The sequence below is a fragment of the Apodemus sylvaticus genome, chromosome 1, assembly GCF_947179515.1.
Source record: "Apodemus sylvaticus chromosome 1, mApoSyl1.1, whole genome shotgun sequence".
NCBI classification, from domain to species: Eukaryota; Metazoa; Chordata; class Mammalia; order Rodentia; family Muridae; genus Apodemus; species Apodemus sylvaticus.
The window spans coordinates 64,870,710-64,942,798 of record NC_067472.1 but is presented as its reverse complement, the minus strand read 5'-3'; the positions used below and the strand labels follow the sequence as shown (position 1 = coordinate 64,942,798).

The 72,089-nt window shown below is 42.0% G+C and overlaps 3 protein-coding genes across 3 annotated transcripts; 1 reads left to right on the top strand and 2 right to left on the bottom strand.

The window, feature by feature from the left end:
• The first annotated feature begins 6,827 nt into the window (after positions 1 to 6,827).
• On the top strand, positions 6,828 to 7,775 carry LOC127678805 (olfactory receptor 13A1-like). Its single transcript, XM_052174043.1, has one exon. The coding sequence runs from the start codon at positions 6,843 to 6,845 to the stop codon at positions 7,773 to 7,775; it is 933 nt and encodes a 310-aa protein (XP_052030003.1). The 5' UTR covers positions 6,828 to 6,842.
• Positions 7,776 to 25,740: 17,965 nt separating this feature from the next.
• Positions 25,741 to 26,664, bottom strand: LOC127678798 (olfactory receptor 13G1-like). Its single transcript, XM_052174032.1, has one exon. It carries the CDS (start codon positions 26,653 to 26,655, stop codon positions 25,741 to 25,743), a length of 915 nt encoding a protein of 304 aa, XP_052029992.1. The 5' UTR covers positions 26,656 to 26,664.
• A 26,325-nt stretch (positions 26,665 to 52,989) lies between these two features.
• Positions 52,990 to 53,913, bottom strand: LOC127678792 (olfactory receptor 13G1-like). Its single transcript, XM_052174019.1, has one exon. The coding sequence runs from the start codon at positions 53,902 to 53,904 to the stop codon at positions 52,990 to 52,992; it is 915 nt and encodes a 304-aa protein (XP_052029979.1). The 5' UTR covers positions 53,905 to 53,913.
• Between the last annotated feature and the right edge of the window lie 18,176 nt (positions 53,914 to 72,089).

Sequence of the window (72,089 nt, the reverse complement as noted above, 5' to 3'; positions counted from 1 at the left end):
AAATCTAGGAAGGAGAACAAGAACAGATAAAAGCATTACCAATACAATACAGGCTATGGAAGAGAAAATCTCAGCTGTAGAGGATACAATAGAAGAAATTCATTCAAATAAAATGTTTAAGCTACAAAATTCCTGACACAAAATATACAGGAAATCTGGGATATCACGAAAAGATCTAATCTAAGAAGAACAGAAATAGAAGAAGGTGAAAAGTTCCAGCTCCAAGACCAGAATACAATTCTATAAAATCATAGAAGAAAACTCGTCCAACCTATAGAAAGGGATGCCTATAAACAAATTAGAGGACTTCCTGCTCTGGCCTCAATGAGAGAAGATATCCTTGAGAGACTTGAGGCCCCAGGGAGTAGGGAGGCCTGGCATGGTGGAAGTTGGGTTGGAGTTAGGAGATTAGACAGGTAGAGACATCCTCTTGGAGACAGGAGGAAGAGGAATGGTAATGGGAATTGTTGGAGGGCAGACCAGGAGGTGGATTAACAACTAGACTGTAAAAAATATGAGTAATTATATCTCTTAAAATTAAATTAAATTAAAAAATGGTTATGAAGGTCTTGCTGGATCATTCGTTCCAAGACTTAATAGGAACATTTAGAGATGAGCCCAGCAAGGATGACAACAGACTCAAGGGTATTAATTTGCTGAGAGCCCTGAGCATTTAAAGAACTTGATCTCCTTATCAGAGTATGGGGAGATGCTAGGTGCCAATAATTACATCAGAATTTCTGTCTATCACCACTCTGCACTGAAACCACACCTGCTACCTGATGGGTTTGTTTCTGGGTTTCAGCACCAATAAAGGGGGCATAAAAAGAGAGAGAGGGGTTTAGGGAATGCGCCATGCCCAGGCACCTCTTCCCCCTGAGGGACCACACACACACAGGCATGGTATAGAATAGAGTTTATTCAGGGTAGAGGATGGGAGTTATAGAGGCAGAGAGAGAGAGTAGAGAGTAGAGAAGTGGAGGCCAGCCATGACCACGTGGAGAGAGGGGGGAGGGAAGGAGAACCCAAGAGGGGCAGAGAGGTGAGAATGCCAAGAGGCAAGAGATGAGAGAGAGCAAGGAGGGGCAAGTAGCCCCTTTTATAGTGGCCCAGGTCTATGGGGCAGGGCATATCTGGCTGTTGCCAGGTAAGTGTGGGGTGGAGCGTAGACAGAATACTAACACTACCAATCCCAGGCACTCAGTTATGTAACAATGTGTTTGTTGCATTACATATTAACTACTTGCTGAAGCTATGTTTCCTTTTTCTTGATATAGTACATGAGTTAGCAGAAAAATGCAGAAATGAGGGGCTGAAGAAAGGGAGAAAATAGTCTTCACATTATTCTTAAAAGTTACTTCAAAAAAGTTACTTCTTAAAAGAGACTGTATGTGAGACTGTAAAATCAGAAAATGAATATAAAACCTTTTTAACTATGAAAAATAGATGTATAAATAAAGGTGGCCTTGAGTTGTTTCAGTGCCAGAATGTGTGAACTGCAAGAAAGGAAGAGAGAGAGAGAGAGAGAGAGAGAGAGAGAGAGAGAGAGAGAGAGAGAGAGAAACAGAGAGGGAGAGAGGGAGAGAGGGGAGAGGGAGAAAGGGAGAGAAGGAGAGAGGGAGGGAGAGAAACAGAGAGGGAGAGAGGGAGAGATGGGGAGAGGGAGAAAGGGAGAGAGGGAGGGAGAGAAACAGAGAGGGAGAGATGGGGAGAGGGAAAGGGAGAGGGAGAAAGGGAGAGAGGGAGATGGAAAGAGGGAGAGATGGGGAGAGGGAAAAGGGAGAGAGGGAGGGAGAGAGGAGAGAGGGAGTAAGGGAGGGAGAGAGGAAGAGAGGGAGGAAGGAAGAGAGGGAGAGGGAGGAGGGAGGGAGGAAGAGAGGGAGAGAGGCAGGAAGGGAGGAAGAGAAGAGAGAGAAGAGAAGGGAGAGAAGTTCTGTCCTCAGTCATTAGAGAAATACAAATTAAAACAACTCTGAGACTCCATCTTACACTGGTCAAAATGGTTAAGTGCTGGGAGCCTCCTGGCTTGGAGCCAGTTGAAGAGGGATACAGAGTAGGACTCTGGTGTGGCTTTAAAGACTACTGGTCTCCAAGACTGTTCTTTTTTTCTTTTTTCTTTTTTTTTATTTGATATATTTTTTATTTACATTTCAAATGATTTCCCCTTTCCTGGCTCCCCACTCCCCGAAAGTCCCATAAGCTCTCTTCCCTCCCCCTGTTCCCCCATCCACCCCTTCCTACTTCCATGTTCTGGTATTGCCCTATACTGCTGCACTGAGCCTTTCTAGAACCAGGGTCCACTCCTCTACTCTTCTTGGACATCATTTGATATATGGATTATGACTTGGGTAATCCAGGTTTCTAGGCTAATATCCGCTTATCAGTGAGTGCATACCCTGACTGATCTTTTGAGACTGGGTTACCTCACTTAGTATGATGTTCTCCAGCACCATCCATTTGTCTAAGAATTTCATGAATTCATTCTTTCTAATGGCTGAAGAGTACTCCATTGTGTATATATACCACATTTTTTGTATCCATTCCTCTGTTGAGGGACACCTGGGTTCTTTCCAGCTTCTGGCTATTATAAATAGGGCTGCTATGAACATAGTGGAGCATGTGTCCTTATTACATGCTGGAGAATCCTCTGGGTATATGTCCAGGAGTGGTATAGCAGGGTCCTCCAGAAGTGACAAGCCCAGTTTTCTGAGGAACCTCCAGACTGATTTCCAGGGTGGTTGTACCAATTTGCAACCCCACCAGCAATGGAGGGCTGTTCCTCTTTCTCCACATCCTTGCCAGTACCTGTTTTCTCCTGAGTTTTTGATCTTGGCCATTCTGACTGGTTTGGGGTGAAATCTCAGGGTTGTTTTGATTTGCATTTCCCTAATGACTAATGATGTTGAACATTTTTTAAGATGCTTTTCAGCCATCCGAAGTTCTTCAGGTGAAAATTCTTTGTTTAGCTCTGTACCCCATTTTAATGGGGTTATTTGGTTTCCTGGGGTCTAGCTTCTTACTTAAGGTACTAGCTAGGGCAATTAGACAACATAAGGAGGTCAAAGGGATAGAAATTGGAAAGGAATAAGTCAAACTATCACTGTTTTCAGATGATATCATAGTCTGCCTAAGTGACCCAAAAAACTCTACCAGAGAACTCTTATAGCTGATAAACAACTTCAGCAAAGTGGCAGGTTATAAAATCAACTCAAGCAAATCAGTAGCCTTCCTATACTCAAAGGATAAGCATGCTGAGAAAGAAATTAGGGAAATGACACCCTTCACAATAGCCACAAACAAAATAAAGTACCTTGGTGTGACTCTGACCAAACAAGTGAAAGATCTATATGACAAGAACTTCAAGTGCTGAAGAAGGAAATGGAAGAAGACCTCAGAAAATGGAAAAAATCTGCCATGCTCCTGGATAGGCAGGATTAATATAGTTAAAATGGCCATCTTGCCAAAAGCAATATAAAAATTCAGTGCAATACCCATCAAAATCCCAACACAGTTGTTCATAGAGTTAGAAAGAGCAATTCTCAAATTCATCTGGAATAACAAAAAAACCCAGGAGAGCTAAAACTATTCTCAACAACAAAAGAAATTCTGGGGGAATCAGTATCCCGGACCTCAAGCAATACTACAGAGCAATAGTGTTAAAAACTTCATGGTATTGGTAAAATGACAAGGCAGGCGGGTCAATGGAATAGGATTGAAGATCCAGAAATGAACCAACACACCTATGGCCACTTGATCTTCGACAAAGGAGTGGGAAAAGATCCAGTGGAAAGAAGATAACCTTTTCAACAAATGATGCTTGTTCAACTAGAGGTCAGCATGCAGAAGAATGCGAATTGATCCATCTTTATCTCCTTGTACTACGCTCAACTCCAAGTGGATCAAGGACCTCCACATAAAACTAGACACACTGAAACTAATAGAAAAGAAACTAAGAAAGACCCTTGAGGACATGGGCACAGGGGAAATGTTCCTGAACAGAACACCAATAGCTTATGCTCTAAGATCAAGAATTGACAAATGGGACATCATAAAATTACAAAGTTTCTGTAAGGCAAAGGACACCATCAAAAGGACAAAACGGCAACCAACAAATTGAAAAAAGATCTTCACCAACCCTACATCTGACAGAGGGCTAATATCCAATATATACAAAGAATCCAAGACTGTTCTATGCTAATTCTGAGAGTTAAAAACCACTGGTTTAGGGATTCACACCCTTAGCCTAACAGCATGCAGTGGGGTGTGGGATGGGGAGGAATTAAGTAAAGTAGCCTTTGTTCTATCTCAGCAGGAACTGGGCAACTTTGACTTTCAGCCTGCTTGTGGAAGTCACAGGAAGAAAAAGGAACACTTTGAAAAGTGATTTTTGGCATTTATTTCTAAGTTGTAAAAGTTGCCTATGAAAGCTAAGAAAAGTGGGGAAAACAATGAATGCAAAATGGGATAAGGGAGAATTCTTCACCTTAGTACTTATGCATTTTTTCAGAATACATGTCACATGGCAAAATATTTATCACAAGCTTACACATAAATTCAAATCATAAATCAAATAAGTTTACAACAGTGAATATCCATTAGGAGTATTTATCTGGCTAAACATCAATCACCTGTCACAGCTCCATAGCTTCATTGAGAGTTAAAAACCATAACTAAATTATTAGTGAAGTTTTGTATAGATAACTCAGTCATTATTATATCTTTTGTTCTAGCACCTATAATAAATCATTAGTTCCATTTTTATGACCTTTGGTTAATGGATTTACAATTTCTCGGAATGTGCTCTGAGTAGTAGAAAGTCTAGTTACTATCTAGAAACAATTAATTGGTGACATATGGGAGACTGGCGGAGTTCTCATTGCAGTTTTCACTATCAGAAGACCTAATAGTAGTCCCACTGTAAAAAAGCTTAATAAATACTGATGTAATTTTATAATTCTTATAGGATCATCATAAAGAGCTGAACACATATCTATTTGTGTATATCACATCACTACAAGATAATACATATTTGTAGATCTGTACAGTTCTGCTCAAAAGAGTCGGATAATATCTAGTGGTTGTCATATACGTTTAATAACAGGAAAAGCATATTAATAGCAGTAATCTTTCCTAAAATGATTTTTTCCTGGGCCTTGTGCATAGGAGTAAATCTGTTGTGGATTATTATAATCTGAGGCAGACCATCTCAGCAAGATCACCTGTTAGTTATTAGCTTGTTGACTCCTAACAGTTAAGACAATTCAAGTATTAACACATGCTGGCCAGCATGTGGAGCACAGAGAACACTCCTCCATTACTGGTGTGTGATGGTTCGCATATGCTCCTCCAAGGGATTGGCACTATTAGAAGGTGTGGCCCTGTTGGAGTAGGTTTGTCACTGTTGGTGTGTGTGGTCGATAAGACTCTCATCCTAGCTGCCTGGAAGTCAATATTCTGCTAGAATCCTTCAGAATTCCTGCACCATGCCTGCATGGATGCTGCCATGCTTCCTACCTTGATAATTATGAAATGAATCTCTGAACTTGTAAGCCAGCCCCAATTAAATGTCATTTACAAGTGTTGCCTTGGTCATGGAATTTGTTCACAACAGTAAAATCCCAATTAGGATAAGGTGGGAGTACAAATTTGTACAAAAACTTTGAAAATCAATTTGGTGTACATATACATATACATATACATATACATATACATATACATATACATATACATATACATATACATATACATATACATATACATATACATTTATATAGTCAGTGAGAAATAAAACCAGACCTCAGCAAGGGATCTCAGCAAGACTGAGGGTGAGCCAAGTTCACTACAATCAGACTTTGTATACTCTTATCAGATGCAGAGCTCCATTCTTGCCTTGCAGAAGAAGAACCTTCTAATTATCTATCAATTGCATAGACTTAAATTGAGACTGTGAGTCAGAGAGATGGAGCTGTGGTACATAGAACACATGTCATGAAACACTAGACAGCTGAGGGTGAGCTTCCTCAAAAGGCCATTAATGCCACACAGGAAAAGCTGAGGAGAATGGGAGCGAATTCAGCAGTTGGAATTATGATAGGACCATGGTTCATGAAGACATAAAAGCCACAGAAGTACTTTGAATGTATAGGCTTGGGTTTGACAAATGATCTCTGGGGCAATAGATTTGAGGCAATTTTGATTCAGGAAAGTATCAACAACCAAGAGTCACAGATTACAGTAAGCTAAATTTAGAAAAGGCATGGCTACTTAACTATGGAAGATATAAATCATAATGATGAGACTGGTAGTAGAGTCCCCAATCCTAATATCAGAGAAGACAAAGTGACTGAGAAGTCAGGTCAGATGACAAAACAAGGTATAAGAACCATGTCAGTGTGTATCCATCCAAAAGTTGCCATCATGTGGAGAATACCTGCTGTGGGGGCAAGGAGTAAATAGCTGGGCCTCTAATCACTGTCAGATGATCCAGAGCTTGTCAGTGATAGAGAAAGGATGCACAGGCAGGCCCTGAGTGAGAGATACTCCATTCAATCTATGTGTTCAAGAAGACGAGGAAAGACAAGATATTCTGCTTGATCCAAATCAGTAGAGTGAGAGAATTGAGATAGAAAATTAAAAGTACATGAAATGTGTTTTCCAAAAAGTGTGGTATAGACAAATATGAGACAAAAAAATCCTGAAGGAAATACATTTACTCTTTTTCTTTATGACAGCAGAGAATTTTGAAGTGTTCAAGTTTGAAAATCAGATGTCATAGTTGTAAATTGTGATATTTTGTCAGAAGTTGATAAACACAGCAAACAGTGGACCTGATACTCTCCATTATGACATCAAGGCCCAACCAGACAGAAGTGACAGAGTTTGTTCTGCAAGGGTTCTCAGAGCACCCTAGTCTAAGACTGTTCTTGACAGGCTGCTTCCTGTCCCTCTATACAATGGCTCTAATGGGCAACATTTTGATCATTGCTTTGGTCACCTTCAGTGCTGGGCTCCACAACCCCATGTACTTTTTCCTGTGCAACCTGGCCACCATGGATATTATCTGCACCTCCTCTGTGCTTCCCAAGGCACTGGTTGGTCTATTGTTGGAGGAAAGCACCATTTCCTTCAAGGGGCGCATGGCCCAGCTCTTCTTCCTTGTGTGGTCCTTGTGTTCAGAGCTGCTGCTGCTGACAGTCATGGCCTATGACTGCTCTGTGGACATCTGCTTTCTCCTCCACTACAGCTCTAGGATGAGACCACAGCTATGTGGGGCCCTGTCCATGGAGGTATGGTCCATTTGTGCTCTGAATGCATCTGTCAACACTGGTCTGATGACACAACTGTCATTCTGTGGCCCCAAGGTTATCACCCCCTTCTTCTGTGAGATTCCTCCACTCCTGCTCTCCTGTAGCCCCACATATGTAAACAGCATTATTACTCTAATGGCAGATGTCTTTTACGGAGGCATCAACTTCATGCTAACCCTGTTATCTTATGGCTACATCATTGTCAGTATCCTGCGCATGGGTTCTGCTGAGGGCAAGAGGAAGGCCTTTTCTACCTGCTCATCCCACGTCATCGTGGTCTCTGTGTACTACTCATCTGTGTTCTGTGCCTATGTCAGTCCTGCTTCCAGCTACAGCCCAGAAAGAAGCAAATCTACCACGCTGCTATACTCACTTCTCAACACAACCCTGAAACCTCTCATCTACACACTGAGGAAAAAGGATGTCAAGCTAGCCCTGGGCATGCTCTTACCCTCTTTCTCACACTAAATAGAGATGTGTGGAATATTCTCCTAAACTGGGCTGTTCCTAAACATGTCTTCCTGAGAGGAGCTTCATGGAGCAAAATATACCTATTTATGCTTCAGAAATTTTTTTTTCTGATGCATGTACTGGACAAGTTCACTAACTGTAACTTCCAAAACAACAGAATTCGTAGAGGCAATGTAAACAAACAGTAAAGTTTTTATTCCTGATAAATACACATTATTTTTAAAGTAATTAAAAATTTATCTAAATGGAGATTCCATATTCTTGAACTAGAATATTTTCAGTGGATGACAATGATATTTGTCACAAAATAAAGCTTTTTCATCCAGTGCCTCCCTATAAACATCAATGACCCTGGTTTCAGAACTACAGCTAATCTAAACTTCATAAGGAGCTTCACAGGCTAGCCTGGCCATGGTGTCTTGGGAAGACCAATGTTGAGAGGAATGGGATTTCTTCTTTCTTAGCTATGATAGTCAAAGCTGGTGATATTGGCATAGAGGGAGAACGAATTCATGGAGCTGAGCTGAAGCATAAGTTTCAAAAGTGAACTCACATTAGTTCTGCTGATTTTTCACAAGGATGAGACAAACTAATGGGAAAGACTAATTATTTTTTATCAGTTTAGGGAGAAGTAGATAAATGACGACATTCAAAGCATGGAGTGGATGCTCCCAGCATGCCACCAATAATGATTATAAGTAAAGAAGCAAATGCTAAAGTCTCTTTTTCATAAAATATATGTTGTTCATATTTGTTCCCCTTTCCCACCTCCTCCAAGACTCTCCCTATCTCCCTACACATCCAATGTTATTCTCTTTCTCTTCCTCTCTCCCTCTATCTCTCCATCCTTATGACTAAACTACTTTTATAAAACATTTATTTTGTCTCATGGTTTTAGAAGCTCTAGTCCATGGCTCTTTGTTTTGGTCTATGGTCAGACAGGACCTCAAAGCAGTGGGCTTATGTGGTAGAGAAGCTTCCTCCCATCATGGTAGCCCAGAACACAGAGAAGAAAAACACCTGTGCTCAAGTGATTTTTCTCCTTTTCCCTTTAGACATGATTTCCAGTCCCCAGTTGCTGGGATGGTGGTATCTACATGGTGAGTGGATCCCCTGATTCAGTGAGTCATTTCTGGAAACACTGTCACCTGCATGGACAGAAGTTTCCCTCAGCGATCTCCTAAATGGCCTTCAGTTATGGAAAGAATAAAGATTAACAACTATACAGCATTGGCATGATATGTTTTGAATGTTAGCTTCTTTCACATTGTTTCCTTCATCTTGAAGTCAATTTTGTGCTATTTCTTCTGTTACTAGTCTTGTGACTTATATTTAAGATATAGAACAACTGATAATCATAGATTGAGTATACAAATGGTCTCATACATACACACACACATGCATGCATCTCACAAATACAATATCTGGGGATTCTTTGATGGAGCATGCCTCATATCACATTAACATCACCTACATGGAATAAAATATAGCAGTAATTTTCCAGGAGAAGTCGGGTCACACAGAACACAGCAGGTACTGGGGCCTAAGTCAGAACTGTGACCAAGCAAGCCTCTGATGCGGCACTGTGTCTAGAAAAGGGCTACTTTGCTTGTATATGGCTCTGGTCTGACCTCTCTGTATGTTGAAATCAGGGCAAGTTCAGTAGGCATCAGAGGTTGTCAAGTCTAATCTCCTAATCTGTAATGGTGTCCTTCCATGAACTTGAGATACAATCTGTGCTTTAATGAATGCTATGAAATGATAATAGGAATGAAGTAAAGAATCAAAGCAGGGCTTCAAAAGCCCACAGGAGGCATGCACTGAGGATAGAGATTTCTCATCTCTAAAACAATATCATAGTGGCTGCTGGAACACATGTTCAAGTAATTGAATTATACCTCACTGAAGAACTTACACTCCCAAATTAATTAGCAGTAAAATTTAGTTCATGCAGAGGAATTTTTTTATTCGATATATTTTTTATTTACATTTCAAATGATTCATTTGAAACATTCATTTCATGAATTCATTTTTTCTAATGTCTGAATAGTACTCCATTGTGTATATATACCACATTTTTTGTATCCATTCTTCCGTTGAGGGATACCTGAGTTCTTTCCAGATTCTGGCTATAAATGGGGCTCATGCAGAGGAATTTTAATCCAGTAACATGCTTGCTGTGGCAAGGAATCTGATCCAGAGAACTTCTAGGTCTATATGATCAAGCTGGAATACGATATACCTATAATTCTTCTGAGTGGAAAACCGATATGCCTTTAGTCTACACCTTTAATCACAAACAATGACATGTAGGTAGAGGGCACTTCATTAAGTGTAGTTCAGTTGAGTTCAGACAATGCAGTAGAATTCAGTTGAGTTCAGTTCATGACACTTTTGTGACATTTAAATGAATGAAGTTAAGTTCAGATGAGTTAATGAAGTTCAGTGCAGGTCAGCAGAAGCAGTTGAAGCCAGAAAATAAGAAGGAGCCAGGTTACTTTGAGGTCAAGCACAGCAATTCAATGAGAAGTCAAGAGAATCCAGATTGAATCAGCTTGAACTGGAGTTTGAGACAGAAGAGCTGAATTGAACCAGCCAGCCAGAGTTCAGAAAGAAGTAGAAAGTGAGCTTAATCAGCAGTGAGCCTCTAAGATGACAATTAGATCTGGCAAATAAAAGTTACATTGACAGGTTTGGTAAGTCACAGAATTAGCTTAATGTTTAAGAGCACTGTACTTACAAGTGCCCAGGTAGGTGGATAACCATGGGAAGCCTTTCTTTTCTGAGGAGAAAGGAAGGGGGAGATGGGGAGAGGTCAGGTGAGTATGAGGGACTGAGAAGAAAGGAGAAGGGAAGGGAAGCTGAGATTTGGATGTAAAGTAAAATTTAAAAATTGGTAAGAAGAAGGAGGAAGAGGAAGAGGAGGAAAGGAAAGATCTAGCTGTAAAATATTTCCTTAATTAGTGATTGATAGGGGAAGGCCCAGTTCATGTCACATGCTGCCATCCCTGACTTGTAGTCCTGGGTTCTAGAAGAATGCAGACTGAGAAAACAATGGAGAACAATTCAGTTAGTAACATTCCTCCATGGGCTCTGCATCAGCTTTATCTCCAGGTTTCTACCCTGTTTGAGTTGCTGTTTTGACATTCTTTGATGTTGAACAATGATATAGAAATGTAAGTCAAAGAAACCCTTTCCTCCCCAAGTTGTTTTTGTCACAGTGTTTCACCATATCAATGAAAACCCTAAGATAATATCTTCACCAAATGATCCTGGTCAAACTGGAAAGCTACATGTAGAAAAATAAAGCTGGATCCTTATCTCTGACAAGACTCAACTTCAAGTGAGTCAAGATCTCACCCTAAGACCCAACACCCTGAAATGATAAGGATGAAAATATGGAATATTCTTGAATACATGGTCAAAAGAAAGGACTTTCTTAATGGTGCCATGGTAACACAAGCATTAAAATCAATAACTGATAAGTGGGCCCACATATGAGTCAAAATGGCTATATAACAATTGCTCCTGTGACTGTGTAGAGGTGCAGACAGGTACCACAGGGATCACCCAAGTAGAAGAGCAGTTGGGACAAAGCCCGCCAGGGTCCCACCTGCACCCAGGAGCTGGGAAACACTGCCACTGCAGTCTGTGCACCTAGTCTGGTAGGGGATATCTGCTCTGCATTGACTCCCACAATTAGAGGTGAAGCCAACATCTTCTCTCCTGTGACTGAGCAGGCTGTTGCAGCCAGGAATACAGAGTGTAAGATCACTTGGGACTCGGTCTGCCAAGGCCCAACTGGCACTCAGGAGCTGGGCAGCCCCATAGCAATCTGTGCCAGGGAAGCCAGTCACCCAGGGGTATTGTGATAGGCTTGCAGGCACACAGGAGGGACAAGCACCAGCCAGTGACAGCAAGACCAACTAATACCAGAGACAACCAGATGGCAAAAGGCAAACATAGGAATGTTATTAACAGAAATCAAGGCAATATGGCACCATCCGAACCCAATTCTCCCACAACAGCAAGTCCTGGATACTCCAACACACCAGAAAATCAAGATTTGGATTTAAAATCACAGTGCATGATGCTGATGGAGGGCTTTAAGGACATAAATAACTCCTTTAAAGAAATATAGGAGAACACAAGTAAACAGGGAGAAGCCCTTGAAGAACTAAGGGAAGACATAACAAAACAGGTGAAAGAATTAAACAAAGCCATCCAGGATCTAAAGATGGAGGTAGAAACTATAAAGAAATCACAAAGGGAAACAACTCAGCACATAGAAAACCTTGGAAAGCTACACCACTCCTGGGCATATACCCAGAGGATTCCCCGACATGCAATAAGGACACAAGCTCCACTATGCTCAATTATAATAGCCAGAAGCTGGAAAGAACCCAGATGTCCCTCAGTGGAGGAATGGATACAGAAAATGTAGTATATTTACACAGTGGAATACTACTCAGCAATTAAAAACAACAAATTCATGAAATTTTTGGGCAAATGGTTGGAACTGGAAAATATCTTCCTAAGTGAGGTAACCCATTCACAAAAGAACACACATGGAATGCAGTCACTGATAAGTGGTTATAAACCCAGAAGCTCTGAATACCCAAGGCACAATTCAAATATAAAATCATTCCCAAGAAGAAGGAAGGAGAAGGTCCTGGTCCTGGAAAGGCTTGATGCACTAATGTAGGGGATACCAGGACAGAGAAGTGGGAGGGGGTTGATTGGGGAACAGGCAGAGGGCAGAGGGCTTATGGGACTTATGAGGAGGGGGAACCAGGAAAGGGGAAATAATTTGGAATGCAAACAAAGAATATAGAAAATTATAAAAAAAAAGAAAGAAAAGAAAACCTAGGAAAGAAGTCAGGAGTCATGGATCTAAGCATCAACAACAGGATACAAGAGATAGAAGAGAGAATCTCACATGAAGAAGATACCATACAAAACATTGATACAACAGTCAAAGAAAATGAAAAATGCAAAAAGGTCTTGACCCAAAACATCCAGAAAATCCAGGACAAAATGAGAAGACCAAACCTAAGGACTAGAGTTTTAGAAGAGAGTGAAGATTTCCAACTTAAAGGGCCAGTAAATGTCTTCAACAAAATTATAGAAGAAAACATCCCTATCCTAAAGAAAGAGATGCCCATGAATATACAAGAAGCCTACAGAACTCCGAATAGATTTGACCAGAAAAGAAATTCCTCCTGTCACATAATAATTGAAATACCAAATATACTAAACAAAGAAAGAATATTAAAAGCAGTAAGGGAAAAAGGTCAAATAACATATAAAGGTAGACCTATCAGAATTACACTGGACTTCTCACCAGAGACAATGAAAGCCAGAAGAGCCTGGGCAGATGTCACACAGACCCTAAGGGAACACAAATGCCAACCCAGACTGCTATATCCAGCAAATCTCTCAATTGCTCTTAATTACCATAGATGGATAAACCAAGGTAATTCATGACAAAAAGAAATTTACACAGTATTTTTCTACAAATCCAGCCCTTCAATGGCTAATGAATGGAAAACATCAACAAGAGGAGGGAAACTACATACTAGAAAATTCAAGAAATTAGTCTCCTTTCAACAAACCCAAAAAAGAGATAACCACACAAACATAAAAATTACATCAAAAATAGCAGAAAGCAACAATCACTATTCCTTAATATCTCTTAACATCAATGGACTCAGTTCCCCAATAAAAAGACATAGACTAAGAGACTGGATTCATAAAGAGGACCCAACATTTTGCTGCATACAGGAAACACATCTCAGAGCAAAAGGCTGGAAAACAGTTTTCCAAGCAAATTGGTCCCAGGAATCAAGCTGGAGCAGCCATTCTAATATCCAATAAAATAGACTTTCAACCAAAACTCATCAAAAAAGACACAGAAGGACACTTTATACACATCAAAGGAAAAATCTACCAGGAAGAACTCTCAATTCTGAACATCTATGCTCCAAATACAAGAGCACACTCATTCATAAAAGTAACTTTACTGAAGCTTAAAGCACACATCACACCCCACACAATAATTGTGGGTGATTTCAACACTCCACTTTCCTCAATGGACAGACCAGGGAAACAGAAACTAAACAAAGACATAGTGAAACTAACAGAAGTTTTGGACAAAATGGATTTAATAGTTATCTATGGAACATTTTATCCTAAATAGAAAGAATAAACCTTCTTCTCAGCACCTCATGGTACTTTCTACAAAATCGACCATATAATTAGCCACAAAATAGATGTCGACAGATATAAGAAGATCAAACTAATCCCATGCCTCCTATCAGATCACTATGGAGTAAGCATGGTCTTCAGTAGCAACAAATACAACAGAAAGCCCACATATACATGGAAGCTGAACAATGCTCTACTCAATGATACTTTGGTAAAGGAAGAAAAAAGGAAAGAAATCAAAGACTTTCTAGAGTTTAATGAAATTGAAGGCACAACATAACCAAATTTATGGGACACAATGAAAGCTGTGCTAAGAGGATAATTCATAGCTCTGAGTGCTTCTAAAAAGAAGCTGGAGAGAGTATACACTAGCAGCCTAACAGCACACCTGAAAGCTTTAGAACAGAAAGAAGATAATACACCCAAGAGGAGAAGAAGGCAGGAAATCATCAAACTCAGGGCTGAAGTCAACCAAGTAGAAACAAAAAGAACTATAAAAAAATCAACAAAACCAGGAGCTGGTTCTTTGAGAAAATCAACAAGATAGATAAACCTTTAGCCAGACTAACCACAGGGCACAGAGACAGTATCCAAATTAACAAATCAGAAATGAAAAGGGAGAAATTATAACAAAAACTGAGGAAATTTAAAAAATTATCTCATCCTACTACAAAAGTCTATATTCAACACAACTGGAAAATCTGGATGAAATGGACAATTTACTAGACACATACAAACTACCAAAGTTTAATCACGATCAGATAGACTGTCTAAATGGTCCCATAACCCATAAAGAAATAGAAGTAGTCATTGACAGTCTGCCAACTAAAAAAAAAAAAAAAAAGCACAGGAACAGATGGTTTTAGTGCAGAATTCCATTAGACCTTCAAAGATGACATAACACCAATACTATGAAGCCACAATTTCTCTGATACCAAAACCACGCAAAGATCCAAGAAAGAAAGAAAACTTTAGACTATTTTCCCTTATGAATATCAATGCAAAAATACTCAATGAAATTCAAGCCACCTGAATCCAAGAAGACATCAAAATGATCATTCACCATGACCAAGTAGGCATCATCCCAGGGATACAGGGATGGTTCAATATACAGACATACATCAATGTAATCCACTACATAAACAAACTCTAAGAAAAATAAAATCAATCCATTCTTATCTCCTTGTACTAAGCTCAAGTCCAAGTGAATCAAGGAGCTCCACATTAAACCAGATACACTGAAACTAATAGAAAAGAAACTGGGGAAGACCCCTGAACACATAGGCACAGGGGAAATTTTCCTGAATAGAACACCAATAGTTTATGCTCTAAGAACAAGAATTGGCAAATGGGACCTCACAAAATCACAGTTTCCATAAGTCAAAGGACACTGTCAAAAGGACAAAATGACAACCAACAAACTGGTAAAAATCTTTACCAACCCTACATCTGAGAGAGGGCTAATATCCAAGATATAGAAAGAACTCAAGAAGGTAGACTCAAGAGAGCCAAATAACCTTACTAAAAATGGGGTACAGAGCCAAACAAAGAATTTTCACCTGAGGAAACTTGAATGGCTCTGAAGAACCTAAAGAAATGTTCACCATCCTTAGTCATCAGGGAAATGCAAATCAAAACAACCCTGAGATTTCACCTCATACCAGTCAGAATGGCTAAGAGCAAAAACTCAGATGATAGCAGATGCTGTGGAGGATGTGGAGAAAGAGGGACACTCCTCCATTGCTGGTGGGGTTGCAAGCTGGTACAACCACTCTGGAAATCAGTTTGGTGGTTCCTCAGAAAACTGGGCAAAAACTGGGAGGACCCCGCTATACCACTCTTGGGCATATACCCAGAGGATTCCCCAGCATGTAATAAGGACAGATGCTCCACTATGTTCATAGAAGCCCTATTTGTAATAGCCAGAAGCTGGAAAGAACCCAAATGTTCCTTAACGGAGGAATGGATACAGAAAATGTGGTATATTTACACTATGGAATACTACGCAGCTATTAAAAACAATGAATTCGGACTGTCTTGCAGGCGGCGGCGGCAGCGGCAGCGGCAGCAGTGGCTGCTCCAGCTGAAGGGCCATCAGCAGTGGAACCAAGGCGTCACAGGGACCAGTTAGGCCCTGCGCCCACGACCACTGACCTTCGCTGACCAGCCGGGCAGCAAGCAGCTGCAGTTGTGCGGCGCCTTTCCTGCACGGAGGCCACTTCAGAACTCGGCCTCCCACCAGTCAGGAGAGGTGCATCCATCTTGGTTCCGTACTCCACGGATCGGACTGAGGTACACAAACATAATCCGAGGCCAACACCGCGGTGGTCTGAGCCCGACGGGCGTTGGCCTGCACCCAGGCCCTGGGCGGGTCGGGGGGCCATCGGGGTGCCAACCCAGGCAGGAGGTTTTTTTGCCCAGGCCTGCGAGCGCGCCGCTGCCATTTTGCCTGCAGGACGACAGAGAGCTCAGGCGGGCAGACCTGTAACAGGCATAGCCTAAGGCTAACAAAGCGGGGGTCCAGGCCCCAAAAGGCACAGGACTGACCCCAAGAATTGGGCGGCTTGGTGGGCCATCTGTGAGTCAACCCGCCCAGGTGATTGTTAGCAAAGCAGACTCTCCCGGCGCTTTCAGGGAGCGCGGGCGCGCACGCCCGCCATCCTAGTCACCTGGCAGACCCAATTAACAGTCATAGCCCTAGGGGAACTTTGCTCGGACCTTGGCCTCCCAGGCTTTTGCCTGGACTCAGGGACTGGGCGGCCAGGCTAACCTTGTGTGCGACAGCCCGGTTGGCGGATCGGCTGCCCAGCGGAGTGAGCGGAACACAGGGGAGGTCACAGTAGCATACACCGTCGGCACACCCTGGGAGTGCACACGGGCTCCATCTGCTCCACAGACACAATTTGGGGCAAGGCCTCAGGCAGAAGCCCTTAGCTCTACTCTCTCCGCTTCCGGATCCAGATCAGTCTGGGCTGCAGCATTACATCTCCAAGTCCTGCAAGTGGCTAGCTGGGCTTCCGGGCGGCCAGCTGGGAGAAGTCAGTGTGCTCCAGTGAATCCAGCGGGCCCCAGCGGGAGCCTTCGGGTGCCTGCTTTGGGATCGGAACAGCCTGGGCAGCAGCACACTGTCTACAAGCAGTGCAGGAGGTAAGCTGTGCACCAGAGGCCAACTGGGAAGGGGCAGCTTGCACTGGTGAGTCCAGCACTGAGAAGATAAACTAACACCAGTGAGAACTAGATGGCAAAAGGCAAACGCAGGAACGTCACTAACAGAAATCAAGGCAATATGGCAACATCTGAACCCAATTCTCCTCTACCAACATGTCCTGGATACCCCATCACACCAGTAAAACAAGATTTGGATTTAAAATCACTGGTCATGATGCTGGTACAGGAACACATGAAGGTCATACATAAAGAAATTCAGGAGAAAATGGATCAAAAGTTAGAAGCCCTTGCAAGGGAAACACAAAAATCATTGAAAGAAATCCAGGAGAATACAAAAGCCAACAAGGAGGAAATGCAAAAAACACTGAAAGAAATACAGGAGAACTTTGCTCAACAGGCTGAGGTCATGAAAGACGAAACACAAAAATCTCTTAAAGAAATACAGGAGAACTTTGGTCAACAGGCTGAGCTCATGAAAGAGGAAACACAAAAATCTCTTAAAGAATTACAGGAAAACACAAACAAGCAAGTGAAGGAGCTAAGCAAAACCATCCAGGATCTAAAATCAGAAGTAGAAACAACTAAGAAAACTCAAAGGGAGACAACTTTGGAGATAGAAAGCCTTGGGAAGAAATCAGGGGACAGAGATGCAAATATCAACAACAGAATACAAGAGATAGAAGAAAGAATCTCAGATGCTGAAGATTCCATAGAAACCATGGACTCAACAGTTAAAGAAAATGCAAAATGCAAAAAGCTTGTAACCCAAAATATCCAGGAAATCCAGGACACAATGAGAAGACCAAACCTAAGGATTATAGGCATAGATGAGAGTGAAGATTTACAACTTAAAGGGCCAGCAAACATCTTCAATAAAATTATGGAAGAAAACTTCCCTAACCTAAAGAGAGAGATGCCCATGAATATACAAGAAGCCTACAGAACTCCAAACAGACTGGACCAGAACAGAAATACTTCCCGTCACATAATAATCAAAACACCAAATGTTCTAAACAAAGAAAGAATACTAAAGGCAGTAAGAGAAAAAGGCCAAGTAACATATAAAGGAAGACCTATCAGAATCACAGCAGACTTTTCACCTGAGACTATGAAGGCTAGAAGGTCCTGGGCAGATCTCATGCAGACTCTAAGAGAACACAAATGCCAACCAAAACTACTATATCCAGCAAAACTCTCAAACACGATAGATGGAGAAACTAAGATATTTCATGACAAAACCAAGTTTACCCAATATCTATGAACAAACCCAGCCCTAAAAAGGATAATAGGAGGACAACACCAATACAAGGAGGGAAACTTCACCCTGGAAAAAGCAAGATAGTAACTTTTCATCAAACCCAAAAGAAGTTAAGCATTCAAATTTAAAAAATAACGTCAAAAATGATAGGAAGTAACAATCACTATTCCTTAATATCTCTTAACATCAATGGACTTAATGCCCCAATAAAAAGACAGACTAACTGAATGGATACGTAAACAGGACCCTACATTTTGCTGCTTACAGGAAACACACCTCAGGGTCAAAGACAAACACTACCTTAGAGTAAAAGGCTGGAAGACAATTTTACAAGCAAATGGTCTCAGGAAACAAGCTGGAGTAGCCATTTTAATATCAGATAAAATTGACTTTCAACCCAAAGTCATCAAAAGAGACCCTGAGGGACACTTCTTGCTGATCAAAGGAAAAATACAAAAAGAAGAACTGTCAATCCTGAACATCTATGCACCAAATGCAAGGGCACCCTCTTTCGTAAAAGAAACTTTATTAAAATTAAAAGCACACATTGCACCTAACACAATAATTGTGGGTGACTTCAACACTGCACTTTCCTCAATGGACCGATCAGGAAAACAGAAACTAAACAGGGACACAATGAAACTAATTGAAGCTTTGGACCAATTAGATTTAACAGATATATATAGAACATTCTATCCTAAAACAAAAGAATATACCTTTTTCTCAGCACCTCATGGTACCTTCTCCAAAATCGACCATATAATTGGTCACAAGACAGACCTCAACAAATATAAGAAGATAGAACTAATCCCATGCCTCCTATCTGATCACTATGGAGTAAAAGTGGTCTTCAATAGCAACAGAAACAACAGAAAGCCCACATACACGTGGAAACTGAACAATACTCTACTCAATGATACCTTGGTCAAGGAAGAAATAAAGAAAGAAATTAAAGACTTTTTAGAACACAATGAAAATGAAAACACAACATACCCAAACCTATGGGACACAATGAAAGCAGTGCTAAGAGGAAAACTCATAGCCCTGAGTGCCTCCAAAAAGAAAATGGAGAGAGCATACATTACCAGCTTAATGACACAACTGAAAGCCTTAGAACAAAAAGAAGCTATTTCGCCCAGGAGAAGTAGAAGGCAGGAAATCATCAAACTCAGGGCCGAAATCAATCAAGTAGAAACAAAGAGAACCATACAAAAAATCAACAATACCAGGAGCTGGTTCTTTGAGAAAATCAACAAGATAGATAAACCCTTAGCCAGAATGACCAAAGGGCACAGAGAAAGTATCCAAATTAACAAACTTAAAAATGAAAAGGGAGCTATAACAACGGAAACTGAGGAAATCCAAAAAATCATCAGATCCTACTACAAGAGCCTATACTCAACACAACTGGAGAATCTGGAGGAAATGGACAATTTCCTTGACAGATACCAAATACCAAAATTAAATCAGGACCAACTAGACCATCTAAACAGTCCCATAATGCCTAAAGAAATAGAAGGAGTCATAGAAAGTCTTCCAACCAAAAAAAGCACAGGACCAGATGGCTTCAGTGCAGAATTCTACCAGACCTTCAAAGAAGAGTTAACACCAATACTCTTCAAACTATTCCACAAAATAGAAACAGAAGGAACACTACCCAATTCCTTCTACGAAGCCACAATTAAGTTGATACCAAAGCCACACAAAGATCCAACAAAGAAAGAGAACTTCAGACCAATTTCCCTTATGAACATCGATGCAAAAATACTCAATAAAATTCTTGCCAACCGAATCCAAGAACACATCAAAACGATCATCCACCATGATCAAGTAGGCTTTATCCCGGGAATGCAGGGTTGGTTCAATATACGGAAATCCATCAATACAATCCACTACATAAACAAACTCAAAGAACAAAACCACATGGTCATTTCATTGGATGCTGAAAAAGCATTTGACAAAATTCAGCATCCCTTCATGCTTAAAGTCTTGGAGAGAACAGGAATTCAAGGCCCATACCTAAACATAGTAAAAGCAATATACAGCAAACCGGTAGCCAGCATCAAACTAAATGGAGAGAAACTTGAAGCAATCCCACTGAAATCAGGGACCAGACAAGGCTGCCCCCTTTTTCCTTATCTTTTCAATATTGTACTTGAGGTACTAGCTCGGGCAATTCGACAACATAAGGAGGTCAAAGGGATACAAATTGGAAAGGAAGAAGTCAAACTATCATTATTTGCAGACCACATGATCGTCTACCTAAGTGACCCAAAGAACTCCACTAGAGAGCTCCTACAGCTGATAAACAACTTCAGCAAAGTGGCAGGTTATAAAATCAACTCAAGCAAATCAGTGGCCTTCCTATACTCAAAGGATAAGCAGGCTGAGAAAGAAATTAGGGAAATGACCCCCTTCACAATAGCCACAAACAGTATAAAGTATCTTGGGGTGACTCTTACCAAACATGTGAAAGATCTGTATGACAAGAACTTCAAGACTCTGAAGAAGGAAATGGAAGAAGACCTCAAAAAATGGGAAAACCTCCCATGCTCCTGGATCGGTAGAATCAATATAGTTAAAATGGCCATTTTGCCTAAAGCACTATACAGATTCAATGCAATACCCATCAAAATCCCAACTCAATTCTTCACAGAGTTAGAAAGAGCAATTATCAAATTCATCTGGAACAACAAAAAACCCAGGATAGCTAAAACTATTCTCAGCAACAAAAGAAAATCTGGGGGAATCAGTATCCCTGACCTCAAGCAATACTACAGAGCAATAGTGTTAAAAACTGCATGGTATTGGTACAGTGACAGGCAGGAGGATCAATGGAACAGGATTGAAGATCCAGAAATGAACCCACACACCTATGGCCACTTGATCCTCGACAAAGAGGCTGAAAACATCCAATGGATAAAAGATAGCCTTTTCAACAAATGGTGCTGGTTCAACTGGAGGTCAGCATGCAGAAGAATGCGAATTGATCCATCCTTGTCTCCTTGTACTAAGCTCAAATCCAAATGGATCAAGGACCTCCACATAAAGCCAGACACTCTGAAGCTAATAGAAAAAAAACTGGGGAAGACCCTTGAGGACATCGGTACAGGGAGAAAGTTTCTGAACAGAACACCAATAGCGTATGCTCTAAGAGCAAGAATTGACAAATGGGACCTCATAAAATTACAAAGTTTCTGTAAGGCAAAGGACACCATCAAGAGGACAAATCTGCAACCAACAAATTGGGAAAAGATCTTCACCAATCCTACATCAGATAGAGGGCTAATATCCAATATATATAAAGAACTCAAGAAGTTAGACTCCAGAAAACCAAACAACCCTATTAAAAAATGGGGTACAGAGTTAAACAAAGAATTCTCACCTCAAGAACTTCGGATGGCGGAGAAACATCTTAAAAAATGCTCAACTTCATTAGTCATTAGGGAAATCCAAATCAAAACAACCCTAAGATTTCATCTTACACCAGTCAGAATGGCTAAGATTAAAAATTCAGGAGACAGCAGGTGTTGGAGAGGGTGTGGAGAAAGAGGAACACTCCTCCACTGCTGGTGGGGTTGCAAATTGGTACAACCACTCTGGAAATCAGTCTGGCGGTTCCTCCGAAAACTGGGTACCTTACTTCCAGAAGATCCTGCTATACCACTCCTAGGCATATACCCAGAAGACTCCCCACCATGTAATAAGGATACATGTTCTACTATGTTCATAGCAGCCCTATTTGTAATTGCCAGATGCTGGAAAGAACCCAGGTATCCCTCAACAGAAGAGTGGATGCAAAAAATGTGGTATATCTACACAATGGAGTACTATTCAGCCATTAGAAACAATGAATTTATGAAATTCTTAGGCAAATGGCTGGAGCTAGAGAATATCATACTAAGTGAGATAACCCAGACTCAAAAGGTGAATCATGGTATGCACTCACTAATAAGTGGATATTAACCTAGAAAACTGGAATACCCAAAACATAATCCACACATCAAATGAGGTACAAGAAGAAGGGAGGAGTGGCCCCTGGTTCTGGAAAGACTCAGTGAAACAGTATTCAGCAAAACCAGAACGGGGAAGTGGGAAGGGGTGGGTGGGAGGACAGGAGAAGAGAAGGGGGTTTGCGGGACTTTCGGGGAGTGGGGGGGCTAGAAAAGGGGAAATCATTTGAAATGTAAATAAATTATATCGAATAAAAAAAAAGTTGGACTGTAAAAAAAAAAAAACAATGAATTCATGAAATTCTTAGGCAAGTGGGTGGAACTGGAGAATGTCATCTTGAGTGAGGTGACCCCATCACAAAAGAACACACAATGACATGTACTCACTGATAAGCAGATTTTAGCCCAGAATCTTGGAATACCTAAGAAACAATTCACATATCAAATGGTGCTCAAGAAGAAGGAAGGAGATGCCCCTGGTCCTGGAAAGGCTCAATGCAGCAGTGTAGGGGAATACCAGGACAGGGTAGCAGTAAGGGGTTGATTGGGAAACAGGAGGAGTGACAGGGGGGGGGGTTATGGGACTTTCAGGGAGGGGGGATACAGGACAGGGGAAATCATTTGAAATGTAAATAAAGAATATATCTATAAAAATACAAAAAAGAAATAATTATTACATGCAGTTCACTCAAAAAAAGAATGTATACAAATAACATATACATACTGAACAGGGTTTATTATATATATGTATAGGTGTATGATGTAAGAACAACTAATGTAAAAAGAGGCCATGAATTTGAAGGGCAGTTGGAGGGCTCTGTAGTAGAATTTGGGGAAAAGAAAGGGAAGGAAGAAATGTTGTAATTATATGTGATCCTAAAAAAAGACAAATAGAGTATGCAACTAAATTGTGAATTCTCATATGAAGAAATACAAATGGCCAAGATATCCAAATATCCTAGGTATCTATCAATTGGCCAATAAATAGTGAAGGTGTAGTGCATATACACAATAGAATATTATTAAACTAGGAATAAAAACAAAACTACGGAATTTGCCAGTAAAAGAATGGACTGTCAATAATGATTTTGTCTAAGGTGATAAAGACCCACAAATAAATGTGTCTACCACATGCTCCCCCTCAAATGTGGATGACATATATATATTCTTAAATTGGAACACTTAAGAAGTCAGGGAACCACTTAGAGGCCATGAAAAGGATCTCATGTGAAGGAGAGGAATAAGAGTAAAGATAAATGAAGGTGGAAGGAAAATAATGGAAGAGGAAACTTAAACAGGATGGGACATGAGAGGACCAAGTAGAAGAGGGAGGAGAGGGTGAAGTGGGAATTTCGGGTTTCATAGGAGACTCAGCTGTGTCATGTGATGTTTTTCTGGAAATGTCTTATGAGAGGATATTTTTCTGAAGCACACATGTGAGAGAATTTTTTGCTGAGAACAGCCATGTAGTGTTTTTCTGGAAGCTGCCTGGTGAAAGAGAATGTGATGGTTTGATGGAGCCGATGCTCGAGAAGATATGTGATACTTGGAAAGAGTATAACCCAACAGATAGTGGAAAACCCTCTAGCATTGGTGCACATTGCAAATCTTAGCTGGTCTTCATTAGGTTTCACTGAAGCTGGTCTTCACTGAGGATGCTCTTGTACTGATTTGCCATTCTTTCTTCACTGATTTTTACTTGTCATGACTGTGTAGAAAGAAACACAACAAACAACATCTGGTATTATTCCGGCTGCTTCTTGCCATTTCTGCAGACTCAGCCAATTGACTTAATCTCATGGTTTCTTCTGGATAAGGCTGATGGTTCCTGTTTGGTGTTTGTCAAGTAGACTGGACTGCCACTACTGATTTGTGCTTGGTAGTTTACTAGTGAACTGGACTCTTGACAACAAAGATTGGCATCTTCCCAAAGAACTATTTCTAAACAGGTTTACAAGCCCCATTTCCTAGTAAACATTCTAGTCCCCCTCCCCATGCCTCTGGTGGATAGTGGGCTAGAAGGGAGGTTGAAGCAATAAAGAACTATAATTAAAATAAGTTTTGAAAACTCTAAGCCTGCAATGGGGAGTAACCATAAACAATTAATGACTTCAGACAAAAAGAATCAGTCTTCCCCATGGACTAGTCCCCTAATTGGTTGTCCAGTACCAAGTGGTCAACTCTAAATGCATATAAATATGAATAACTCTAAATTGACTTAGCATGTTTTATTTGCATATTTATTCATATATATGTAAAGGCAGCACCTATAAAGAAAAAGAAGCCATGGTCTTGAAAGGAAGAAGTCATAGGAAGGGTTGAAAGGAGGAGGTGGCATGATAAAAATACTATACACATATGTAAAATTAAAAATAATTTTTAAATGCAGTAATTATTTAGTTAATCCAACGAGTATTGAGAGGAGACAAAAACCAATATTGCGAATAACAAGAGTCAACCAGGAAGAGGCAAAGAGGTCAAAAGGCCATCATAGTTAAGACCATAATCTTCAGACAGCCAGAGCAGAAGTGAGGATTTGGATGGGTCACAGACAGTTTCTGAATATTCCATGAGGTGAACAGCTCCTGAAGGACAGCACCTGTGTTCCCTCCCACAGCTCCCTTCCAGGTCATATCCTCTAAAACAACATGCCCCAAGCACACAGCACCCGTGCTGCATTACTTCACAGTGTAAATTATAAGACCCTGGCACCAAGAACTCTCAAGCATCTAGCAAACTTCTGCTGACACCCTCGTGGATGAGAGCCAGTTTTGCCAGGGAAGCTGCTTCGAAGCATTGATGGTTCATATTGGGCAGGATGGAAGGCAAAGACAGGTCTTATCACACACTGTCACAGCATGCACACAGCATGGCAAGCATTTTCCCGAAAAAAAAAATCTCTTTCAGAGATATACTAAAATATGAAAGGTAATAAAAATTTTCAGATATTTCATTTTTGATAATACCAATTGTCCTAAACTCCCAGAACTCTTTATACCCCAGGTTTTCTACCTAAATGCCAGCCTCAACCAAAGCAGAATGATCTTTGTAAGTAAAAAGGGAACACAGGCATATGGCAGTGTCTACCCAGAGCTCCTGGCTCATGTGACAGCTATAAGCAGAGAGAGCTAGGAATAGGCCACACCCACATTTGAATTTTGGGGAAGTCATTTGACCACTGAGATCTATAACCTCCTGGATACCCCATGACCCTACAATGTATCAAGTGCTTCTTCAAGCCTTCTCTTCCCTGAAGGGAAGTAGTTGAACTCATGCCCCTTGTGGTTCAACAAAATATGTCCTCAGGAAAGGAACAGAGATTTCTACTGTGATTCCCCCAGTCCAGCAGGCTGAAGGCAGTGGTGCTGGCACAGGCTCAGCAGCAGGACAGAAGTCTCCAGAGTGCAACTTTGACATCCTTGTTCCTCAGAGTGTAGATGAGGGGGTTCAAGGTGGGTGCCAGCAAGGTGTAGATGATGGACACCACCTTGTCCTTGTTCAGTGAGTAGCTGGATGAAGGGCGAATGTAGGTGTAGATGACAGTGGAGTAGTACATGGAGACCACGATGAGGTGTGCAGAGCAGGTGGAAAAGGCCCGTTGCTTGCCCTCAGCTGAGCGTATCTTCAGGATACTGGCCACAATAAAGCCATAGGAGAGGATGATCACAGAGAAGTTCCCTATACCCAGGAACACATCTGCAGCAAAAGCCATGGCCTCGTTCAATTGTGTTGGAGCACAGGAGAGCTTCAACAGTGGGGGAATCTCACAGAAGAAGTGCTCTATCACATTTGAGCTGCAGAATGGTAGACGCAGCACCAGGCTTGTATGCAAGCTGGTGTTAGTCAGACTGATGGCCCAGACAATGCCAGCCAGGAATGCACACACCCTGGGGCCCATCCAGGTACTATAATGCAGAGGGCAGCAGATGGCTACGAAGCGGTCATAGGCCATAGCTGAGAAGAGCAGAAGCTCTGCCCCCAGGAACCATGTGAAGAAGAAGAGCTGGGCCATGCAGCCCCCATAAGAGATGGTCCTTCCCCCCAGCATAGTGTCCAGTAGCTTGGGTATGATGGTGGAGGTGCAGAGGATGTCCACCACGGCCAAGCTGACCAGGAAGAAGTACATGGGGGTATGCAGGGCTGGGATGGCACTGATTGTCACCATAATGAGCAGGTTTCCTGAGAGTGCAGCCATGTATAGGCAGAGGAAGCCGAGGAGAAGTGGTACCCGAAGGTGAGGCTTTTCAGAGAATCCCAGGATGAGGAACTCAGTGACCAGTGTCCCATTCATCCCAGAGCTGAGGAGACCTCAGGGTCCAGAGGTAGTGGGTTTTCTGTGGCAGCTCTGATAGGATCTGAAGATAAAAGACATGCTCCACTTCCAGTTTGTGCTAACAGTTCAACCCAGATGTGGTGACACTCACCAAGATCCCAAACCTTGGTATTACATGGAATCTCTGAGCCAGGCAAGGCTGCCAGCCTCATTCTAGATGCAGGACTTCTAGGAGACTGATGTAGCTACTCATAAACCTTAGAGATGCAGGGCCTTTCTACACCAGGAGGTTTCTTTCCCCAGACTTCAGTCAGTATGGTGCAGGAGCAGGAATATTCCATGGATTGAAAGTCTGTGTGCCCTGGTAAGATGGATAGGTGTGATTAACTTCTATTCAAGAGCTCAGACAGTGGGTGGTAACAGGAAAGGAAGAAGATGGCAAAACGTCCCTCACCTGGCCATATAGAACAACATTAACCATCATGACTGGTGACTGGTGCACTCACCTATACAAACTATAGTCATTCCTGTCTGTGTTATTGAAACTGTGGGATTGAAAGCTTTAAACTAGGATGTATGAGTAAGGGCACCAGGCAAGACTGAGTCCTCTCTCACTCCTGTATCCATGCAGCCATGTATTTGTGTCAGAATTAAATGTCTGCAGCTGAATTTAGAAAGCCTTAAACCAAGTATGGTAAGATACGTAAGAGTCACCCTCCAGGTGATAAGGTAAGGACAGACTATATAAACTATTAACTTTCCAAGTATTGGAGCCCAAAGGTTATATTTGCAAACAGTTCACTAGATTCTATTTTTTTTATGATTTTCATACACCTGTATAAAACCAGCATCATACAAATAATTTTCTGATTTGGGCCCGGGCCTCAACACTCCTATCTCCCTCAGAAAATGTTTGAGAGGTGAATGAATATTTCAAGGTTGTGTCCCTGTAGGGGTGTCCAGAAAGCAGTAGACCCCATGCACAATGGAGGGTGCTCCCTGCATAGGAGATGCTATGTATTTCAATGTGAGATCTGAAAATGGGGTACAAGGGAACAAAGAAAAAGAGGTAAGGATAGAAAGAAACAGAGATAAAAGGACAGAGACAGAAGCACAGGGACAGAAAGGGAGACAAGACACAAATAAGGAGATATGAGCCCTGCCTACCCTACCCCACCCCACCCACATGGCAGTGATAGACAGATATAGAAACAAAGAAAGACACAGATTGGAAAGACACAGAGGAATAAAAACTGTGAGACAAAAAAAAATAGAAAACAGAGATAGAGTCAGAGAAACATATAGAAAGACACAGAGACAGAGGCAGGGAAAGGCAGAAAGAGAAACAGTGAAGGGCACAGAGACACAGATATTAGGGACCTACAGGGAGGCTCTTAGAGGAGATTATGCTATGATTTGTAAAAGTTGTTCGATTGTTTTCAGATGCTTACAGAATTTTCTTGAAAATGCCAGCTTAAGTGATCCCATGCACCTGGTCACTCAGTAAAATTCAATAACCCAAACCTATTACAAAAACTATCATTATAATTGACACATGAAAATTCACAGTCAATACACAACTCACATGGCAAGCCTATGTCAAGAATCTTCCAAGGTGTCCTTTCCAGAAATTTATTTCTCAGCACCACACAGACAGACAGACTGACAGAAAGAAAGACAAACTGAGAATTCACACGTGCGCACATGTGCATTTGTGCATGTGCACACAATCTCATAGAGAGAGTTAACCATAAGCATTCATTACAAAACCAATCAGATTAAACTAAATAATTCTAAAGAGCAAATGGTGACATTTCTAAGTATAGAGGGTAAATTAAGATGACTGTCAGAACCAGAGGCCCTGTATCATTTATTATAGGAAAGGCAAGTACTCACGGGGAGAATCCAGACCCTGAGAGACCAATTAGGGAAAACCACACTGGCTTCCTGAATAGGAGTGGCTGGGGAGATGACCAAACCTCTTCTCAGGCAACACAACAATCACTTGTAGGACTAGGGACCCAACAGCAGCTTGTCTTTCCTGCTACCCAAAGACTTGCTGTCTTCCTATATCACCAGTGACAGTGGAGGGTAAAGGGAACACTCATGTACATCAGGGTACAACGTTTGCGCCTTGGCCAATTAACTCCCCAAACCACTATTTCTTCTAGGCCCAAAGAGTCCCTCATTCCAGATAGAAACCCTTGTGAGGCCAAGGTCAGAGCTCTTTCCCCAACACTGTCTGCTGTCCTCTAGCTCAGACTGTCACTGGTCACCATGCAGTTTCATCTCCTCTAAGTGGATAATGTCCTTGGGCTCTGCAGCTGTCAAAATTCATGTCCACTTTCCTCACCCAGTGAGCAAGAACAAACTTCACCTAAGCATGATACCATCCCATCCCAAATCTGAAGTGGCCTGCCCTTAGCACAGTGTGCTAGACTAGTGCTGGTCTGGGTCCAGGATGATGCTCTCTCCCCAGGAAAGTTACATGACTGCTGTGGCCTGCAGGGGCATGAACCACTTTATGTTACAACATGGCTACCTGGTTCTTCTATGGCCATGGCAAGCTTTATGCCTTATCTGACACCTGGGCTCTGGCCTGGGCACCTATCCATGCTGAGGCTGGACCTTGATATATACTCCCTTCTTAGTTAGGGTTTTACTGCTGTGAACAGACACCATGAACAGACACCAGACCAATGAATGCATTTTGCAAATGCAAAGACAACATTTAATTGAGGCTGGCTTACAGGCTCAGAGGTTCAGTCCATTGTGATCAAGGCAGAAACAGGGCAGCATGCATGCAGATATGGTGTAGGAGGAGCTGAGAGTTCTACATCTTCATCTGAAGGCTGCTAGTGGAAGACTGACTTCCAGGCAACTAGGGTGAGGGTCTTATGGCCCACACCCACAGTGACACACCCACTCCAACAAGGCTACACCTCCTAATAGGGTCATTCCCTGAACCAATCATATATGAAGCAGCACATTTCACTCCCTGGCCCCCATAGGCTTGTTGAAACATGAGTGTATGGGAGCCATATCTAAACATAGCATAATAAAAAATATATTTAGACCAACTTCAAAAGTGCCCCTAGTCTATAGCAGTCTCAACAGTGTTTAAAGTCCAAAGTTCAAGGTCTCTTTTAAGGTTTATCCAATCACTTAACTGTAACCCCCCAATCAAGACAGGAAACCAGCTGGGCAAACTCCAAACACTGCATCTCCATGTCTGATGTCAAAGCAGACTTCTGATCTTCAACTCCTTTTTCATCTTTGTTGACTGCAACAAGGTTTTTTTTTTTTCCTGGACTTGTTCCACTCCCTGTTAGCACCTTTCCTTGGCAGGCATCATGTTGCTCTGGCACCTTCAACATCTTGGGGTCCCCAAGTCAATTTCAGCTTTACAGCTTCTTGTTCCAGTGTCTGAGATCCACACATGATCTTCTGTGCATCTCCAAAGAACTGGAGTCACTTCTCCTGCTCTGCCCTCTGTAGCACTCTAAGTTCAGGTTGATCCACTCCACTGCCACTGCTATTCTTGGTGCTCATCCCATGGTAGTGGCATCTCCAATATGCTATGGTCTTCCATTCCAACTGTGCTTCACCAAAGCCTCTCTTCATGGTACCAAGGCTCAACTCCTTTGCATGACCCCTTCAATCCTGGGTTGTAAACTACAGCTGAGGCTGCACTTTCACCAATGGTCTTCCACGGCCTCTCACAGTGCCAAACCTCAGCTGTTCTTCATGATGCCTTCATGCCTTCAAAACCAGGACCACCTGAATGATTCTTTTATTTTCTTTGACCTGGATGATTCTTACACGTTACCAAGTACAGCTGCAGCCTGAGGTACAACTTTGGCTGTCTCTGGAATACAGCTTCTTTGTGCTCTCAGAAAACACTTCCCACAAGATTTCACCTAAGCGATGCTGGTCTTTTCTTAATCACCACTAATTTCTTAGCTCCAGCTAACCAGCATCAATTATCCCAGTAGACTCCTTCTCTTAAATATAAAGCCAGAGACACATGGCCGAAGCTGCTGAGTTCTGCTGCTTGCAGGAGATGGAACACTGCCCCCCTTGTTCTATTATGTTATCACCAGCTTCCTTTTCCCCAGGTCCTTCACTGCCTAAGTTGGCTGTCCTGAATCTTGCTCCATAGAGTGACTTTGAACTCAAGAGAGCTGCATGATTGTCTCCTAAGCACTGGGATTAAAGCTGTGGTCCACCAAGCCTGGATTTAAGTTTTTATTCACATAGAATTTGCTCTGTTCTAGACTGGCCTTGAACTCAGAGATCTGCTTGTCTTTGCCTCCTGGAATTAAAGGCTCGTACTACCTTGCCTAGACCTAAATTTATATGGGTGGAATCTTGCCCCCAAGGTCACCACTTCCTTAATTCATTTTTTTTCTCACTTTGGTAGCTTGCCTAATAATTTTTTTTGTTTTTTTTATTTTATTTTATTTTTTTATTTACATTTCAAATGATTTTCCCTTTTCTGGGTCCCCACTCCCCGCAAGTCCCATAAGCCCTCTTCCGTCCCCCTATTCTTCCATCCACCCCTTCCCACTTCCCTGTTCTGGAATTCCCCTATACTCTTGCACTGAGTCTTTCCAGAACCAGGGCCCACTCCTCCATTCCATTTGGACTTAAATTGAATTAAGGAAGTGGTGACCTTGGGGCAAGATTCCACCCATATAAATTTAGGTCCAGGCAAGGTAGTACAAGCCTTTAATTCCAGGAGGCAAAGACAAGCAGATCTCTGAGTTCAAGGCCAGTCTAGAACAGAGCAAATTCTATCATTTAATTTGTGGATTATGTCCTGGGTATTCAAAGTTTCTAGGCTAATATCCACTTATCAGTGAGTGCATACCATGATTGATCTTTTGAGACTGGGTTACCTCACTTAGTATGATGTTCTCCAGCTCCATCCATTTGTCTAAGAATTTCATGAATTCATTGTTTCTAATGGCGGAATAGTACTCCATTGTGTAAATATACCACATTTTTTGTATCCATTCCTCCGTTGAAGGACATCTAGGTTCTTTCCAGCTTCTGGCTACTACAAATAGGGCTGCTATGAACATAGTGGAGCATGTGTCCTTATTGCATGCTGAAGAATCCTCTGGATATATGCCCAGTAGTGGTATAACAGGGTCCTCAGGAAGTGACATGCCCAGTTTTCTGAGGAACAGCCAGACTGATTTCCAAAGTGGTTGCACCATCTTGCAATCCCACCAGCAGTGGAGGAGTGTTCCTCTTTCACCACATCCTCGCCAACACCTGCTGTCTCCTGAGTTTTTGACCTTAGCCATTCTGACTGGTGTGAGGTGAAATCTCAGGGTTGTTTTGATTTGCATTTCCCTAATGATTAATGATGTTGAACATTTCTTAAGGTGTTTCTCAGCTCTCTGAAGTTCTTCATGTGAAAATTCTTTGTTTAGCTCCGTACCCCACTTTTTAATGGGGTTATTTGGTTCTCTGGGTTCTACTTTCATGAGTTCTTTGTATATATTAGATATTAGCCCTCTGTCGGATTTAGGGTTGGTGAAGATTCTTTCCCAGTCTGTTGGTTGACGTTTTGTCTTTTTGACGGTCTCCTTTGCCTTACAGAAACTTTGTAGTTTTATGAGGTCCCATTTGTCAATTCTTGATCTTAGAGCATAAGCTATTGGTGTTCTATTCAGGAACTTTTCCCCTGTGCCCATGTCCTCCAGGGACTTCCCCAGTTTTTTTTTTTCAATTAGTTTCAGTGTGTCAGGTTTTATGTGGAGGTCCTTGATCCATTTTGAGTTGAGCTTGGTACAAGGAGATAAGTATGGATCGATGCGCATTCTTCTGCATGCTGACCTCCAATATCCTTGAATTTAGCTCCATTTCACTTCCTGGAGTCCCTTTAATATTCAAACTATATATTTTATACTTTTCCTTTTTCAGCTTGCTATGTTTGTTCAAAATTCTTTTCATCACACTTAACCAGAGAACAAAGTCTTTGTTGGGCATTTTTGAGACTTCCTTTGCAGATGCAATAAGTATAAATCCCTTTACCTTAACCTTAGGCAGTCTCTTCAGACAATGACAGAAAGCAGCCATGTTCTTCATCAAAATATCACAAAAGCAGTCTCTCAGCCACATATTAAAGTTCTTCTCCACTGAAACTCCTTGGGCCATCCAGCCTACACAGTTCAAATGACCCTCAGAACCAGTCTTCCATATTCCTACTAGGCTGGCCCATTAAGGCCCACTTAAAGCATTCTGTGGCTTTCCAAATCCAAAGTCCCCAAATTGACATTCTTCCAAACAAAAGCATGGTCATGCCTATCACAGCAATACCTCAATTCTGGTACCAACTTCTGTCATAGTTAGAGTTCTACTGCTGTGAACAGATACCATGACCAATACAAGTTTTATAAAAGACAACATTTAATTGGGGCTGGCTTACAGGCTCAGAGGTTCAGTCCATTGTTTTCAAGGCAGAAACATGGCAGCTTTCAGGCAGGCATGATGCAGGAGGAGCTGAGAGTTCTACATCTTCATCTGAAGGCTGCTAGTGGAAGACTGACTTCCAGGCAACTAGGGTGAGGGTCTTATAGCCCACACCCACAGTGACACACCCACTCCAACAAGGCTACACTTCCTAATAGGGTCACTCCCTGAATCAATCATATATGAACCATCACATTCTCCTTACCTCAGTAATCAGATTCATGCCTTAATTGTATTCCTAGATTCAGAGGCCCAATCACATCTCACTGAGCTGCTTAAAGGAACAAGGACTAGTGTATTGTCCATCATCTTCCTCCAGCCCTTCCCTGCTTCTGTCTATTCCACATTCTCTGTACTAGCAACAATCTCTGACATGTGTACATTGAATCCTGTGCCCCAGTGCACATAATTTCAGCCTGTGATTAAGCCATCCATAAGTTTAATCACAATTTGTTGGTCACAGCCATGAACCAGGTTCCAAAGCAACCTCTGGGAACACTGCTGGGATTGCCTCACTAGGACCCTCTCTACTCTGCAAACTAGCATGAAGCATGGCCAGCACAGTCTGGGAGAGGCTGCATTAGTAATGCAAGGGCTTTAGCCATCTCTTCCAAATGCTCAGCTTCCTCCTATATCTGTGATCAAGAGTAGGTCTTCAACTCCCAATATGACATAATTACATGTAGAAACAAGGACATGTTCTCAGTACCTAACCATATCATAAAAGCAGGTACCAAGGCCCCAGTGCACAAGCTTCTGGGTTGAACAATCTCTCTCCTTTCTGGTTAGAGGAAACAATTTGTGCATTGGCAAATGACATGGTTATGTTCATGAGACAGAAGACATGAGACAAAGTACTCAGAGTTAGCTCTAATCAGTATGAGGAGATGAATCAGAAATTAACCTGTCTCTTCTCCTCAGCTCTATGCCTTGAATGCACTGTCCTAGAATGTCTGGAGATACTTTCAAATCGACAATTCAAACAAAGCCAATTACAGTAAAAAATGGACTCTATGATCTATGTACTTGTTGCCTCCCTTGAGTGGGCAAGAGGTCAAGGACCAGACTGAGTGGGGATGGTGGAAGAGGAAGTGGAGCAGGTGGAGGTGTCAACCTTTTTTTTTTATTGAATATAATCTTCATTTAGATTTCAAATGCTAAAACCTTTCCCAGTTTCCCCCTTCCTGAAAACCCCCCACCCCTCCTTCTACCCCCTGCCTCCAAGTATATGCCCCTCCACCCGACCCATTCCTACCTCCCCACCCCCCACCACCCCGATTTCCCCTTGTTGGGCCATCTATTAAGCCTTCACAGTACCAAGACCACTCCTCCCACTGGTGCCTGACAAGGCATTCCTCTGCCACATTTTTGGCTGGAACCATGTGTGCCCCTTGGTTGCCCCTTTAGACCCTGGGAGTCCTGGGGCATCTGGGTGGCCAACATTGCTGTTCTTCCCATAGGGCTGTAGACCCCTTCAGCTCCTCTGGACTGCCCTCCAACTCCTTCATTGGGGACCCCATGCCCAGTCCAATGGTTGGCTGCTGGCATCTGACTCTCTAGGTGTAAGGATCTGACAGGACCCCTCCAGAGACAACCATGCATGCTCCTTTTGGTATGTACTTCTTCTGGTCTATAATAGTGTCAGGTTTGGTTGCTGTTTATAGGATGAATAATCAGGTAGGGCAGTCACTGCATGGCCTTTCCTCTAGTCTCTGCTCCACACTTTATCTCCTTTATTGCTCCTGTGAGTATTTTGTTCCTTTTTCCAAAGGATCCAAAGCACCCCCATTCAGTCCTCCTTCTTCTTGAGCTTCCTGTTGTCTGTGAATTGTAACTTGTTTATTTTGAGATTTTGGGATAACATCTATTTATCAGTGACTGCATACCATGTGTGTTCTTTTGTGATTGGGTTATCTTGCTCAGGATGACACTCTCTAGTTCCATTCATTTGTCTAAGAATGTCATGAAGTCATTGTCTTTAATAGCTGAATAGTACTCCATTGTGTATATATACCACAAGGACATCTAGGTTCTTTCCGGCTCCTGGCTATTATAAATAAGTCTGCTATGAACATAGTGGAGCATGTGACCTTATTACATGTTGGAGGATCTTCTGGGTATATGCCCAGGAGTGGTATAGCTGGGTCCTCAGGGAGTACTATGTCTTCTTTACTAAGGAATGGCCAAACTGATTTCCAGAATGATTTTACCAGCTTGCAATCCCACTAACAATGGAGAAGTGTTCCTCTTTCCCCACATCTTCTCCAGCATGTGCTGTCCCCTGAGTTTTTCATCTTAGTCATTCTGACCAGTATGAGGTGTAATCTCAGTGTTGATTTGATTTGCATTTCCCTGATGACTAAAGATGCTGAACATTTCTTTAGGTGCTTCAGAGCTATTCAAGTCTCCTCAGTTGAGAACTCCCTGTTTAGCTCTGTACCCCATTTTTAATAGGGTTATTTGGCTCTCTGGAGTCTAATTTCTTGAGTTATTTGTATATATTGGATATTAGTAGGATTGTTGGTTGCCATTTTGTCTTATTGACAGTGTCCTTTGCCTTAAAGAACCCTTGCAGTTTTATGAGATTCCATTTATTGATTCTTGTTCTTAGAGATTAAGCCATTGGTGTTCTATTTAGGAAATTTCCCCCTGTGCCCATGTGTTCAAGATTCTTCCCCACATTCTCCTCTATAAGCTTCAGTGTGTCTGGTCTTATGTGGAGGTTCTTTTTTTTTTTAAGTGTACATTTCTCATCTTTTATTGCAATTTGTAAATATCATTTGAAAATTGTTTTCTGTACTAGACATGAAACATATTTAACATAGAAAATAAATAACAGTGTAGTACATTGAGTTTCTAATATGGCAGTTTATTCTGTCATCATTAACTTATTCAAATAGTACACTGTAATTTATGCCCTTTTACTCCTAAACTAGTTATTATGGTACTGAATTAAGCACTTTCTTCAAAGACTCAGTTATCAGTGAGTACATGTTATGTCTTGTGCAATATTTTAAATCATTTGAATATCAGTGACCCATAAAACTTGTTGTGAAGGGCAACACACCTGTTCATTTATCCTCAGATGTGTAAGCTTTACTTTTTTAAAATTCGATATAATTTATTTACATTTCAAATGATTTCCCCTTTTCTAGCCCCCCCCACTCCCAAAAAGTCCTGTAAGCCCCCTTCTCTTCCCCTGTCCTCCCTCCCACCCCTTCCCAGTTCCCCGTTCTGGTTTTGCCAAATACTGTTTCACTGAGTCTTTCCAGAACCAGGGACCGCTCCTCCTTTCTTCTTGTATCTCATTTGATGTGTGGATTATGTTTTGGGTATTCCAGTTTTCTAGGTTAATAACCACTTATTAGTGAGTGCATACCATGATTCACATTTTGAGTCTGGGTTACCTCACTTAGTATGATGTTCTCTAGCTCCATCCATTTGCCTAAGAATTTCATGAATTCGTTGTTTCTAATGGCTGAATAGTACTCCAATGTGTAGATATACCACATTTTTTGCATCCACTCTTCTGTTGAGGGATACCTGGGTTCTTTCCAGCATCTGGCAATTATAAATAGGGCTGCTATGAACATAGTAGAGCATGTATCCTTATTACATGGTGGGGAATCCTCTGGGTATATGCCCAGGAGTGATATAGCAGGATCTTCTGGAAGTGAGGTGCCCAGTTTTCGGAGGAACCGCCAGACTGCTTTCCAGAGTGGTTGTACCAATTTGCAACCCCACCAGCAGTGGAGGAGTGTTCCTCTTTCTCCACACCCTCTCCAACACCTGCTGTCTCCTGAATTTTTAATCTTAGCCATTCTGACTGGTGTAAGATGAAATCTTAGGGTTGTTTTGATTTGCATTTCCCTAATGACTAATGAAGTTGAGCATTTTTTAAGATGCTTCTCCGCCATCCGAAGTTCTTCAGGTGAGAATTCTTTGTTTAACTCTGTACCCCATTTTTAATAGGGTTGTTCGGTTTTCTGGAGTCTAACTTCTTGAGTTCTTTATATATATTGGATATTAGCCCTCTATCTGATATAGGATTGGTGAAGATCTTTTCCCAATTTGTTGGTTGCCGATCTGTCCTCTTGATGGTGTCCTTTGCCTTACAGAAACTCTGTAACCTTATGAGGTCCCATTTGTCAATTCTTGCTCTTAGAGCATACGCTATTGGTGTTCTGTTCAGAAACTTTCTCCCTGTACCGATGTCCTCAAGGGTCTTCCCCAGTTTCTTTTCTATTAGCTTCAGAGTGTCTGGCTTTATGTGGAGGTCCTTGATCCATTTGGAGTTGAGCTTACTACAAGGAGACAAGGATGGATCAATTCGCATTCTTCTGCATGCTGACCTCCAGTTGAACCAGCACCATTTGTTAAAAAGGCTATCTTTTTTCCATTGGATGTTTTCAGCCTCTTTGTCGAGGATCAAGTGGCCATAAGTGTGTGGGTTCATTTCTGGATCTTCAATCCTGTTCCATTGATCCTCCTGCCTGTCACTGTACCAATACCATGCAGTTTTTAACACTATTGCTCTGTAGTATTGCTTGAGGTCAGGGATACTGATTCCCCCAGATTTTCTTTTGTTGCTGAGAATAGTTTTAGCTATCCTGGGTTTTTTGTTGTTCCAGATGAATTTGATAATTGCTCTTTCTAACTCTGTGAAGAATTGAGTTGGGATTTTGATGGGTATTGCATTGAATCTGTATATTGCTTTTGGCAAAATGGCCATTTTAACTATATTGATTCTACCGATCCATGAGCATGGGAGGTTTTCCCATTTTTGGAGGTCTTCTTCCATTTCCTTCTTCATAGTCTTGAAGTTCTTGTCATACAGATCTTTCACATGTTTGGTAAGAGTCACCCCAAGATACTTTATACTGTTTGTGGCTATTGTGAAGGGGGTCATTTCCCTAATTTCTTTCTCAGCCTGCTTATCCTTTGAGTATAGGAAGGCCACTGATTTGCTTGAGTTGATTTTATAACCTGCCACTTTGCTGAAGTTGTTTATCAGCTGTAGGAGCTCTCTAGTGGAGTTTTTTGGGTCACTTAGGTAGACTATCATGTTGTCTGCAAATAATGATAGTTTGACTTCCTCCTTTCCAATTTGTATCCCTTTGACCTCCTTATGTTGTCGAATTGCCCGAGCTAGTACCTCAAGTACAATATTGAAAAGATAAGGAGAAAGGGGGCAGCCTTGTCTGGTCCCTGATTTCAGTGGGATTGCTTCAAGTTTCTCTCCATTTAGTTTGATGCTGGCTACCGGTTTGGTGTATATTGTTTTTACTATGTTTAGGTATGGGCCTTGAATTCCTGTTCTCTCCAAGACTTTAAGCATGAAAGGATGCTAAATTTTGTCAAATGCTTTTTCAGCATCCAATGAAATGACCATGTGGTTTTTTTCTTTGAGTTTGTTTATGTAGTGGATTGCATTGATGGATTTCCGTATATTGAACCAACCCTGCATTCCCGGGATAAAGCCTACTTGATCATGGTGGATGATCGTTTTGATGTGTTCTTGGATTCGGTTGGCAAGAATTTTATTGAGTATTTTTGCATCGATGTTCATAAGGGAAATTGGTCTGATGCTCTCTTTCTTTGTTGGATCTTTGTGTGGTTTTTCTATCAGCCTAATTGTGGCTTCGTAGAAGGAATTGGGTAGTGTTCCTTCTGTTTCTATTTTGTGGAATAGTTTGAAGAGTATTGGTGTTAACTCTTCTTTGAAGGTCTGATAGAATTCTGCACTGAAACCATCTGGTCCTGTGCTTTTTTTGGTTGGAAGACTTTCTATGACTCCTTCTATTTCTTTAGGCATTATGGAACTGTTTAGATGGTCTAGTTGGTCCTGATTTAATTTTGGTATTTGGTATCTGTCAAGAAAAGTGTCCATTTCCTCCAGATTCTCCAGTTGTGTTGAGTACAGGCTCTTGTAGTAGGATCTGATGAGTTTTTTGGATTTCCTCAGTTTCTGTTGTTATATCTCCCTTTTCATTTCTAAGTTTGTTAATATGGATACTTTCTCTGTGCCCTTTGGCCAGTCTGGCTAAGGGTTTATCTATCTTGTTGATTTTCTCAAAGAACCAGCTCCTGGTTTTGTTGATTTTTTTGTATGGTTCTCTTTGTTTCTACTTGATTGATTTCGGCCCTGAGTTTGATGATTTCCTGCCTTGTACTCCCCAGGGCTTTCAGGTTGTGTCATTAAGCTGGTAATGTATGCTCTCTCCATTTTCTTTTTGGAGGCACTCAGGGCTATGAGTTTTCCTCTTAGCACTGCTTTCATTGTGTTCTAAAAAGTCTTTAATTTCTTTCTTTATTTCTTCCTTGACCAAGGTATCATTGAGTAGAATATTGTTCAGTTTCCACATGTATGTGGGTTTTCTGTTGTTTTTGTTGCTATTGAAGACCACTTTTACTCCATAGTGATCGGATAGGAGGCATGGGATTAGTTCTATCTTCTTATATTTGTTGAGGTCTGTCTTGTGACCAATTATATGGTCGATTTTGGAGAAGGTACCATGAGGTGCCGAGAAAAACGTATATTCTTTTGTTTTAGGATAGAATGTTTTATATATATCTGTTAAATCTAATTGGTCCAAAGCTTCAATTAGTTTCATTGTGTCCCTGTTTAGTTTCTGTTTTCCTGATCGGTCCATTGAGTAAAGTGCAATGTTGAAGTCACCCACAATTATTGTGTTAGGTGCAATGTGTGCTTTGAGTTTTAATAAAGTTTCTTTTATGAAAGAGGGTGCCCTTGCATTTGGAGCATAGATGTTCAGGATTGAGAGTTCTTCTTGTTGTATTTTTCCTTTGACCAGCAAGAAGTGTCCCTCAGAGTCTCTTTTGATGACTTTGGGTTGAAAGTCAATTTTATCTGATATTAAAATGGCTGCTCCAGCTTGTTTCCTGAGACCATTTGCTTGTAAAATTGTCTTCCATCCTTTTACTCTTTGACCCTGAGGTGTGTTTCCTGTAAGCAGCAAAATGTAGGGTCCTGTTTATGTATCCAGTCAGTCTGTGTCTTTTTATTGGGGCATTAAGTCCATTGATGTTAAGAGATATTCAAAACAGCCCTAAGATTTCATCTTATACCAGTCAGAATGGCTAAGATTAAAAATTCAGGAGACAGCAGGTGTTGGAGAGGGTGTGGAGAAAGAGGAACACTCCTCCACTGCTGGTGGGGTTGCAAATTGTTACAACCACTCTGGAAATCAGTCTGGCGGTTCCTCCGAAAACTGGGCACCTCACTTCCAGAAGATCCTGCTATACCACACCTGGGCATATACCCAGAGAATTCCCCCCACCATTTAATAAGGATACATCCTCTACTATGTTCATAGCAGCCCTATTTATTATTGCCAGATGCTGGAAAGAACCCAGGTATCCCTCAACAGAAGAGTGGATGCAAAAAATGTGGTATATCTACACAATGGAGTACTATTCAGCCATTAGAAACAATGAATTCATGAAATTCTTAGGCAAATGGATGGAGCTAGAGAGCATCATACTAAGTGAGGTAACCCATACCAAAAGGTGAATCATGGTATGCACTCACTAATAAGTGGCTATTACCCTAGAAAACTGGAATACCCAAAACAATCCACACATCAAATGAGGTACAAGAAGAAAGGAGGAGTGGCCCCTGGTTCTGGAAAGACTCAGTGAAACAGTATTCAGCAAAACCAGAAAGGGGAAGTGAGAAGGGGTGGGTGGAAGGACAGGGGAAAAAAAAGAAGAGATATTAAGGAATAGTGATTGTTATTTCCTATCATTTTTGACGTTATTTTTTAAATCTGATTGCTTAACTTCTTTTGGGTTTGATGAAAGGTTACTATCTTGCTTTTTCCAGGGTGAAGTTTCCCTCCTTGTATTGGTGTTTTCCTCCTATTATCCTTTGTAGGGCTGGGTTTGTGGATAGATATTGGGTAAACTTGGTTTTGTCCTGAAATATCTTAGTTTCTCCATCTACGGTGATTGAGAGTTTTGCTGGATATAGTAGTTTTGGTTGGCATTTGTGTTCTCTTAGAATCTGCATGAGACCTGCCCAGGACCTTCTAGCCTTCATCGTCTCAGGTGAAAAGTCTGCTGTGATTCTGATAGGTCTTCCTTTATATGTTACTTGGCCTTTGTCTCTTACTGCCTTTAATATTCTTTCTTTGTTTAGAACATTTGGTGTTTTGATTATTATGTGACAGGAAGTATTTCTGTTCTGGTCCAGTCTGTTTGGAGTTCTGTAGGCTTCTTGTATATTCATGGGCATCTCTCTCTTTAGGTTAGGGAAGTTTTCTTCCATAATTTTATTGAAGATATTTGCTGGTCCTTTAAGTTGTAAATCTTCACTCTCATCTATGCCTATAATCCTTAGGTTTGGTCTTCTCATTGTGTCCTGGATTTACTGGATATTTTGGGTTACAAGCTTTTTGCATTTTGCATTTTCTTTAACTGTTGAGTCCATGGTTTCTATGGAATCTTCAGCATCTGAGATTCTTTCTTCTATCTCTTGTATTCTGTTGTTGATATTTGCATCTCTGTCCCCTGATTTCTTCCCAAGGCTTTCTATCTCCAAAGTTGTCTCCCTTTGAGTTTTCTTAGTTGTTTCTACTTCTGATTTTAGATCCTGGATGGTTTTGCTTAGCTCCTTCACTTGCTTGTTTGTGCTTTCCTGTAATTCTTTAAGAGATTTTTTTTTCCTTTTCAGATTTTTTTTATTCGATAAAATTTTTTATTTACATTTCAAATGATTTCCCCTTTTCTAGCCCCCCAATCCCCGAAAGTCCCGTAAGCCCCCTTCTCTTCCCCTGTCTTCCCACCCACCCCTTCCCACTTCCCCGTTCTGGTTTTGCCGAATACTGCTTCACTGAGTCTTTCCAGAACAAGGGGCCACTCCTCCTTTCTTCTTGTACCTCATTTGATGTGTGGATTATGTTTTGGGTATTCCAGTTTTCTAGGTTAATATCCACTTATTAGTGAGTGCATACCATGATTCACCTTTTGAGTCTGGGTTACCTCACTTAGTATGATGTTCTCTAGCTCCATCCATTTGCCTAAGAATTTCATGAATTCATTGTTTCTAATGGCTGAATAGTACTCCATTGTGTAGATATACCACATTTTTTGCATCCACTCTTCTGTTGAGGGATACCTGGGTTCTTTCCAGCATCTGGCAATTATAAATAGGGCTGCTATGAACATAGTAGAGCATGTATCCTTATTACATGGTGGGGAATCCTCTGGGTATATGCCCAGGAGTGGTATAGCAGGATCTTCTGGAAGTGAGGTGCCCAGTTTTCGGAGGAACCGCCAGACTGATTTCCAGAGTTGTTGTACCAATTTGCAACTCCACCAGCAGTGGAGGAGTGTTCCTCTTTCTCCACACCCTCTCCAACACCTGCACTCAGTCTTAATAGGTAGGTTAGTTAAGATACACTGGGTGGATAACATTAATGGCCTTATATGCTATGATGAGTATTCAGGCTCTCTTCTGTGAGAGAGCAGCTGTCTGTCCTTTGAATGCATTTTAATTAGCCAGGAAACCTGTTTAGATGTAGCTCACTTGCCCTTACTATGAGTGATTCTAATTTTTTTTTATTCGATATAATTTATTTACATTTCAAATGATTTCCCCTTTTCTAGCCCCCCCCCCACTCCCCGAAAGTCCCGTAAGCCCCCTTCTCTTCCCCTGTCCTCCCTCCCACCCCTTCCCAGTTCCCCGTTCTGGTTTTGCCAAATACTGTTTCACTGAGTCTTTCCAGAACCAGGGACCACTCCTGCTTTCTTCTTGTATCTCATTTGATGTGTGGATTATGTTTTGGGTATTCCAGTTTTCTAGGTTAATAACCACTTATTAGTGAGTGCATACCATGATTCACCTTTTGAGTCTGGGTTACCTCACTTAGTATGATGCTCTCTAGCTCCATCCATTTGCCTAAGAATTTCATGAATTCATTGTTTCTAATGGCTGAATAGTACTCCATTGTGTAGATATACCACATTTTTTTGCATCCACTCTTCTGTTGAGGGATACCTGGGTTCTTTCCAGCATCTGGCAATTATAAATAGGGCTGCTATGAACATAGTAGAGCATGTATCCTTATTACATGGTGGGGAATCCTCTGGGTATATGCCCAGGAGTAGTATAGCAGGATCTTCTGGAAGTGAGGTGCCCAGTTTTCTGAGGAACCGCCAGACTGCTTTCCAGAGTGGTTGTACCAATTTGCAACCCCACCAGCAGTGGAGGAGTGTTCCTCTTTCTCCACACCCTCTCCAACACCTGCTGTCTCCTGAATTTTTAATCTTAGCCATTCTGACTGGTGTAAGATGAAATCTTAGGGTTGTTTTGATTTGCATTTCCCTAATGACTAATGAAGTTGAGCATTTTTTAAGATGCTTCTCCGCCATCCGAAGTTCTTCAGGTGAGAATTCTTTGTTTAACTCTGTACCCCATTTTTTAATAGGGTTGTTCGGTTTTCTGGAGTCTAACTTCTTGAGTTCTTTATATATATTGGATATTAGCCCTCTATCTGATGTAGGATTGGTGAAGATCTTTTCCCAATTTGTTGGTTGCCAATCTGTCCTCTTGATGGTGTCCTTTGCCTTACAGAAACTCTGTAACCTTATGAGGTCCCATTTGTCAATTCTTGCTCTTAGAGCATACGCTATTGGTGTTCTGTTCAGAAACTTTCTCCCTGTACCAATGTCCTCAAGGGTCTTCCCCAGTTTCTTTTCTATTAGCTTCAGAGTGTCTGGCTTTATGTGGAGGTCCTTGATCCATTTGGATTTGAGCTTAGTACAAGGAGACAAGAATGGATCAATTCTCATTCTTCTGCATGCTGACCTCCAGTTGAACCAGCACCATTTGTTGAAAAGGCTATCTTTTTTCCATTGGATATTTTCAGCCTCTTTGTCGAGGATCAAGTGGCCATAGGTGTGTGGGTTTATTTCTGGATCTTCAATCCTGTTCCATTGATCCTCCTGCCTGTCACTGTACCAATACCATGCAGTTTTTAACACTATTGCTCTGTAGTATTGCTTGAGGTCAGGCATACTGATTCCCCCAGATTTTCTTTTGTTGCTGAGAATAGTTTTAGCTATCCTGGGTTTTTTGTTGTTCCAGATGAATTTGATAATTGCTCTTTCTAACTCTGTGAAGAATTGAGTTGGGATTTTGATGGGTATTGCATTGAATCTGCATAGATGGAGAAACTAAGATATTTCACGACAAAACCAAGTTTACCCAATATCTATCCACAAACCCAGCCCTAAAAAGGATAATAGGAGGACAACACCAATACAAGGAGGGAAACTTCACCCTGAAAAAAGCAAGATAGTAACCTTTCATCAAACCCAAAAGAAGTTAAGCAATCAAATTTAAAAAATAACGTCAAAAATGATAGGAAGTAACAATCACTATTCCTTAATATCTCTTAACATCAATGGACTCAATGCCCCTATAAAAAGACACAGACTAACTGACTGGATACGTAAACAGGACCCTACATTTTGCTGCTTACAGGAAACACACCTCAGGGTCAAAGACAAACACTACCTTAGAGTAAAAGGCTGGAAGACAATTTTACAAGCAAATGGTCTCAGGAAACAAGCTGGAGTAGCCATTTTAATATCAGATAAAATTGACTTTCAACCCAAAGTCATCAAAAGAGACTCTGAGGGACACTTCTTGCTGGTCAAAGGAAAAATACAACAAGAAGAACTCTCAATCCTGAACATCTATGCTCCAAATGCAAGGGCACCCTCTTTCATAAAAGAAACTTTATTAAAACTCAAAGCACACATTGCACCTAACACAATAATTGTGGGTGACTTCAACACTGCCCTTTCCTCAATGGACCGATCAGGAAAACAGAAACTAAACAAGGACACAATGAAACTAATTGAAGCTTTGGACCAATTAAATTTAACTGATATATATAGAACATTCTATCCTAAAACAAAAGAATATACCTATTTTTCAGCACCTCATGGTATCTTTAAGAGATTTTTGTGTTTCCTCTTTCATGACCTCAGCCTGTTGACCAAAGTTCTCCTGTATTTCTTTAAGTGTTTTTTGTGTTTCCTCATTGTTGGCTTTTGTATTCTCCTGGATTTCTTTCAATGATTTTTGTGTTTCCCTTGCAAGGGCTTCTAACTTTTGATGCATTTTCTCCTGAATTTCTTTAAGTATGTCCTTCATGTGTACCTGTACCAGCATCATGACCAGTGATTTTAAATCCAAATCTTGTTTTACTGGTGTGATGGGAGTATCCAGGACATGTTGGTAGAGGAGAATTGGGTTCAAATGTTGCCATATTGCCTTGATTTCTGTTAGTGACGTTCCTGCGTTTGCCTTTTGCCATCTAGTTCTCACTGGTGTTAGTTGGTCTTGTCAATGCTGGACTCACCAGTGCAAGCTGCCCCTTCCCAGTTGGCCTCTGGTGCACAGCTTACCTCCTGCACTGCCTGTAGACAGGGTGCTGCTGCCCAGGCTGTTCAGATCCCAAAGCAGGCACCCGAAGGCTCCTGCTGGGGCCCGCTGGATTCACCGGAGCACACTGACTTCTCCCCGCTGGTTGCCGGGAATCCCCTCTAGCCTCTTGCAGGACCTGGAGATATGGTGCCGCCACCCAGGCTGATCTGGATCCGGAAGCGGAGAGAGTTGAGCTGAGGGCTCCCGCCTGAGGCCTTGCCCCAGATTGTGTCTGTGGACCAGATGGAGCCCGTGTGCACCCCCAGGGAGCGCCGACTGTGTATGCTGCTGGGACTTCCCCTGTGTTCTGATCACTCCACTGGGCAGCTGATCCCCCAACCGGGCTGGCACACACAAGGTTAGCCTGGCTGCCCAGGCCCTGAGTCCAGGCAAGAGCCTGGGAGGCCAAGGTCTGAGCAAAGTTCCCCTAGGGCTATGACTGTTAATTGGGTCTGCCAGGTGACCAGGATGGCGGGCGTGTGTGCTCACGCTCCCCGAAAGCGCCGGGAGAGTCTGCTGTGCTAACAACCTCCTGGGCGGGTTGACACACAGATGGTCCACCAAGCTGCCCAGTTCTTGGGATCAGTCCTGGGCCTTTTGGGGCCCAGACTCCCGCTTTGTTAGCCTCAGGCTATGCCTGTAATGGCTCTGCCCGCCAGAGCTCTCTGTTGTCCTGTAGGCAAAATGGCGGCGCGCGCGCATGCCAGGGCAAAAAACCTCCTGGCTGGGTTGGGAACCCGATGGCCCCCCCGAACAGCCCAGGGCCTGGGTGCAGGCCAACGCCCATCGGGCTCAGACCCCCGTGGTGTTGGCCTCGGATTATGTTTGTGTACCTCAGTCTGTTCGATCTCTCTGGAGTCCGAAACCAAGATGGAGGTGAGCCTCTCCTGACTGGCAGGAGGCCGAGTTCTGATGTGGCTTCCGTGCAACAAAAGGCGCCGCAAAACCGCAGCTGCTTGCAGCCCGGCTGGTCAGCGAAGGTCAGTGGTCATGGGCACAGGGCCTAACTGGACCCTGTGTGGCCTTGGTTCCACTGCTGATGGCCCTTCAGCTGGATCAGCCACTGCAGCACTGCCGCCGCCTGAATCTTATGTGGAGGGTCTTGATCCACTTGGACTTGAGCTTTGTATAAGGAGAGAAGAATGGGTAGATTTGCATTTTTCTGAATGCTGACCTCCAGTTGATACAGAATCATTTTTTTTTAAATGATGTCTATTTCCACTGGATGTTTTTAGCTCCTTTGTCAAATATCAAGTGATCATGGGTGTGTGGGTTCTTTTCTGGGTCTTCAATTCTTTTTTTTTTTTATTCGATATAATTTATTTACATTTCAAATGATTAACCCTTTTCTAGCCCCCCCACTCCCCGAAAGTCCCGCAAACCCCCTTCTCTTCCCTTGTCCTCCCACCCACCCCTTCCCACTTCCCGGTTCTGGTTTTGCTGAATACTGTTTCACTGAGTCTTTCCAGAACCAGGGGCCACTCCTCCCTTCTTCTTGTATCTCATTTGATGTGTGGATTATGTTTTGGGTATTCCAGTTTTCTAGGTTAATATCCACTTATTAGTGAGTGCATACCATGATTCACCTTTTGAGTCTGAGTTACCTCACTTAGTATGATATTCTCTAGCTCCATCCATTTGCCTAAGAATTTCATGAATTCATTGTTTCTAATGGCTGAATAGTACTCCATTGTGTAGATATACCACATTTTTTGCATCCACTCTTCTGTTGAGGGATACCTGGGTTCTTTCCAGCATCTGGCAATTATAAATAGGGCTGCTATGAACATAGTAGAGCATGTATCCTTATTACATGGTGGGGAATCCTCTGGGTATATGCCCAGGAGTGGTATAGCAGGATCTTCTGGAAGTGAGGTGCCCAGTTTTCGGAGGAACCGCCAGACTGATTTCCAGAGTTGTTGTACCAATTTGCAACTCCACCAGCAGTGGAGGAGTGTTCCTCTTTCTCCACACCCTCTCCAACACCTGCACTCAGTCTTAATAGGTAGGTTAGTTAAGATACACTGGGTGGATAACATTAATGGCCTTATATGCTATGATGAGTATTCAGGCTCTCTTCTGTGAGAGAGCAGCTGTCTGTCCTTTGAATGCATTTTAATTAGCCAGGAAACCTGTTTAGATGTAGCTCACTTGCCCTTACTATGAGTGATTCTAATTTTTTTTTATTCGATATAATTTATTTACATTTCAAATGATTTCCCCTTTTCTAGCCCCCCCCCTCCCCGAAAGTCCCGTAAGCCCCCTTCTCTTCCCCTGTCCTCCCTCCCACCCCTTCCCAGTTCCCCGTTCTGGTTTTGCCAAATACTGTTTCACTGAGTCTTTCCAGAACTAGGGACCACTCCTGCTTTCTTCTTGTATCTCATTTGATGTGTGGATTATGTTTTGGGTATTCCAGTTTTCTAGGTTAATAACCACTTATTAGTGAGTGCATACCATGATTCACCTTTTGAGTCTGGGTTACCTCACTTAGTATGATGTTCTCTAGCTCCATCCATTTGCCTAAGAATTTCATGAATTCATTGTTTCTAATGGCTGAATAGTACTCCATTGTGTAGATATACCACATTTTTTGCATCCACTCTTCTGTTGAGGGATACCTGGGTTCTTTCCAGCATCTGGCAATTATAAATAGGGCTGCTATGAACATAGTAGAGCATGTATCCTTATTACATGGTGGGGAATCCTCTGGGTATATGCCCAGGAGTGGCTATACCAAATTCTTATGGCCTTTTCCAGGAGTCCAGCAGATCACAGAATGGGCTGGAGGTAGATGTAGATTAGATGTAGATCCCTGTGGAGTAATACAGTATGACCACTACTGGGTGAGCAGAACAGGTGGAGAATGGGCATTCTTGACCTCAACAGAGCAGATGAGCAAGATGCTGGTGATTATGAAGCCAAAAGAAAGCATGGACAATAAGAAGTTTAGGCCACTCAGAAACATGTCTACAAGGACTCTTATGATATTCTGATGAAGGTGGGACTCCAACATAGCAATGATATTGATGGAATCTTTCAGAAGAACTGTGATATCAGATTGGAAACACAAATGGACAGTGAGACATGGTGAGCACTAAGTATTTTACAGCACCTATGATCTACACAAAAGTTTCCAAGGCCACAGGGGACCTGTATTGTATTCATAATGGTGCCCTAGTGCAAAGCTGGCAGATGGCCAGGTTATAGTCCATGCAAAGAAGAAAAAGAGCTCAGTACTCCAGACCCAAGTAAAGACAATCACTTGGGTGAGGCAGTCCTAGCTACAAGGCTCTTCAAGACTATGGGTAGGATGGTCGCCATACAGTTCGCATTCAGCAGAGATAGGATGAAGTAGGAGAAATACATGAGAGTGTGGCAGCTGTATCTGAACCTCCCCTTTAGTTTCTATTCTCTTGTCTCACAATTTGAATGAAAAAGCACGTTAGGGATATACCCATGAAAATAGTCTATAAACATGGCTTGACATTGTATGTCAAGTCCATGACCAAACTGTTATATTCACCAATGGTCACTCTACATGCAGACATAGATGGCCATGCCCACTAATCTGACCATGTAGAAATACCAACAATAGAAATAAAACTCAACACCCCTACCTAGGAACCATTTACAGGAGCTTGCCTGTAACTGCCTGCAGTTACATTGAATGGATTACCTGGAAGGGAAGCTGGGGATGTATGGGAAGGTGGCCAAAAGATATGGAGACCAAGACAACACCTGCTATTCAAAGTCTCAAAGTTTAATGGAGAACTCCAAATATATAGGCAGGGGAAAACCCTTCCCCCAAAGGCTCAAAACTTCTCTATAGAACCTGTTCAGTTGCTCCGCAGGTGACCAGTGTTTCTCAGGAAACTTCAGGTCCTTGAAGAACAATGGGCTTCACCTTGGTCTGAGCACTCCACTCCAGGTGGAGAAGATTATGGCTAGCACAGGAGTTCCTGATCAAAGGCTGGGAGAGAACCTTCACATTGGTCAAAGTCAAGTTCCTGCCAGGTGGCATGGCACCCCAATAAAGCTCTCTACACTTGTCCACCCTCTCTGCCTCCATTTCATGGAGACTGAAGATCCTTGAGGGAGACCCAGCCTTTGTTTTTTACACCATCCCTTTGTGTTAGCCTCCAATGCCTGGAGGCACAGGGTAACTGCAAACCCACTGGCTACACTGGCCTAGGAATCAGGTAGATGATCTGAACAAGATCCTGCACTTCTTTACAAATCCCTCAGATTCATCCTTAGCCCTGTAGCAGACCACTTGGAGAGTTCTGGCTTCTCTCTTAGACTGAACTCCCTGGGAACTGCACCAAACCTCACAATAGACCTCCTCCCATTTACTCCACCCATTGGACTCTTTCAACCCTCTCTCTTCTAGCCCATTCCTATTCCTTCCCTAATACCTATAAACATGCTCTACTCATGACCCCCAGTGGCCATGCAACTCAAGAGCAGGCCACTCATGGCCACCACATGTGCCTGGTGGGTAGGTGAGGAGCATCTGAGAAGATACGAGGGAGGGAAAACCTTGATCACAATATACTCTATAAAAAAACATGTCTCTCAGAACCTAAATGTATAGACTGAAAGGTTCAGGGAAGAAAATGAAAAATATATTAAGTATCTGTCATTGTCAAAATGATGTGGTGCAGAATGTAACAATAAATAATCTCCAATGAGAGAAACACATGCACTCCTTATATTTCTGACAGCAGGGCAACTTTCATAGTGATCAGGTATGAAAACCAAACTTTGAAATCATGACCCCTGACCTTATCTCAGATTCTTGCAATTGGGTACAGTTTATACTGATATTGAACTCTGCCCAGACACTGGTGTAGAGTTCCTAATACAGGGATTCTCAGATTTTGCAGTCTGTCACTTCTCCTGACCAGCTATTTCTTATTCTTGTACACTGTGGCACTTATGGGAACCGTGTTTTAGTCAACTCCAACAAGGGGCTCTATAGCTGCATGTCTATTCTTCTTTGTGATCTGACCACCATGAACTATGTCTGCATTTTCTCTGTGCTACCCAAGATGTAGGGACCAAGAAGACCACATCGATTGGTTGGTTGTCCAGTGTTCTATGATACTGTTAGGGAAGAAAGGTAATCAAAGAGCTTACCTAGCTGTGAACCCTGTGAGCCACAATTATGAATGTCTGGGCAATATATCCACTAATTAAAAAAATGGCATGAATGTTATAGGAGTGATCAGCCACTTAGGATTGTATTTAAGACCCACTCCACAGGATGAAACTCATAGCTGACACTGTCAACTGGACCAAAGCCCTGATTTAGGGGAGAATTTAATATTATTATTTTACTAAACATACACAGTAATAAGCTGCCCCCTAAGTTCACAGTTTTATATGTAGATTAGAGAATACATCAACTTCCATCAGACAAGTTCCTTTTTGTAGGTGATATAGAGGCTGACAAAGAAGAACAGCCATCAGTATCTTTGCCACTGTGATATATGTGAACCACAGCTAGAAACAGCATAATACGATATTCTTAATTATACAACAGTAGCACTTATATCGTGGCCATAACTAACAGCTGTCTAATTGGACTAAAGGTCCACCCAGTAGGACAGAATGCCTGGTGCTACAAATCTAGCTTACTACCTCTAGTTAGACAGGTCACATATATAGAGAAGAACCTACTAATGCTACTTTTCCAAACCAATATAATCTCTTAATGAAATCATCATAATATCCTTATGCACACAGATAAGTGTAGCTCTCACTCTTCATCAAAGAAGATTCTTTTTTTCAGCAGGCAAAGACCAATAAGAAAGCTATGATTTATCAAAATTCAGAGGTCAACTGACTGTGAGTTGTCTAGCCCTAATGTATTTATCTACAACACAACCTTCATATCTAAGTCTCAATAACATCAGAGAAGGACTGGCAAAATTATGACTCAGAGGACCAAGATGTCTGCTCCAACATTGTGTGTTTAACATAAGTTAAGGAAGCTGTATCCATGGAACTTCAATAATATAAAGTTAAAAAGACTTGAACAATGACAACTCCAGTTAGCAAGCTAATGTGGATGGTGAAAATCCAAGTAGGTATAGACAATTAATGACTGCAGACAAAGAGAATCAGTCTTTCCCATGGACTAGCCCCCTAATTAGGTTGTCCAGTACTAAGCAGTCAACTCTAAATGCATATAAATATGAATAACTCTAAATTGATTTAGCATGTTTTATTGCATATTCATTTACACACACACACACACACACATATATATATATATGTAAAGGCAGCATTAATAAAGAAAAAGAAGCCATGGTCTTGAAAGGAAGAAGTCATAGGAAGGGTTGAAAGGAGAAGGTGACATGATAAAAATACTATACACATATGTAAAATTAAAAATAAATTTTAAATGCAGTAATTATTTAGTTAATTCAATGAATATTGAGAGGAGACAAAAACTAATATTGAGGATAACAAGAGTCAACCAGTAAGAGGCAAAGAGGTCAAAAGGCCATCATAGTTTAGTCCATAACCTTCAGACAGCCAGAGCAGAAGTGAGGATTTGGATGGGTCACTGACGGTTTCTGAATGTTCCAAGAAGTGAACAGCTCCTGAAGGACAGCACCTGTGTTCCCTCCCACAGCTCCCTTCCAGGCCATATCCTCCAAAACAACATGTCCCAACCACACAGCACCCATGCTGCATTACTTCACAGTGTAAATTATAAGGCTCTGGCATCAAGAACTCTCAAGCATCTAGCAAACTTCTGCTGACACCCTCGTGGATGAGAACCAGTTTTGTCAGGGAAGCTGCTTTGAAGCATTGATGGTTCATATTGGATGGGATGGAAGGCAAAGGCAGGTCTTATCACACACTGTCACAGCATGCACACAGAATGGCAAGCACTTCCTGGAAAAAAATCTCTTTCATAGATATACTAAAATGAGAAAGGAAATAAAAAATTTCAGATGTTTTACTCATGATAATGCCAATTGTCCTAAACTCCCAGAACCCTTTATATCCTCAGGTCCTTTGCCTACATGCCAGCTACAACCAGGGCTGAGTACCCTTTGTAAGTAATAAGGGAACACAGGCATAAGGCAGTGTCTACCCAGAGCTCCTGGCTCATGTGACTGCTGTAGGCAGAGAGGGATAGGAATAGGCCACACCCACATTTGACATTTTGGGGAAGTCATTTGACAACTGAGATCCATAACTATCTGGATACCCCATGATCCTACAAGGTATCAAGTGCTGCTTCAAGCCTTTTCCTCCCTGAAGGGCATTAGTTGAACACTTGTCCCTGGAAGTTCAACAAAATATGTCCTCAGCAAAGGAACAGAGACATCTACCTAACCTGTGATCCCCCAGTCCAGCCAGCTGAATGCAGTGGTAATGGCACAGGCTCAGCAGCAGGACAGAAGTCTCCGGAGTGCAACTTTGACATCCTTGTTCCTCAGAGTATAGATGAGGGGGTTCAAGGTGGGTGCCACCGAGGTGTAGATGATGGACACCACCTTGTCCTTGTTCAGAGAGTAGCTGGATGAAGGGCGAATGTAGGTGTAAATGACAGTGGAGTAGTACATGGAGACCACGATGAGGTGTGCAGAGCAGGTGGAAAAGGCCCGTCGCTTGCCCTCAGCTGAACGGATCCTCAGGATACTGGCCACAATAAAGCCATAGGAAAGGATTGTCACAGAGAAGTTCCCTACAGCCAGGAACACATCTGCAGCAAAGGCCATGGCCTCATTCAATTGGGTTGGAGCACAGGAGAGCTTCAACAGTGGGGGAATCTCACAGAAGAAGTGCTCTATCACATTGGAGTTGCAGAATGGTAGACGCAGCATCAGGCCTGTGTGCACGCTAGTGTTAGTCAGGCTGATGGCCCAGACAATGCCAGCCAGGAATGCACACACCCTGGGGCCCATCCAAGCACTATAGTGCAGGGGACAGCAGATGGCCACAAAACGGTCATAGGCCATAGCTGAGAAGAGCAGAAGCTCTGCCCCCAGTGACCATGTGAAGAAGAAGAGCTGGGACATGCAGCCCCCATAAGAGATGGTCCTCCCAGCCATCATACTGTCCAGTAGTTTGGGTAGGATGGTGGAGGTGCAGAGGATGTCCACCATGGCCAAGTTGACCAGGAAGAAGTACATGGGGGTATGCAGGGCTGGGCTTGCACTGATTGTCATCATAATGAGCAGGTTTCCTGAGATTGCAGCCATGTATAGGCAGAGGAAACTGAGGAGAAGTGGTACCCGAAGGTGAGGCATCTCTGAGAATCCCAGGATGAGAAACTCAGTGACCAGTGTACCATTCATTATAAAGCTGGAGTGGACTCAGGATCCAGGGGCAGTGGATTTTCTTTGGCAACTCTGAAAGGATCTGAAGACAAAAGACATGCTCTAGTTCCAATTTGTGCTGATGACCCAACTCAGATGTGGTGAGACTCACCCAGAGTCCAAAACTAGGTATTACATAGGGTAGGAAGAGAACTCTGAGCCAGCCAAGGATGCAGGAATCATTCTAGATGCAGGTCTTTCTAGGAGACTGATGTGACCACTCATAAACCTTAGAGATGCAGGATCTTTCTCCATTGGGAATGTTCTTTCCCCAGACTTCAGGGAGTGTGGAGCAGGAACTGGAGTACTGATAGAAATCAGTCTGTCTTGGTAATAGAAGGTGTGGATACCTTCTATTCCAGAGCTCTCAGACAGTGGGTGGAAACATGGAAGGATTAAGAAAGATGACAAAATGTCTCTCACCTGGCCAGATAAAACACCGTCAACCAAGTTCTTTCCTGGGTTGGGGGGTGACCGGTGCACTCACTTATACAAACCATAGTCATCCATGTGCGTGTGACTAGAGCTGGGGATCAAAGGCTTTAAAGTATGGCTCTGAAGTAGGGCACCAGCCAGGACTGAGCCATGTCTCACCCCTACATCCTGACAGTCACACATTGTCTCTGAGCTAAAACTGTATGGCTGAGTTCAAAAGCCTTAAACAGAGCATGCTTGAATGTGTAAGTGCCAACGTCCAAGCAGTGAGGTAGGAGGAGACTGTGCAGCCTCTCATATAAACTATGCTTAAATTTAGGATCACTGGAGCTCAGAGTTTACATTTGCAGATAGGTCACTATATTATATTCATTTTTAAAGATTGTTATTATTTTCGTGTACCTATATACAGCCAGCATTATAACAATTTCCTAGTTTGGGCTTAGACCTCAACTCTCATTCCTACCTCAGGCAATGTCTGGAAAGTGGATACACTTATCTGAATATTACAAGGTTGTGTCACTGTAGGGGTGGCTAGAAGACCAGACCCCATCTCCTGTGGAATGAACTCCCTGGCACAGGAGATGCTACACATTTCAATGTATGATCTGAAAATGGTAACAAGAAAAGAAAGATGTAGGTAAAGAAAGAGTTAGAGAGAGACATCAGCATGGGGACAGAAAGAGAGTGAGGCAAAGATGAGAGGCAGAAATTGATTTTCTCTCTTATTCACCCAAAGCAGGGGAGGAAAGCAGGGCAGATATAGAGACAGATATAAAGATAGCGAGGGAGCAAGATATAGAGGCACCAATAAAGCAAGAAAAAATAAATACAGGAAAAGCAAGAGAGAAAGAGGGAGGCAGAGACACAGAGATACAGGTAGGCTCTGAGAAGGCATGATGTTATGATGTGTCCAAGCAGTTCATTTTTTTTTCAATTGCTTTCAGAACTGTCTTGAAAATTGCAGCTTAAATGATCTCATAACCCACACCTATTACCAAAACATGGTCATTAATATTCAAATGTAAGTACAAAAAAACATGAAACTCACATGGTTAGCCTACAGCAAGAATCTTTCCACATGTCCTCTCCAGAAATTTTCTTCTCAGCATCACACACACACACACACACACACACACACACACACACATCAACTTTCATTAGAGCCAGATTACATTAAAAAACATTTAAAGCGTGTATGTGACATCTTTAAGAAAAGGAGTTATTAGGATGTTGGTGTGAGGACCAGGGGCCCTGCATGCTCTGTTATAGAAGAGACAAGTGCTCACAGGGAGGAACCAGTCCCTGAGGGACCAATTAGGCAGAACCACACTGACTTTCTGAGCAAGAGTGGCTAGGGAGGTGACCAAGCCTCCTTTCAGGCAACACAAGAGACACTTGTATGACTGGTGACCCAGGGCAGCTTGTCTGCCCTGCTACCCAGGGACTTGCTGACTACCAATATCACCAGTGGCAGCAGAGGGTAGAGGCAGCACTCAGGCAGATCAGGGAATGACATTTGTGCCTTAAACCAATTAACTCCCCAAACCATGATTTCTCCCAGCCCCAAAGAGCTCCTCATTCCATATAGAAACACTTAAGAAGCCAAGATCAGAGCTCTTTCCCCAGCCCTGTCTGCTGTCCTCTGGCACAGATTGTCACTGGTCACCATGCAGTTTCATCTCCTCTAAGTGAATAATTTCCTTGGGCTCTGCAGCTGTCAAATTTTATGTTCACTTTCCTCACCTAGTGAGCAAGAACAAACTTCATCTAAGCACTATGACATCCCATTCCAGACCTGAAGTGGCTTGCATTTAGCAAATGGTGCTAGACTAGTGTTGGTCTGGGTCCAGGAAACTGTTTTCTCCCCAGAAAAATCACATGATTGCTATGGCCTTCAGGGACACAAACATTTTTTTTTTATTCGACATATTTTTTTATTTACATTTCAAATGATTTCCCCTTTTCTAGACACTCACTCCCTGAAAGTCCCATCAGCCTCCTTCCCTCCCCCTGTTCTCCCACCCAACCCTTCCCACTTCCCTGTTCTGGTTTTGCTCTATACTGCTTCACTGAATCTTTCCAGAACAAGGGGCCACTCCTCCGTTCTTCTTGTACCTCATTTGATATATGGATTATGTTTTGGGTATTCCAGTTTTCTAGGCTAATATCCACTTATTAGTGAGTACATACCATGATTCATCTTTTGAGTCTGGGTTACCTCACTTAGTATGATGTTCTCCAGCTCCATCCATTTGCCTAAGAATTTCATGAATTCATTGTTTCTAATGGCTGAATAGTACTCCATTGTATAGATATACCACATTTTTTTGCATCTACTCTTCTGTTTAAAGATATCTGGGTTCTTTCCAACTTCTGGCAATTATAAATAGGGCTGCTATGAACATAGTAGAGCATGTATCCTTATTACATGCTGGGGAATCTTCTAGCTATATGCCCAGGAGTGATATAGCAGGACCTTCTGGAAGTGAGGTGCCCAGTTTTCGGAGGAACCGCCAGACTGATTTCCAGAGTGGTTGTACGAATTTGCAACCCCACCAGCAGTGGAGGAGTATTCCTCTTTCTCCATATCCTTGCCAACATCTGCTGTCTCCTGAATTTTTAATCATAGCCATTCTGACTGGTGTAAGGTGAAATCTCAGGGTTGTTTTGATTTGCATTTCCCTAATGACTAATGAAGTTGAGCATTTTTTAAGATGCTTCTCTGCCATCCGAAGTTCTTCAGGTGAAAATTCTTTGTTTAACTCTGTACTCCATTTTTTAATAGGGTTATTTGGTGTTTGGAGTCTAACTTCTTGAGTTCTTTATATATATTGGATATTAGCCCTCTATCTGATGTAGGGTTGGTGAAGATCTTTTCCCAGTTTGTTGGTTGCCGAATTGCCCTTTTGATGGTGTCCTTTGCCTTACAGAAACTTTGTAATTTTATGCGGTCCCATTTGTCAATTCTTGATATAGAGCATAAGCTATTGGTGTTCTGTTCAGGAACTTTTCCCCTGTACTGATGTCCTCAAGGGTCTTCCCCAGTTTCTTTTCTATTAGCTTCAGAGTGTCTGGCTTTATGTGGAGGTCCTTGATCCATTTGGAGTTGAGCTTAGTACAGGAGACAAGGATGGATCAATTCGCATTCTTCTGCAGGCTGACCTCCAGCTGACCCAGCACCATTTGTTGAAAAGGCTATCTTTTTTCTATTCGATGTTTTCCGCCCCTTTGTCGAGGATCAAGTGGCCATAGGTGTGTGGGTTCATTTCTGGATCTTCAATCCTGTTCCATTGATCCACCTGCCTGTCACTGTACCAATACCATGCAGTTTTATAACACTATTGCTCTGTAGTATTGCTTGACGTCAGGGATACTGATACCCCCAGAATTTCTTTTATTGTTGAGAATAGTTTTAGCTATCCTGGGTTTTTTGTTATTCCAGATGAATTTGAGGATTGCTCTTTCTAACTCTGTGAAGAATTGAGTTGGGATTTTGATGAGTATTGCGTTGAATCTGTATATTGCTTTTGGCAAAATGGCCATTTTAACTATATTAATCCTGCCAATCCATGAGCATGGGAGGCTTTTCCATTTTCTGAAGTCTTCTTCCATTTCCTTCTTCAGAGACTTGAAGTTCTTGTCATACAGATCTTTCACCTGTTTGGTCAGAGTCACACCAAGGTGCTTTATATTGTTTGTGGCTATTGTGAATTGTGTCATTTCCCTAATTTCTTTCTCAACCTGCTTATCCTTTGAGTATAGGAAGGCTACTGATTTGCTTGAGTTGATTTTATAACCTGCCACATTGCTGAAGTTGTTTATCAACTGTAGGAGTTCTCTAGTGGAGTTTTTTGGGTCATTAGGGTAGGGTAGACTATGCAAATAATGATAGTTTGACTTCTTCCTTTCCAATTTGTATCCCTTTGACCTCCTTATGTTGTCTAATTGCCCGAGCTAGTACCTCAAGTACAATATTGAAAAGATAAGGAGAAAGGGGGCAGCCCTGTCTATTCCCTGATTTTAGTGGGATTGCTTCAAGTTTCTCTCCATTTAGTTTGATGCTGGCTACCGGTTTGCTGTATATTGCTTTTACTATGTTTAGGTATGGGCCTTGAATTCCTGTTCTTTCTAAGACTTTAAGCATGAAAGGATGCTGAATTTTGTCAAATGATTTTTCAGAATCCAATGAAATGACCATGTGGTTTTTTTCTTTGAGTTTGTTTATGTAGTGGATTGCATTGATGGATTTCTGTATATTGAACCAACCCTGCATCCCTGGGATAAAGCCTACTTGATCATGGTGGATGATCATTTTGATGTGTTCTTGGATTCAGTTGGCAAGAATTTTATTGAGTATTTTTGCATCGATGTTCATAAGGGAAATTGGTCTGAAGTTCTCTTTCTTTGTTGGATCTTTGTGTGGTTTTTTTTTATCAGCGTAATTGTGGCTTCGTAGAAGGAATTGGGTAGTGTTCCTTCTGCTTCTATTTTGTGGAATAGTTTGAAGAATATTGGTGTTATGTCTTCTTTGAATGTCTGATAGAATTCTGCACTGAAACCATCTGGGCTCAGGGCCCGTGTCCTGCCCAGGGAGCTGTGGAAGGAGAGAAGCCCCGCGGCCATACTCACTGCCTGCCGGGACGCAAAAGGATCACTAGGTACTGTATCACCCTGAGCTTTAGACTTCTGGAGGTGCAAACTGCCAGGGGTCTGCCTGCACTCAGGAACTGAGCACATAGGCGGCTTTTGTCTACCAGCCGCTGGGCTCGGGGGCCCATGGACTGCCCAGGGGCTGTGGAAGGAGAGAACCCTTGTGGCCATATTTGCTGTCTGCAGGGACAGAAAAGGATCACTAGGTACTGTATCACCCTGAGCTTTAGATTTCTGGTGGTGCAAGCCGCCAGGGGTCTGCCTGCACTCAGGAACTGAGCACATTGGCGGTTTATCTGCAAGCCAGTCCATCGCAGGACCTGTGTCCTATGTGAGAATCAACAGAGGGAGTGACCCCCACCACAACATCTTCCCTCCATAATAGAGCAGAGAACACCTGGTTGACCTTGACAACCTAAGTATAACATTGCTTGAGGCAAGACTGAGAAGGGCTCCAAAGGCACAAAAGAAGAAGCCAGCATATCAGTAATCTGTGCCAGAAGAAACCCAGTTATCCAGTGTTGCAGAGATAACCTTAAAGATCCACAGTAGGTTGAAGCACCAGCCAGTGACAATAAGACCATCTAACTCCTGGGAGAACCAGATGGCTAAAGGCAAATGTAGGAACGTTACTAACAGAAACCAAGGCATTATGGCAGCATCTGAACCCAATTCTCCAACATTAGCAAGTCCTGGATACCCCAACACACCAGAAAAACAAGATTTGGATTTAAAATCACTCGTCATGATGCTAGTAAAGGAACACATGAAGGACATACTTAAAGAAATTCAGGGGAAAATGGATCAAAAATTAGAAGCCCTTACAAGGGAAACACAAAAATCATTGAAAAAATTCAGGAGAATACAAAAGCCAATAAGGAGGAAACGCAAAAATCACTTAAACAAATACAGGAGAACCTTGATCAACAGGCAGAAGTCATAAAAGAGGAAACACAAAAATCGCTTAAAGAATTAGAGGAAAACACAAACAAGCAAATGAGAGAACTGAGCAAAAATTTCCAGGATCTAAAAACAGAAGTAGAAACAACTAAGAAAGCACAAAGGGAAACAACTTTGGAGATAGAAAACCTTGGGAAGAAATCAGGCACCATAGATGCAAATATCAACAACAGAATACAAGAGATAGAAGAAAGAATCTCAGATGCCGAAGATACCATAGAAACCATGGACTCAACAGTTAAAGAAAATGCAAAATGCAAAAAGCTTGTAACCCAAAATATCCAGGAAATCCAGGACACAATGAGAAAGCCAAATCTAAGGATTATAGGTATTGATGAGAGTGAAGATTTACAACTTAAAGGGCCAGCAAATATCTTCAACAAAATTATGGAAGAAAACTTCCCTAACCTAAAGAGAGAGATGCCCATGAATATACAAGAATCCTACAGAACTACAAACAGACTGGACCAGAACAGAAATACATCCTGTCACATAATAATAAAAACCCCAAATGTACTAAACAAAGAAAGTATACTTAGGGCAGTAAGAGAAAAAGGGCAAGTAACATATAAAGGAAGACCTATCAGAATTACACCAGATTTCTCACCAGAGACCATGAAAGCTAGAAGATCCTGGGCGGAGCTCATGCAGACTCTAAGAGAACACAAATGCCAGCCAAGACTACTATATCCAGCAAAACTCTCAATTACTATAGATGGAGAAACCAAGATATTCCATGACAAAACCAAATTTACACAATATCTTTCTACAAACCCAGCCCTACAAAGGATAATAGGGGGAAAGCACTATTACAACGAGGGAAACTATACTCTGGAGAGAGCAGGATATTAAGTTTCTTTCATCAAACCCAAAGAAGATAACCATACACGTATAAAATTTTAATCAAAAATGATAGGAAGCAATAACCACTACTCCTTGATATCTCTTAACATCAATGGAGTCAATTCCCCAATAAAAAGACATAGACTAACAGACTGGAAAAGGAAACAGGACCCTACATTTTGCTGTATACAGGAAACACACCTCAATGTCAAGGACAAAAACTACCTTAGAGTAAAAGGCTGGAAGACAATTCTACAAGCAAATGGTCCCAGGAAACAAGACAGAGCTGCCATTCTAATTTCAGATAAAATTGACTTTCAACCTAATGTCATCAAAAGAGACATGGAATATCACTACTTGCTGGTCAAAGGAAAAATCCAACAAGAAGAAATCTCAATCCTGAACATCTATGCCCCCAAAACAAGGGCGCCCTCATTCATAAAAGAAACTTTACTAAAGCTCAAAGTACACATTGCACCTGACACAATACTTGTGGGTGACTTCAACACTCTACTTTCACCAATGGACCAATCAGGAAAACAGAAACTAAACAGGGAGACAATGAAACTAATTGAAGCTTTGAACCAATTGGAGTTAACAGATATATATAGAGAACTTTTTATCCCAAAGCAAAAGAATATACCTTCTTCTCAGCACCTCATGGTACCTTCTCCAAAATAGATCATATAGTTAGTCACAAGACAGATCTCAACAAATATAAGAAGACTGAAATAATCCCAATGCCTCCTATCAGATCACTATGGAGTAAAAGTGGTCTTTAGTAACAGTAAAAACAACAGAAAGCCCACAGACACATGGAAACTGACCAATACTCTACTCAATGATACCTTGATCAAGGAAGAAATAAAGAAAGAAATCAAAGATTTCTTAGAATTTAATGAAAATGAAGGCACAACATACACAAATCTATGGGACACAATGAAAGCAGTGCTAAGAGGAAAACTCATAGCTTTGAGTACCTCCAAAAAGAAATTTGAGAGAGCATACACTAGAAGATTAACGGAACAACTGAAAGCCCTGGAACAAGAAGAAGCTAATTCACCCAGGAGGAGAAGAAGACAGGAAATCATCAAACTCAGGGCTGAAATCAATCAAGTAGAAACCAAGAGAACCATACAAAGAATCAACAAGAGCAAAAGCTGGTTCTTTGAAAAAATCAACAAGATAAATAAACCCTTAGCCAGACTAACCAAAGGGCACAGAGAAAGTATCCAAATTAACAAAATTAGAAATGAGAACGGAGATAATACAACAGAAACCAAGGAAATTCAAAAAAATCATCAGGTCCTACTACAAAAACCTGTACTCAACACAATTGGAGAATCTGGAGGAAATGGACATTTTCTTAGACAGATACCAATTACCAAAATTAAATCAGGATCAAATATACCATCTAAACAGACCCATAACCCCTAAAGAAATAGAAGGGGTCATAGATAGGCTTCCAACCAAAAAAAGCACAGGACCAGATGGTTTCAGTGCAGAATTCTATCAGACCTTCAAAGAAGACTTAACACCAATACTCTTCAAACTTTTCCACCAAATAGAAACAGAAGGAACACTACCCAAATCCTTCTTCGAAGCCACTATTACGCTGATACCAAAACCACACAAAGATCCAACTAAGAAAGAGAATTTCAGGCCAATTTCCCTTATGAATATCGATGCAAAAATACTAAATAAAATTCTTGCCCACCGAATTCAAGAACACATCAAAACGATCATCCACCATGATCAAGTAGGCTTCATCCCAGGGATGCAGGGATGGTTCAATATAAGGAAATCCATAAATGCTATCCACTACATAAACAAACTCAAAGAAAAAAACCACATGATCATTTCATTAGATGCTGAAAAAGCATTTGACAAAATTCAGCATCCTTTCATGCTAAAAGTCTTGGAAAGGACAGGAATTCAAGGCCCATATCTAAACATAGTAAAAGCAATATACAGCAAACTGGAAGCCAACATCAAACTAAATGGAGAGAAACTTGAAGCAATCCCACTAAAATCAGGGACTAGAAAAATCTGCCCCATCTCTCCATATCTTTTCAATATAGTTCTTGAAGTCCTAGCTAGAGCAATTATACAACATAAGGAAGTCAAAGGGACACAAATTGGAAAGGAAGAAGTCAAACTATCACTATTTGCAGATGATATGATAGTATACTTAAGTGACCCTAAAAACTCTACTAGAGAACTCCTATAGCTGATAAACAACTTCAGCAAAGTGGCTGGCTACAAAATCAACACAAGCAAATCATTAGCCTTTATATATTCAAAGGATAAGCAGACTGAGAAAGAAATTAGGGAAATGACCCCCTTCACAATAGCTACAAAGAGCATAAAGTATCTTTGGGTGACTCTAACCAAACAAGTGAAAGACCTATATGACAAGAACTTCAGATCTCTGAAGAAGGAAATTGAAGAAGATCTCAGAAAATGGAAAAACCTTCCATGCTCGTGGATTGGCAGGATTAATATAGTTAAAATGGCCATCTTGCCAAAGGCAATCTACAGATTCAATGCTATTCCCATAAAAATCCCAACCCAGTTCTTCATAGAGCTAGAAAGAGCAATTCTCAAATTCATCTGGAATAACAAAAAACCCAGGATAGCTAAAACTATTCTCAACAGTAAAAGAACTTCAGGGGGATTCAATATCCCAGACTTTAAACTCTACTACAGAGCAATAGTGATAAAAAACTGCATGGTATTGGTACAATGTCAGGCAAGCGGATCAATGGAATAGGATTGAAGACCCAGAAATGAACCAACACACCTATGGTCACTTGGTCTTCGACAAAGGAGCTGAAAGCATCCAGTGGAAAAAAGATAGTCTTTTCAACAAATGGTGCTGATTCAATTGGAGGTCAGCATGCAGAAGATTGCACATCGATCCATTCTTATCTCCTTGTACCAAGCTCAACTCAAAATGGATCAAGGACCTCCACATAAAACCTGACACACTGAAACTAATTGAAAAGAAACTGGGAAAGACCCTGGAGGGCATGGGCACAGGGGAAAAGTTCCTGAATAGAACACCAATAGCTTATGCTCTAAGATCAAGAATTGACAAATGGGACCTCATAAAACTACAAAGTTTCTGTAAGGCAAAGGACACCATCAATAGGACAAAACGTTAACCAATAGACTGGGAAAGGATCTTCACCAACCCTAAATCTGACAGAGGGATAATATCTAATATATACAAAGAACTCAAGAAAGTAGAACTCAGAGAACCAAATAACCCCAATAAAAACTGGGGTACGGAGCTAAACAAATAATTTTCACATGAAGAACTTCGGAGAGTGGAGAAACACCTTAAGAAATGTTCAACATCATTAATCATTAGGGAAATGCAAATCAAAACAACCCTGAGATTTCACCTCACACCAGTCAAAATGGCTAAGGTCAAAAACTCAGGAAACAGCAGGTGTTGGCGAGGATGTGGAGAAAGAGGAACACTCCTCCACTGCTTGTGGGATTGCAAGATGGTGCAACCACTTTGGAAATCAGTCTGGCGGTTCCTCAGAAAACTGGCCATGTCACTTCTTGAAGACCCTGTTATACCACTACTGGGCTTATATCCAGAGGATTCTTCAGCATGCAGTAAGGACACATGCTCCACTGTGTTCATCGCAGCCCTATTTGTAGTAGCCAGAAGCTGGAAAGAACCTAGGTGTCCTTCAATGGAGGAATGGATACAAACAATGTGGTATATTTACACAATGGAGTACTATTCAGCCATTAGAAACAATGAATTCATGAAATTCTTAGACAAATGGATGGAGCTGGAGAACATCATACTAAGTGAGGTAACCCAGTCTCAAAAGATCAATCATGGTATGCACTCACTGATATGTGGATATTAGCCTAGAAACTTTGAATACCCGGGACATAATCCACAAATTAAATGATGTCCGAAAAGAATGGAGGAGTGGCCCCTGTTTCTGGAAAGACTGAGTGCAAGAGTATAGGGGAATTCCAGAACAGGGAAGTGGGAAGGGGTGGATGGAAGAATAGGGGGAAGGAAGAGGGCTTATGGGACTTGTGGGGAGTGCGGACCCAGAAAAGGGAAAATCATTTGCAATGTAAATGAAAAATATATCAATAAAAAAAAAACCATCTGTTCCTGTGCTTTTTTTGGTTGGAAGACTTTCTATGACCCCTTCTATTTCTTTTGGGATTATGGGACTGTTTAGATGATTTATTTGGTCCTGATTTCATTTTGGTATTTGGTATCTGTCAAGGAAATTGTCCATTTCCTCCAGATTCTCCAGTTGTGTTGAGTATAGGCTTCTGTAGTAGGATCTGATGATTTTTTAGATTTCCTCAGTTTCTGTTGTTATATCCCCCTTTTCATTTCTAATTTTGTTAATTTGGATACTTTCTCTGTGCCCTTTGGTCAGTCTGGCTAAGGGTTTATCTATCTTGTTGATTTTCTCAAAGAACCAGCTCCTGGAATCGTTGATTCTTTGTATGGTTCTGTTTGTTTCCACTTGATTGATTTCAGCCCTGAGTTTGGTGATTTCCTGTCTTCTATTTCTCCTGGGTGAAATAGCTTCTTTTTGTTCCAGGGCTTTCAGGTGTGTCATTAAGCTGCTAGTGTATGCTCTCTCCATTTTCTTTTTGGAGGCACTCAGGGCTATGAGTTTTCCTCTTAGCACTGCTTTCATTGTGTCCCAAAGATTTGGGTATGTTGTTCCTTCATTTTCATTAAATTCTAAAAAGTCTCTGATTTCTTTTTTATTTCTTCTTTGACCAAGGTGTCATTGAGTAGAGTATTGTTCAGCCTTCATGTGTATGTGCGCTTTCTGTTGTTTTTGTTGCTATTGAAAACCACTTACACCATAGTGATCTGATAGGAGGCATGGGATTAGTTCGATCTTCTTGTATTTGTTGAGGTCTGTCTTGTGACCAATTATATGGTCGATTTTGGAGAAGGTACCATGAGCTGCTGAGAAAAAGGTATATTCTTTTGCTTTAGGGTGAAATATTTTCTAAATATCAGTCAAATCCAATTGGTCCAAAGCTTCAATTAGTTTTACTGTGTCCCTGCTTAGTTTCTGTTTTCCTGATCGGTCCATTGAGGAGAGAGGACTGTTGAGGTCCCCCACAATTATTGTGTTAGGTGAAATGTGTGCTTTGAGCTTTAGTAAAGTTTCTTTTATGAATGAGGGTACCCTTGCATTTGGTGCATAGATGGTCATAATTGAAAGTTCTTGGTGGATTTTTCCTTTGAGCAGCAAGAAGTGTCCCTCAGTGTCTCTTTTGATGACTTTAAGTTGAAAGTCAATTTTATCTGATATTAGAATGGCTACTCCAGCTTGTTTCCTGAGACCATTGGCTTGTAAAATTGTCTTCCAGCCTTTTACTCTAAGGTAGTTTTTGTCTTTGACATTTAGGTGTGTTTCCTGTATGCAGCAAAATGTAGGGTCCTGTTTCCGTATTCAGTCTTGTTAGTCTATGTCTTTTTTTGGGGGGAAATTGAGTCCATTAATGTTAAGAGATATTAAGGAATAGTGTTTATTACTTCCTGTCATTTTGATGTTATTTTTATATTTGAGTGTGCTTTTGACAAAGGAAGGTTACTATCTTGCTTTTTCCAGCGTGTAGTTTCCCTCCTTGTATTGGAGTTTTCCTCCTATTATTCTTTGCAGAGCTGGGTTTGTGGAAAGATAGTGTGTAAATTTGGTTTTGTCATGGAATGTCTTGGTTTCTCCATCTATTTTTGACTGAGAGTTTTGCTGGGTATAGTAGTCTTGGCTGACATTTGTGTTCTCTTAGAGTCTGCATAAGATCTGCCCAGGATCTTCTAGCTTTCATGGTCTCTGGTGAAAAGACTGGTGTGATTCTGATAGGTCTTCCTTTATATGTTACTTGCCCCTTTTCTCTTACTGCCTTTAATATTCTTTCTTTGTTTAGTGCATTTGGGGTTTTAATTATTATGTGGCGAGAGGTATTTCTGCTCAGGTCCAGTCTGTTTGTAGTTCTGTAGGCTTCTTGTACATTCATGGGATTCTCTCTCTTTAAGTTGGGAAAGTTTTCTTCCATAATTTTGTTGAAGATATTTGCTGGCCCTTTCAGTTGTAAATCTTCACTCTCATCTATACCAGTTTGTTCTTCTCATTGTATCCTGGATTTCCTGGATGTTATGGGATACAAGCTTTTTGCATTTTGCATTTTCTTTTACTGTTGAGTCAATGGTTTCTATGGTATCTTCGGCATCTGAGATTCTTTCATCCATCTCTTGTATTCTGTTTTTTATATTTGCATCTATGGCCCCTGATTTCTTCTCAAGGTTTTCTATCTCCAAAGTTGTCTCCCTTTGTGATTTCTTAGTTGTTTCTACTTCTGTTTTTAGATCTAGGATGGTTTTGCTCAGTTCCATCATTTGTTTGTTTGTGTTTTCCTGTAATTCTTTAAGAGATTTTTGTGTTTCCTCTTTCATGACTTCTGCCTCTTGACTCAAGTTCTGCATTTCTTTAAGTTTTTTTTTTTTTTTTTTTTTTTTTTTTTTTTTTTTACGTTTCTTCTTTATTGGCTTCTATCTCTTGAGCCTTATTCTCCTGCATTTCTTTAAGTGATTTTTCTGTTTCCATTATACGGGTTTCTAGCTTATTCATGTTCCCCTGTATTTCTTTAAGAGATTCATTTATGTCCTTTTTGTGTTCTTCCAGCAGCATCATGATCAGTGATTTTAAATCCAAATCTTGTTTCTCTGGTGTGTTGGCATAACCAGGACTTGCTGATATTGGAGAGTTTGGTTCAGATGCTGCCATATTGCCTAGATTTCTGTTAGTAGTGTTCCTGCGTTTGCCCTTTGCCACCTTGTTCTCTGGAGTTAGTTGGTCTTGTCTCTGGCTGGTGTTTGAGCCTCCGGAGGGAATCTGGGGCTATTTCTGCAACATTGGATGGCTGGGTTTCCCCTGTAGCAGATTGCTGATGTGCTGTCCTTCTCTTGGGAGCCTTTACAGCTCTAGTGTGCTTTGCCCCAGATTGTGTCTGTGAACCAGGCGGTGCCCATTTGCTCCTTCAGGGAGTGCTGAAGAGTGTATGCTTCGGGGACCTTTTCCATGTGCTGATCACTCTGCTGGGCAGTCGATCTCCCCACCAGGTTGGTGCGCACAAGGCTAGCCTAGCTGCTCAGGCCGTGAGTCTAGGCAAAAACCTGGGAGGCCAAGGTCTGAGCAAAGTTCCTCTCAGGCTATGACTGTTAATTGGGTCTGTCAGGTGGCCAGGATGGTGGGCATGTGCACGTGCGCGCTCCCTGAAAGTGCCGGGAGAGTCTGCTGGGCTAACAACCTCCTGGCCGGGTTGACACACAGATGGCCCACCGAGCAGCCCAGTTCTTGGGGCCTAGACCCTCGTTCTGTTAGCCTTGGGCTATGCCTGTTAGCCAGCTTTGCCTGCTAGAGCTCTCTGGCATCTTGTAGGCAAAATGGAGGTGCTCGCGTGCCGGGCCCGGGCAAAAAACCTCCTGGCTGAGTTGGCACCCCGATGGCCCCCCAAACACCCCAGGGCCTGGGTGCAGGCCAACTCCCGTCGGGCTTAGACCCCCGCGATGTTGGCTTCAGGTTATGTTTACGTACCTCAGTCTTTCTGATCTCTCTGGAGTCCGAGAACCAAGATGGAGACGAGTCTCTCGTGACTAGTGTGAGGCAGAGTTCTGGAGTGGCTTCTGTGAGGTGAAAGGCACCATAAATCCACCGCTGCTTGCATCCCAGATGGCCAGCGAAGGTCAGTGGTTATGGGCGCAGGGCCTGCCTGGACCCTGTCACCTTGGTTCCACTGCTGATGGCTCTTCAGCTGGACCAGCCACTGCTGCCGCCACTGACACAAACCATTTTATGTTGCAACATGGCTAGCTGGTTCTTCTTTGGTCATAGTGAGGTATAGGCCTTGTCTGACACATGGGCTCTGGCCAGGGCACCTCTCCAGGCTGAGGCTGGACCTTGACATAAACTCCCTTTGCCTCAGTAATCAGATTCATGCCTTAATTGTCTTCCTGGATTCAGAGGCTCAATCACATCTCACTGAGCTGCTTAAAGGAATAAGGCCTAGTGTATTGTCCACCATATTCCTCCAGCCCTTCCCTGCTTCTGTCTACTGCACATTCTCTACACTACCAACAATCTCTGACATGTGTACATTGAATCCTGTGCCCAGTGCACATGATTTCAGCCTGAGGTCCAGTCATCCATGTGGTTAATCACAATTTGTTGGTCACAGCTATGAACCAGTTCCCAGCGCAACCTCTAGGAACACTGCTGGGATTGCCTCACTAGGACCCTCTCTACTCTACAAACTAGCATGAAGCATGGCTAGCACAGTTTGGGAGAGGCTGCATTAGTGGTGCGAGATCTTTAGCCATCTCTTCCAAATGCTCAGTATCCTCCTATATCTGTGATCCAGACTTCAGCTCCTCCCAATACTATGTGATTATATGCTGAGACAAAGATGCAAAGTCAGGATCTATTCACTTCACAAAAACCCATCTACTGGTAATCAGACCCCAGTGCATAAGTTCATTGGAAACTTTTTCTATTCAAGTGATAACCTTTTCTTTCTCTGTCCCTTCAATTTAGAGAACATCAAATAGGCACTGGCCTTTCACGCCATGGCAGTAGAGAGAACACATGAGAGGAAGTGTTCATTAGCCCTATCAATGTGAAGAGATGAATCAGAAATCAGCCTGCCCGGTTCTCAGCTCTCTTGGTCTGGGATGCTCAATTCTGGAGTGGCTGGAGATGCTTTCAAATCTACAGTACTTGTCCCCTCCCTTGATGGTCAAAACAGTTGAGCAAGACTGGGAGGGGATGTGGGAAGGGGAAGTAGAGCAGGTGAGGGGGAGTGTCACCCTTAGAGAAGTGGGTTCATCTTAAGATAAAATACTTTTCCTTCCTAGAATTCTCTCCCATTACAAAGTTCATGGAAGCTACCACAAGGCTTCAGCCTTTGAGCCCTGACTAGGAGGGACAGGCTATGTCTTTTTCTTTCAGATGCTGGACAGAGTATAAGCAAGCCTTTGAGCTCCCTAACACTACACTGTCAGGTTATCACCACCACTACCACCTGTCTCCTCTCCCCTCCTCTTCTCTCCTCTCCTCTCCTCTCCTCTCCTCTCCTCTTCTACCCTCTCCTCTTCTCTCTCTTCTCTCCTCTTCTCTCTCTTCTCTCCTTCCCTCTTCTCTCCTTCCCTCCCTCTCTTTCCCCCCTCACTTCCTCCCTCCCTCCTTCCCTCTCTCCCTCTCTCTCTCCTTCCCTCCCTCCTTCTCTCTCTCTCTCTCTCTCTCTCTCTCTCTCTCTCTCTCTCACACACACACACACACACACATGTGCACTCTCGCATACACGAACAGACACACACACACAGAGACACACACAGACACACACACACACACACACATTGTGCTCTGCACCCATGGCTATCTGATGTCATGTGACAGACACTTCTTCAAGCTGATTTCAGACAGGGATCCCCTGTTCTTTTTGTGACTCTTTTTCTCCAAGGCAGTAGCAAGGTGTACAGCTTATATACCCTGGATATTTTTTAATTCCCTAACACTTTAGGCCTCCTTACTTTTCTTTCTATTGCAATCCCTCAGCCATGAGGGAAACAACCTTCATGAAAACAAACAACCTCCATGGATGTTTATTTGCTTGCTGGTTTTGTTGTTATATTTCAGACAGAATGGCCCCAATTCCACTTTCACATCTCCAGTCTCCTCCTCTGGAAAACTGCAAGATGTACAGCTCGCCTAAACCTGAAGCTTTTCCTATCATCCATAATATGTCGTCCTTGCACTTCCATGTGATTTATTTCTGAAGCTAATGTATCTATAACACTTAGAACCCAAGGAGGGACCACAACCTTACCCATGTTAGTGTTATATGATGCTATATAATGTTAAATGATGTTATATACATTCCCTCAAACTCACCATGATTTCCAGTATCACTACATTCCTGCCCATTAATTATTTAGTCAGTGGAGAAAATGAGCCCCTTGCTGTATACTCAGAAGGCATCAAGCCATTCACATACTTCAGAACCTGAAGAATAGTAATATCCCAAAACTCACAATATCCTCTGTGAGAACATTTTATTTATCTAGAATATACTTTGCTTCTTGAATAAAATCCTCACCTAACCAAGTGAAAAGTAAAGGCCACTACTTAGGCTCTGAATCACATCACAGTTGCTGTAGTTGGAGATGCCATGTGAGAGAAAGAAATATGGCCTCTTCTTGGATAGCTTGATACATCTCTTGCCACACGAAGCACAGTAGCTTTGATGGCCCATATGAGAGCTTGGTCTACAGTAACGGCAATGAACTGAGCAAAGTGATGGAGCATGGAGTGAGATCTATGGCAATGGTGATGGGGTTGTCGGCATGCTGCCCTGGCAAAGGTCACAGGGTGCTCTCCTGGGAATCCAATCACCAGTCTTTCATGTCTATCTGTACAAATCTTAGTGATGCTAAGGTGTACAGATACCAAACTTAACTAGGAGTGGGACTTTTTGTTTAATGCAGCTGCCCATAAAATCATTTATTCACCATGTTTGTGTTGACAGAATATTTCTTTGGTCTGTCAGCCCCTTGAGTATTTGGAGTAGGTAGAAGATGCTTTAACAGTCTCTCTTGTTATAACATGTCTCCTGTAGCATATATTCAGTCCAGTCTACTGCCATAGTGCCGTCAATTCACTCAAACTTGTCTGGCCTCAGAAGCTAACACAATCAGGCCTGGTTAGTACTCAATGTGGGAGAATGCATATACTGAGCAACATAACTGGAGTCAAAGAACTGCTTCTCTTAAGGTTGTTACACTGAAGGAAGATACCCAGAGGCCCACCCACAGTGGGAGCCACTACAATGTGTAAGTATGTAGTGGAGAGATGGGCAAGAAAGAGAAGCAGAACAGAGCACCATGAGGAGAGGCAGAACTGAGGATGAGAGTGTAGGGAGGAACAGTCAGATGTTCCTTGCTTGCCCTGCCACCTAAGACCATCATGAAGTTCATGTCTGGGTGTGTGGCCATTCAGCAGCAGGGAGTCTATATTGATATCAGGGACCCATGTTACCAGCAAAGGCCAAGGGAATGTCCATGACCTGGGCTGTTGCCTAGGACCATATTGAAGTCCAAGAGCTATGCAGAGCTGGCCCCATGAACCACTGGCTGCAGCACTCCAGAGAGCAGTCCCCAGCTCCTTTCTCAACCTTACCTGGGCATCACAGTAGAGCTA

Coding starts and splice junctions, on each gene's coding strand:
- LOC127678805 (XM_052174043.1), top strand. CDS start 6,843: ATGACATCAAGGCCCAACCAGACAGAAGTGACAGAGTTTGTTCTGCAA.
- LOC127678798 (XM_052174032.1), bottom strand. CDS start 26,655: ATGAATGGGACACTGGTCACTGAGTTCCTCATCCTGGGATTCTCTGAA.
- LOC127678792 (XM_052174019.1), bottom strand. CDS start 53,904: ATGAATGGTACACTGGTCACTGAGTTTCTCATCCTGGGATTCTCAGAG.